We start from the raw sequence: 72089 nt of genomic DNA on the forward strand, positions 1-72089 counted from the left end.
GTGGATGTTATTTAGCATCCATAACACACTCTCTCTCCTAATCAATCTTTCAAAATAAATAAATTTTTAATTCTATCTCAATTAAAAAAACAATTATTTTAATTTTTAGGTGGTCATGTTTCAATCATTCCAAAAAAAGAAAATATTTGTGACATCAAGAGTGTTTTTAAGAACCCAACAAGGAAATCTTCCACCTACTCTCCTCCCTCATCTAAAAGACAAGATTAGATCTAGATTAAGTTTTTTTCTTTTTTTTTTTTAAAATATATTTAATTTGAGTGGCAGATCGAATAGGGGAGAGAGAGTGCATCCATGTTATTCATGAGAGTAATTCGGCAATACTATTTTGTAATAAATTAGGATTTGAACTTTCAATTTTTGATTTGAAAGAGGAATAAAATACATATTTTTTAATTGTAAGAATGGTTGTCTATATTTCTATGTGAAATTATGGATACGGTGGATTTTATTAATTAGTTGTTATATTAGTACATTAAAATAATAGTAATATTTGATTCATTATTGATAATAGCGTTAATCAATGTAAATATTAACTTGAGTAAGTGTATCTTTTCAAAAAAAAAAAAAAACTTGAGTAAGTATATTAAATTAATTTATAATTAAAAAGAATCAATGGATTTAGATTTTTTTTTTTTGTTAAGAAAATTTTTAGTTTAAGTCATGAAAACACAGCACAAAACTCGAATGAAATTTTTAATAATGTGAATCAAATAATTTATGATCCATTTGTATATTTATTTTAAAAAAAAGTCAAACTTTAAACGTACTTATTTAAATTTCCTAAACCTTACTAACCCTGAGGCTAATTAAGCCAGTTGTACTTATTGTTTATTTTATTTAATAATCGGTGGTTTATCTTTTTATAATAATAATAATAATAATAATAATAATAATAATAATAAACTAATTAAGCCAGTTTTAGTGGGGAACCACGCTATTTGGGTTGATTAAATATTCATGCCTGGTCTCAATTATTCATGATTTAAAAATGCATTTTTCAGAACCATTAAATTAATTCACAATGTGGATTAGATGGGAATAAGAAAAATTAGTTCACCTGTGACGTATATAAAAAGTAATTTAAAACTTCATAGCACTTGCTTACATAGTGATGTAAATTAATTAAGACCGTGGCTTTAAACAGAATTAGTAAATTTAAATTAAAAGCAAATGTGGAAATTCATATATAACAAGGTAGGCAGCTGAACTTGGGTGGCGGTGAGATTGGGACATTTTCTTAATTTGATAAAAGATTGAATGAATAATATTATATTTTGCTGGAATAGAAAATATGAGGTAACACTATTTTTATTAATAAAAATACTAATGTGATAAACATATTAAATTAAAAAAAAATAATTGAATGATGGTGGTCTGTGGTCTTAAATATTAATTCCCTTAACAAAACTTTATGGCAATAAACTCCCATGCTCAAAATAAAAATTTTCAACTAACTTAGCTGGAACAACAAGATGTTATATATGGATAATTTGTTAAGCCTAGGCTATACCATAGTTAAATTTTATAGTAACATATGTGCTTTGTTATGTGTCGTTTGAAATAAATGGCCATTTATTTTTCAATTGTCCTATTGCCTCCAGCAAGAATTAGGTTATTCTATTTATTTCTTCTTAATATCGTCAGTCTCTCTGTTCTTAAAAAGGTTTGGTCTGCTATAAGAAAATAGGGTCTTTAGGTTTATATAATTTTGAAAACCTTATTATTCGTGCAATTAATTTGTTGAAATATTTGGATAGAACAAAACAACGGCATCTTCACTAACACAACCTTTCTATTTGTACAATTAATTATATCTTTACTACCAGGCTTAATGTATCTCTAAAAGCAAACAAAAATAAAATTTGAGGAATATATGTCAATAATCAAAAGAAGTCTCAACTTAACCCGCCACTTTACATTTGATGCAAACAAATCTCCCACCAGCATTAGACTGAATCATAGCGGTCTCCAGATCGATCTTTGAGACTTTAATGTTTGATGGATCACCTTGTATGATTGCGTTGTTTTTTAGTTATCTTGCCAATTTTCTCCTTCCATTGAAGTTGGATGCATAGATCTTTTCTCAGTTTAGTTTTTCGTCTCAATATGTTTTGTCTTAATCTTTTGTTTGTGTGGTTTTACGAATGTTTTGTTGTTAGTCTCTTGTTTACCTTGTACTTGTGATTTTTTTTAATAAATTGAGCGTTATTTAGCTTATACATATATATAATGCCCATACATTGTGCAAAAGAAACAAAATCTATTCATTTGAATGAAAAGTTTTTTTTTGTTTTTTGTTTTTTTTTGTTTTTTTAAGATTTCATCAGAGATTTCAATTAAAAAAAGGTAGATAAGATTTCATCAGAGATTTCAACTTTTTGGAAAAAGGCAGATAGGATTTCATCAGAGATTTTAACTCTTCACAGCATTGTCCTTCGGTACGGACAATAATTAATTGAGTAGACGCAACTTCAATATATAATAAAAAAAATTTACCGAAGAAAATGACAGTCAGCTGGCAATTAACTATTTGACTGGTTGTATGGGCTCTATATAAAGGGTGCCACAATGGAAGCTAATTCCTCACCCTTGAGAGTTGCAAACCAGAAAGAATTAGTTGTAACTCCTTAGGTTTGCAAGCTTGCATTATCAAAAGATCCGCAATGGCTAGCATTAATGGCGTTGCCGTTGATCATCAAAAGGGAAACAAGGCCAGCGTGCTAGCCTTAGGCACTGCCAACCCTCCCAATATTGTATATCAGGATACATTTGCTGATTACTTCTTCAGAGTCACCAATAGTGAGGACAAGGTTGAGCTCAAGGAGAAGCTCAAGCGTGTCTGTAAGTACATATATATATATATATATATATTATGATCATTCTTTGATAAAACATTAAAACTCAATGCACGCATGAATCAATGCAAAAGGTGGCATGCTTGTGTGGTTAGTTTCTAACAAGTTAACAATTAATGGATGAAGGTGAGAAGTCAATGATCAGAAAGAGACACTTCTTCCTGAATGAAGAGAAGCTGAAGGAGCACCCCAATCTGTGTTCCTTCATGGATCACCCATCACTGAACACCAGGCATGACATTATGGTTGAAGAGGTGCCAAAACTTGGAGAGAAGGCAGTCATCAAAGCTCTGGAGGAATGGGGACGTCCACGTTCTGAAATCACTCACATCATCTTCTGCAGCACCGGCGGTGTCGACATGCCCGGCGCCGACTACAAGATCATCAAGCTCCTCGGCCTCTCTCCATCCACCAAACGTGTCATGCTCTACAGCCAAGGTTGTTTTGCTGGCGGCACTGTGCTACGTATAGCCAAAGACCTGGCCGAGAACAACGAGAACTCTCGTGTGCTTATTGTATGCTCAGAGTTGACAGCCATCTTCTTCCGTGGCCCAAGTGATGCCAAAGAAGACTTTAACAATTTGGTTGGACAAGCCATCTCCGGTGATGGTGCTGCTGCAGTAGTGATCGGAGCTAATCCTATTCCGGCAGTTGAGACTCCATTCTTTGAAATAGTGTCTACAGACCAAGTCATTCTTCCTGACAGTGATGGTTGCATTGAGGGTCACTTGAGGGAAGTTGGACTCATGTATAATTTAAATAACCAAGTTCCTAACATTATTGGTAACAATATAGAGAAGATTATGGTCAAGGTGTTCTCGGCACTTGGCATTTCGGATTGGAACTCGTTGTTCTTTATCACTCATCCTGGAGGACGTGCCATTCTGGATAAGATCCAAGAGAAGTTGGAGCTGAAGCAGGAGAAGATGAGAGCTGTGTTGCATGTGCTTGGGCAGTATGGGAACATGTCTAGCGCTAGTGTCTTCTTCGTCATGGATGAGATGAGGAAGCATTCGATTGAGAACGGGCTCCACACGGCCGGTGAGGGGCTTGACTATGGAGTGCTCCATGCCATGGGACCAGGGCTAACCGTGGAGACTGTTGTGCTTCATGCGCCATGTCTTCATGGCTTCTCCAATATATATCAAAATTAATTAAAGCAGAAATTAGATGAAATTGTTTTACTTGCATTACTTGTATTGTTCTTTAATTTGCTCCCTTTGATTTCATGAATTGAATAATAAATGAAAGAAATAATGTCTTTATTTGTGGAGTGGCTAGCATTCATTATCGAACCTACATTTATAGAGGAATTTTGTTTTATAAAAGTCAATAAATAATAATTTATTAAAAAAAAGAAAAGAAAGAGACAGGTCTAAGTGGAGTAGTACCAAACATCTAATCAACACCATATATAATATAGACATAAATAATGGAAAGTGACTGACTATAAAGAATCATATAATTATAAATTTAAAAAATAGAATAAATTAATTACTATATACATTAAATCGATTTTAGTTTTAAATTTTTAATAAATCATAATCCCATGGGCATATATATAATACATATAATATTTTTAAAATTATATATATAAGTAGTTTATGAGTTTTTAAAATACTTTAAACTAAAAAATATATATTTTTCACAAAATATAAAATTGCAAACGAACTTAGAATTTGTTTCTAATTTAGATATGGATTAGAAACATATTCATTTCTAAATTAGAAACTAATTAGAAATAGAGTTGAATTCCGGTTCAACGTTAGAGACAGAACTATATTCTATTTTTAATTTACAATGAATGTGTTAATAAATAGAAAAAATTCAGTTTCTAAATTTTGGTTTGTAATCCAACAGTTTCTTGTAGTGTCAGTTCATATCTATATTTTTAAAATTCATATTTGATTTATATAAAATACTTTAAAATATCAACATTAACAAAAATGATTATAATATTTCTTTTCTGTTAATCTTTTAATCGCGATATACCTGCCACTTTCACAAGATCTTCTAAGTCCATCCATACAGAATTTTATACTCTATATGGACATATATACACACTTTATGTTAGTTATAATTAAGGTTATCATTGGATGAACAGTGTGTACATTGTCCTCCTGGGCTTGATAATGATCTTTGTTGTCCTACGTCTAATTCTCATGGGCCTGAATCTATGAATGGGCGAAATTCTGAGGCAATTCCACTTCATGGGCTATTATTACTTACGGTACATGTCTTGTAATATCCTGCACCATACTGTTAAGAACACCTCTTATAGTTGTGGGTCAAGATTATTATTTATTATTTTTATTTTAGGTGTTTGGTCTCTCATGTTAGTTGATCACATAGAAAAATTAAATTAACACTTCAATTAGATGCCACTAAGGCAATAAGTCTCTAAAAAACCAAGGAGGAAGGACTATGATGAGAATGTCATGAATTTTACTGAAGATCACCGCACAATCGATACTCTCCACACAAATACTTCTCTAATATATTGAGATTTCAGTTCCAATCAACAAAAACTAAAAGATCAAGCATCAAATCAACTAATCAAAGTCACAATTTCCAAATAAGCAAGCAAACAAAGAAATCAAGCTCACAGAGCTCAAGGTTTGATGAAATCAAACAAAATTACAGTAAGATAAATAAGAACCACTTTCCTCCTGTCGAGGTCACCGGAGACGATCCCCGGAAAGTTCAATCAGGCCCAAGTTTCTACTTTCTTCTTCTTCTTCCCTTCTTTTCCAAACCCTCACTTCCTTTTTATATCTCTTTGTGCCTTGTGATTAGCTTTTCTAGCTAATCACATCCCCATGAGTTCTAACATATCCTTCTGCCACGGGATCATCTCTCATTATCATATACTCATTAGTCACAACAGAGAACAATATTATAAAAGATTTTATTGGTGATGGTTGTAAATTTGTGGCTAATAAAGAAAAGGTATCTCATAAATTCAACTTTTGTGTTTACTTTAGAGTAAACAACAAATTCAATTTTTTTTGGAATTCTCCTTATTAGAACTACTTATTTGTTAGAATAGTCATCTTGAACATTCATTATTTTATTAGAACGAAGTTGAGGGTTTTCACACCCAATTTCAACAGCCTACTTTGAAGAAATTGTTATCAATCTTCTATCTTGAAATTAAAGAAAACTATATTTATAAAATTAATTGCTATGAGCAAATGTGGTCTTTATTTCACCGTAGCTTTATTAGTATATTTAGTAAAATTATGCTTTTAGATATTTAGGTTGTTGATATTATCAAAAGTAAATACCTTCTTTTAACGATTATTTCTTAGGAACACCCCTTAGGTTTGTTACCCATCATAGTTTCGGATTGCTTTTTATATTAATTTTTTGAGATATTATTCCGTATCATATGTAATCACTTTTTATTTTAATATATGTTCATGACTTACTTAATTTAAAAAAAAAAAATAAAGTGATTATGAAATAGGTAGCCTCCACGAGTGCCAGTGGAACTTTCTCACTTTGAATTTTTCAAAAAATTAAAAGGAGCATCAAAACCACATGTTTTTCTTGGCAAAATTGAAGTATATGATATTGAAATTGATAGTGAGTAGTATAACATGGTATATTTGTGTGTGTATATATATGTATTACTTATGATGCTAAAATTAAAAGTAAACTTTGTGTTGGGAGAATAGTCTAGAAAACGCCAACTCGCATGTTTGGTTGAGGGATATTTATATAGAATTAAGGGAATTGTTCAAATATTAATATGGAGGAAAAAAAGTTTATTTACATTGATTAAAGTTTGGTTTTAATTAATATTAATAAAAAAATGAAATATTTTAAAATTTAAAATTTATTTTTCTAAATGTTTCATTCGGTATAAATATTAATTTTTTTAAAACATTGATTCTTAAATATTTTTATATAAAAAATTATTTTTTTATAAAAACATTTAAATAGTAAACCTTTTAAGATTGACGCTATAATTGAAAAATATATATTTATAAATCTCATTTTTGCCAATAACTTTTGATCTATTGGTAAGAGATCTCTTGCATAGGGTGTGTCATTGTTAAAAAGATGGTTTGAATTTTAGCTCACCTAAGGTGAAGGTATTAGTGTGCTGAGGTAATTTCACATCTATGTATATCTCTGCCGTGATTTATATATATATATATATATAAATCTTATTTTTAAGATGAGAAACCGATCATGACACTTGAAATCAATCATTAAAAAAAGTTTAAAATAAATAATAGTAATTATTATTTGATATAAATAAATAAATAAACTACAAAATATATTTTAAAAACTACTAAGAAGTGGATAAAAAACAAAATATATATCATATGCAAAAAGAAAAACAAATTAGCCTTTTAAAAAAAATTAGCATGCTGAGAAAAATTAGAACCATCAATTTTTACAAAAGTCGACAAACGACAAATCAAAGGACAAACGGGTATGGAGGTGCACCAGTTACGGTGACTTGAATGACCTTCTGGGAATAATCCCCCCGCCATGCAACTCTGGAGGGGAGAACGAGAGGTAATCCTCACACATAACTCCCACAGGGGACCCTAAATATGAATTGTAATATGAGAGGTTCGAACCATCAAATTCATCCTTAAAAGAATACAATATAGATATTAAGCTATTCAGAGTCCTTTTGTGACAGGTACGTATATAATACATTGAAAATACTAATAAGGATGTGTTTTTAATTTGTAGATTCTTGAAAATTTGATTAATTATGTGTATGCCTTTGAAGAAAACCAAATATCACCTAGATAGTATATCTTTGAAAATTTTTTCTATCTATTTATTTGCATATATACTTTTCTATTCTTAAAACATTATTAATATATATTATAAATTATATGAATATTATTTAAATTTATAACCTACATGCCCCGAACCACAAATCTTCTTCAGTCTAATATTTAAAAAAAAAAATAAGAACATATACGCAATGATTATTTATTTATTTAATATTTATAATATAATTTAACAATGTAGGTAAAGGCTGAGGAATATTCAGTATATGTATCTTATATAATGATAATATAAAAAAAATAATAAAACTTGGAAAGGTACACGAAGGGGTTGGTGAGATGGGCCCCCGGTGGGCTAGCTTTATTCGTTCAAAATATTGAATTTCATAATTTCGGTCATGTTCAATGGTTGTTAAGTCACTGCTCAAGGGCTGCGCCTGCCTATGAAGGACCTATATAAGGGAGGGAGGGCAGTGGTGCAACATATCTGCACACCATTAGGAGCTTCAAATCAGAAGATATATATATATTTATATTTATTGATATATATATCTTCAAAGGATCAACAATGGTGAGCAATGGTGCAGCAGATGATCATCATCACAAGAAAAACAAGGCTGGTGGCTTGGCTAGCGTGCTAGCACTAGCCACTGCCAACCCACCCAACGTTGTCTATCAGGACAACTTTCCTGATTACTTCTTCAGTGTCACCAACAGTGAGCACATGGTTGAGCTCAAGGAAAAGCTCAAGCGTGTCTGTAAGTATATATATATATACATACATATATATATTCTTATGATTATTATTTGATAAATAAATTAATATGCCTTGCATGCCTGACATGGTTAACAATTAATGGATGAAGGTGACAAGTCTATGATCAAGAAGAGACACTTCTACTTGAATGAAGAGAAGCTGAAGGAGCACCCAAATCTCTGCGCCTTCATGGATCAATCTTCACTAGACACCAGGCATGATATAGTGATTGAAGAGGTTCCAAAGCTGGGAGCAAAGGCAGCCACCAAAGCTCTAGAGGAATGGGGACGTCCACGTTCTGAAATCACTCACATCATCTTCTGCAGCACCGGCGGTGTCGACTTGCCCGGTGCCGACTACCGGATCATCAAGCTCCTCGGCCTCTCTCCATCCACCAAGCGTGTCATGCTCTACAGCCAGGGATGTTTCGCTGGTGGCACAGTGCTACGTATAGCTAAAGACCTGGCTGAGAACAACGAGAACGCTCGTATACTTATTGTATGCTCGGAATCAACAGTGATTTCCTTCCGTGGACCCAGTGAGGCCAACGAGCACTTTGATAATCTGGTCGGACAAGCCATCTTTGCCGACGGCGCAGCCTCGCTGGTGATCGGAGCCAAACCTATCCCTGGTGTTGAGAATCCGTTCTTTGAAATAGTGTCCAATGACCAGTATATCATCCCTGAGAGTGATGGGTTTATTGGTGGTCATTTGAGAGAAGTAGGCTTGACTTTCTACTTGCACAGCCAAGTGCCAAGCACTATAGGCAGGAACATAGAGAAAACTCTTGTGAAGGCTTTCTCACCACTGGGTATCTCAGACTGGAACTCCTTGTTCTATATAACTCATCCTGGTGGGCGAGCCATTTTGGATAAGGTCGAAGAGAAGCTAGAGCTTAAGCCAGAGAAGATGAGAGCTACACGCCATGTTCTTAGTGAATATGGGAATATGTCTAGCCCCAGTGTCTTCTTCATCATGGATGAGATGAGAAAACGGTCGATGGCTGATGGCCTGCGCACCGCCGGAGAAGGTCTTGACTATGGAGTGCTCCATGGTTTGGGTCCTGGGATCACTGTAGAGACTGTTGTCCTTCATGCACTCCCTCTGCCACCTTCCTCTAAAGAAAACTGATTCTTCATCCGATTTTAGTTTAAATAAATTAAGTCCTTTGATGTTGCAGCGTGTTTTATTTACTAAAATCAAATGTTAATGTAAGAATTTAATGAATAAAAAGTTTTCTTTTATATGTATGTTTCGAGCTTTGAGTTTTAGAACTTTTTAAATTAATACATGTCAGCATAAAAATGAGTTAATATATGTTGGAAATATAGTACCACATCGGTTGTGTAATAAAAATGTAATGGGTTTATATATAGGTATAGAGGTTGAGCCACAAAGTCAATATATTTACGTAGCTCACTTGTATCACATGTATATTAGCTTGTATTCTTATTACGTAGCTGACTTGTATGTATCACACATATATATATATATATATATTAGCTTGTATTCTTATTCTTGTTGTTTCACATCCTAGTATGACATGTACAGGTTATTCTTGTTGTTTCTAACTAATTTATCTTCATCATTAATTTATATTTTTTTAAAAATTAGATAAATTACTTAAATTAAATTAAAAAAATACAAAGATTACAAAGAGAGACATATATTATAGAGTAAAAGTGAAAATTACAGACATTTACTTGAATGTGAAAATATATATAAAAAAAAAGTCCCCGAAAATAAATGATGGGTGTTCATCTCCTGGGGTAACATCATATATTGCTAGTCTCCATGTTTATTGAACTACAGAACTTAATATAAAATAATGATTTTTTAAATAATAAAGCTCATTGATAAGTATGCGGCACTCTGGAATACCAACTCATCTTGTAGACATAGTCCGACTTTACATCCATAATAAGAGTTCATCTATGACAATAAAAATATATTGAAATTAGCATTAACAACAACATCATGAAGAATCAAAGTCTATGAGAGAGAAAGACTTTCACACTCTGTCTAAGATATATATATATATATATATATAATTGCAATTTTCTTTTATAAAGAAAGAAGCATGAAGTGAATGCCTCAGTAGAAAAAGCAATCGTAGAACACTAATTTCCAAGTTGAATATAGACTACATGCTATTTTATTGTTTGTTTTATATGTTGAATAAATTAATATGCGTAAAAGACCTGGAGTCATAAATCACAAAAAAATAAATAAATAAATAAATCACTTGCAGCAGCGGTAACAAAACCATACAAAAGCACTGACTTCAGATCACTTACAATAGTCCTGAGTGAGGACTAGATTTTTCTCCATAACGACAGTGCCCCCTTTGCCTTTTCTTCTCAAAACTAGTAATCATGATATTATAAAATTTTAATTTTCTACATTTCATTAATATTAATTTCAAACTGAAGAACTTTCCTTCTTTGTTGCTAACTTGTAGTGCCTTTTCTTGCCCAAATTAGTAATCATGATATTATAAATTTTTTTATTTTCTACACTATTAATCTTAATTTCAAACTGAAGAGCTTCCCTTCTCTTTGTCTAACTTGTAGTGTCCGGACTCACTATTTTTTTTTGTCTTCTCGCTTTGTGTACATTAGAGGATTTTCAACACATGTGTTTTTTTCTTCTCAATTTTACTAAATAAGATTGGTAAAGAGTGTGAAATATATTGGAAATCATATATGCTAGCCTAGACAAGCAGAGGCTGAATTAGGGGGTTGTTGATCAAGATTGAAGTCCAGACTTATGGCTCCGTACTAGTCATGGATAAGATATTATATTTTGGAGTAAAAGCTAATTGGTATAGGTGAAAAGTCTCAAATGTGAGGCTTGCTTTTTAATAGAGAAATACGTGATGGATTCAAGGAATTTAAGTCACCTTTTTTTATTTTGACACAATAGTTATCTTGCTTATTTATTTATTTATTTACAAAAAAAAAAACTATATGATAAATCTACTATATATATATGCAAGACCTTTTTCGCATGTTGTATAATATTACAAAGATTACATTAAAAGGGCCGTTTGGTTAGCGGTAATATTTTCAGATTACCACGTGTTACGTGGTACACGTGGTAATTTGAAAATATTACCATATTTGGCATTACACCGGTGATAATCTAGATAACAATATCACATTACCAACTTATAAATATTACCAAGAAAGTTGGTAATCCTATTACTACCAAATTTGATGTCTATCTTGGATTACCATGGTAATTTTATAACTTTTTATATTTTAGTAAATTGATTACCATGACAACCAAACACAGCAATGAACAATGAACTATTCCCGATAATAAGAGTTTCCAACCAAACATGTTTATATCAAATTACCGCAATATTAATTTGATTCCATTTAGTCCCTATACTTTCCCAATTAGTGCAATAAGGTCTAACACTTGACGGTGTTAAGTTTACCGTTCCTTTTAATTGATGTGGCACCTACGTGGCTTTTTTTTTTAATAAAATGTTAATAAAAATGTTAATCGGGTTTGGATCCTCACTTACACACGGATCCACCCGATTTCATCTCCCCCACCCGCATCCACACCCTACTGATCTCCATCCTCCGCTTCCCTCTCAGTCTTCGAGCGCTCACTACCATCCGTAACCTAGCAATCCACTCGTGCAAAGCCCTTGTCTTCCCAGTTGAGCATCCACTCACAAACAAACCTCTTATCTTCCTGACCTATGTGATGTTTATGCTCCTCATTTTTCTCTATTTGATCTGACAATTAAAACCTAAATTTTAGGATCCACCCAATATCATCTCCCCCATCCGCATCCAACACCCCACTAACCTCCACCCTCCGTCTTCCTCTTGTTATCCGAGCACTCATCACCACCCTCGAACTAGAAGGCCACTAGTGCAAAGCCCTTGTCTTCCTGGTCGGACAACAACTCGCAGACAAACTCCCTTCTCTTCCCTACCTAGGTGATCAATATAGTTTATGTTTCTCAATTATCTCTACTTGATCGGACAAATAAAAAACCTAAATGTTTTGTATTAGATTGTGTGAAACTCCTTACTTGCATAGGTTTGTTTTTTCTGCTTGTTTATGTTCTTTATAAATCAATAATTCTTAATTGATGAAGTGTTAATATGGACCGAGATAATATGGAAGAAATAAGTAACATCAATTGATGAAGTGTTAATCAGCATAATTTTTCATCAAATCTGCATACCATTGTTGGTTTTTTAAAGGAATAAGCTAAAATAAAAAGTAATAATTTAACTCAATTGAATAATAGAATCTTATATAGCAGTACTATAGTACATACAATGAAGAAAATCATAATTCGCCTTCAAACATATTTACCTTATTTTTATGAATATCTTCCTAAGATTAATTCGAGATTTGCATCTTTCTAATGTGATTTGATTTTCTTATTATGCTTTACGACATATTTTGCTTTTTAATGTCTTTGGTTATATGATATTCTGAGGATGGCTTCTGATTCTAAACACCCAAGAAATGCATGCAAGAATATATATATATATATATATATATGAACTTGAACTTAGTAACTTATTAAGAGACAATATAATGGCATACAAAAATATCATGTGTTAGTAATATATATATATATAGTGCTAGATCTGATAAAAACTCACCACTTACATAATTTTTTTGAACCATATATATGTATTTAATTGGTGTTTTTTTGATTTTTTTGTAATTTATACTTTTTTCTGAGATGGATGTAAGTTCTTATTTTGAGTAAATTGTTATGTTATGGTTTTTTATTGAAAAGCTAATCTATTGATTGTTGTTAAATTTTTTAATTTGTGAACAATGGAATGCATTATTCTGTTATGGTTTCTAATCAAAAGCTAATCTTTTGCTTGCTATTGATCTTCTTAATTTGTCATGTTATAGTTTATTAGTACCTAGTTTGAAAGCTTATCCTTTGATTCTTATGGTTTATGATCAAATCTATTAAATATTTTTAAACTTTTAAACTTTGATTCTTATGGTTTATGAGTCAGAATTTGGGTGCCGCTTATATATATATATATATAGTGGCATGGTTTATGTTAATGTATTTCTAATTGAATTTGTTTGGTATAGGATTTTTGTGTGTTGTTGTGTGTATTGATGCAAAGTTTTGTCCTGTTTAAATTGCTCTTAACTTGAATTTATTTCTTACAGGATGGCTGCATGGTATGAATATACTATCAAGTATCATCATGGGGGAGTATTAATGACAGAAGGAGGTGTTGAATATGTTAATGGGGGTATGGTTGAATATGCAATAGATATTGACAAACTATGTCATTGGGATTTATTGGATGATGTGAAGAAGATAGGGTGTGATATTAAAAAGGATATCAGGCTGTCATATAAGAATGATGAGGGAACAGTAATAAGTATTAATGGTGATCAGGCTATTCTCAGTTTGACTGAGCATTTGAGGGCACATAGGACAGTAGACATTTACATTGAAAGTGGAGATGTGAGGCATGATATGAAGTTGCCAAAAGCCTTGTTGTCTGACTCTGATTCTAATAGTGATGTAAGGCAGGATGCTGATAGTGACAACAATAGTGCCTCAAACAAAGATGATGAAGAAAGATTGGTGGTTGTTCCCTTTGTAAATTACACTTCAGATGTAGATGAGGAAACTGAACAGGCGAGGGTTAAACTTAGAGGATATGTCCATATGAAGAAAAAAATAAAAGGGCGAGATGGTGCAGGACAGTTTAATAATAATGAAGAAGGTCCTTCTAAAAACACATTAAAAGCTTTTCCTGATGAGATCGAGAAGGTTACTGGCCATGAAAGTGATTATATAACCTCATCAGATCCTGGAAGTTATGAAGACACGAGTGATGGCTCAGATGCAGATGAAGCAAGAAGGCATAGGTCAACAAAGAGTTACTATGATCCTAATGTGCAGTTGGAGGATTTTTTCATAGGCCTTGCTTTTCATGAACTGAAATTGTTTAAGGATGAGCTAATTGAATTTTCAACTAGGAAAGGATTTGAATTTAAATACATAAAAAATGATGCAACTAGAGTGAGGGCCAACTGTTCTATGAAGGGATGCAAATGGATGATTTTGTGTTCTTGGTGCAGTGGAAAGAAAGAGTATGTCATAAAGAATTATGTGGCAGACCACTCATGCTTGCTTGGGAATACAAAAAATAGAAGAGTAACAGTTACTGTGGTAGCAAAAAAATTTGGAGAGTTGATAAGTAGTATGCCTTTCATTAAGCCAAGGCATTTGAAGGCAATGGTTAGAAAAGAGTTGGGTGTGTTCATTTCTAACAAGGTGTGTAGGAATGCAAAAGCTTTAGTGCTTAAAAAAATTGAAGAGCAGTTTCGAGAGGACTTTAAGTTATTGAACAATTATGCTTTAGAGTTGAGGGACACAAATCCTGGCAGTAATATATGTGTTGTGGCTAAAAGACAAAATGCAAATGAGTTCCCTGTTTTCCAGAAGGTTTATATATGCCTGACAGCCACCAAAGAAGGCTTCATTGCTGGTTGTAGGAGGATTATAGGGCTTGATGGGTGCTTCTTAAAAGGCTTAATGAAGGGGCAGCTCTTTGTGGCAGTGGGTAGGGATGGAAACAACCAAATTTTTCCTGTTGCTTGGGCAATTGTTGAAAAGGAAACAAATGAGAGTTGGACTTGGTTTATTCAACAACTAAAGACTGATCTACACATTGGAGATGGCCTTGGGTGGTCATTAATCAGTGATATGCAAAAGGTATGTAAAGAAATAAGATGTTATTTTATTTTTCTCTACATTGAAGCTATGTTTACTTTTGTAATGTGTTTTTTTGTAGGGTCTTATCCATGCAGTGAAAATTCTCTTACCTTTCATTGAACATAGGATGTGTGCTAGGCATATATATGCTAGATGGGGGAAGAAACACCCAGGGAAAGAGCTACAACTTCAATTTTGGAATATCGCTAAGTCAACAAGCATGGCTGAGATGCAAAATAATTTACAGATCATGAAAAATATGATAGGAGGAGAGAGTGCTGCTGAAGAGTTATTAGAGAAGTGGCCCATTGAAGGCTGGTGTCAAGCTTTCTTCAATGACATGGTGAAATGTGAGGTCATCGACAATAATATGTGCGAGACATTCAACGGAGTGATGCTCGAAGCCAGAAACAAACCTATTATCACACTACTTGAAGAGATTAGGCAGTATGTTATGAGCAGAATGGTTGTGAAGAAAGCATATGTACAAAAATGGAGTGGTGAATGTGGACCCAACATTGTTAAAAGAATTGACAAGGAAAGGAGAAAGAGTGGAAAATGGCTAGTGGAATGGAACGGGGGTGCTATGCATGAAGTATTTTGGGACAATCTAGTGGTACATGCCAGGGAGAGCCATGTGGTCGTTTTGGGAAGCCATAGTTGTTCCTGTAGAAAATGGGACAAGAGTGGTATTCCCTGTCAACATGCATTAGCAGCCATTGCATTTGAAGGGAAGAATCCATTTGATTTTGTGTCTGAGTGGTTCAAGAAAGAGACTTATTTGAAGGCATATCAATTCAATGTGAATCCGGTCAAAGGAAGACAATTTTGGCCAATAAGTGAGGAAGGCCCATTGTTGGCACCAATTGTGAAGAAGATGCCAGGTCGACCTGCAAAAAAAAGGAGGAGGGAGCCATTAGAGAGCAAAAATAATAGCAAAACAAGGCCTTATAGGCAAGACCGGGTGATGACATGCAAAATATGTCACTCGCAAGGTCACAATAGGCGTAGTTGTCCACAAAGAACAAAGACTGTGAGTAAAAAATCATTTAATGCATGTGTTTGCGATTACATAATTTATCAAATAATGATTGTAACTGTTAATGCAGGGGACAACTGATGAGGCCCAACATCATCAAGTACCACCTAGAAATGTTGTTACCCCATCAAGAGTGCAAAAAAGAATAAAAACTGCTAGTTCAGTGAGTAATTGTGAAAAATCTTCAATTTTTATAATAATCAGTGTTTCAGGTTATTGCCATTCTTGTTTTTAGCCTTTTAATTACCATAGAGTTATCTCTGTTTGAAGTTTTTACATTTCTGATTTTTCCAACCAATAAAATTTTGACCAAAGTTTGGATGGGCAATACATAAGTGTATACACTTTTTTTTTTTTCATTTACAGTGCTAAGCCATGTGATTGTCCTTTTGCAGGCTACTGCCCTCTCAGTTAGTCCAATGCTTATTTTAAGAGTAAGAAGTAGAAGTCATTAATAGTGCATGTTGATAAATTGGTGATTTGAGCAAGTTACGACTTGCTAAAACATGTCTCCTATTGTTTGCAGGGTGCTCAAAGTGGACAATTAATTCTTGGGAGGGAAGGGGTTCAGAGGTCTTCATTCATCACAAGCAGGGAATTGATGGTAAAATATTTTTTCTTTTTAAACAAAGTCTTACCAATGCATTCACCCTACTTTATTTGATAATAAATGTTGAATTGTGGTTATGTTGGGTAGGATAAGAGAAACAAGAGGCTTGATCAAATGAAAAGACAAGATGCAGAACCCTTTGAGGCATTGGATTCTTCAGAATTTCCCTCACAACTAACTATAATAGATGATACGACTGAAGTTCCCTCTGTAGGAATTGCATTTGCAAATTTTTCGACACAGCAAAGCAGAAATGATGACACAACTGAAGCAAATTCACATCTTTGAAGTTAGATGTAGTTCTTAGGAAACTTTTTGATTGGTAGGGGTTGTTTTGTGCATTTGTTTTATTTTATTTTTGTTTGGTTTCAACCAGTAGGACTAATGTGTGAAACCATGTCTTCTTGTAAGTAGGGAATTTTGTACATAATCTATGGATCATGTCTCCTTTCAAGTAGGAAATTTTGTACAAAATACATGAACCATGCCTTCTTGCAAGTAAGATATTTTGTACAAAATCTATATGCTCAATGAAGATGGGAATTATTTTCCATTTGGATGTTTGTGACACTAAAATTATTAAGTTTTATTGGTGTTGTGTACTGAAATTATTGAGTTTAGAGAAAATTGCAATAGAAATCATTTGGAGACTAATTCTGCAAAAATGTTTCCCACTCATCATATGCTTTCATGACAGGAGAACAATCTTGCCAAATTTTAAATTCCATTTATTATATATTTTGAGTAACTTCATTAACTCAATCTTTATAAATTTCAATTTATAAATAATTTTGAGTGTTTAGTCATTAACAACATACAAACAATCTTCAAGATTTTATATTTCATCCAACATGATCCTTACATCAAAACCTTACATAGATTTCCCATATTATAAAAAACATATACAAATAGTTCCTCATCCTTCCTTTCCTACTAGAATTTTTTGAAAAAAAATCCATCTGGCAGTGACTTCTCAGTTGGGAAAAGAAGGGGTACTCTGTTGGGCTTCTCACTTGTGATGCAGTCGAGGTTATGCAAGAAGGCACTGGTGAAATCCTATGTCATGGGTGGGGGTGAGCACTCAGAGAAAGGGAGACGGAGGATGGAGGTGAGTGGGGTGTCCGGTGGAGATGGAGGTGAAGGTGGGGGAGATGAAATAGGATCCAGGCGTAAGTGAGGATCCAAACCCGATTAATAATTTTTATTTTTTATTAATATTTTAATTAACAAGAAGCCACGTAACTTCCACATCAGATATAAGAAACGGCGAACTTGACACCGTTCTTGTGTTGGACTTGATTGCACCAATGTGGAAAGTAGAGGGATTAAATAGGACCAAATTAAAGTTGAGGGACTAAAAGGGTAAGGTGAGAAAAGTAAGGGGACTATCTAGGGTATTATACCTATTTTGGAGTAAAAGCTAATTGGTATAGGTGAAAAGTCTCAAATGTGAGGCTTGCTTTTTAATAGAGAAATACGTGATGGATTCAAGGAATTTAAGTCACCTTTTTTATTTTGACACAATAGTTATCTTGCTTATTTATTTATTTACAAAAAAAAAAAAACTATATGATAAATCTACTATATATATGCAAAGACCTTTTTCGCATGTTGTATAATATTACAAAGATTACATTAAAAGGGCCGTTTGGTTCGCGGTAATATTTTCAGATTACCACGTGTTACGTGGTACACGTGGTAATTTGAAAATATTATCATATTTGGCATTACACCGGTGATAATCTAGATAACAATATCACATTACCAACTTATAAATATTACCAAGAAAGTTGGTAATCCTATTACTACCAAATTTGGTGTCTATCTTGGATTACCATGGTAATTTTATAACTTTTTATATTTTAGTAAATTGATTACCATGACAACCAAACACAGCAATGAATAATGAACTATTCCCGATAATAAGAGTTTCCAACCAAACATGTTTATATCAAATTACCGCAATATTCTTAACTATATAACATTCTCACACATATTACCATGGTAATCTTGTTATGTGGTAATATATCATTACCAAGAACCAAATGGCCTCTAAAGAATTATATGGATGTATATATATATACAGTAAAGTATAGATAATAAAAAAAATGCTCAATAAATAATTTTAAAAATACACACTTAATCAATAAAAAAAATTGAAACAAACAAATGTGCCACTAAGATATATATATATATATATATATTGAAAAAGTGGAGAAATAATAATATAAAAAATAAAGATTATTGTGAGTCCACCCCTTAATTAAATCTAGCCGTTGTTGCTACTTTTAATCCTAGCCGTTGATTTTGTTTTTAATTTCCAAACCCTTGCCGTCTTTTCATCTCCTTCAGTTTTATATTGCCATTTAGGGGGAAAAAAGAGAGACCTGGTGTTAGAGGCGAGGACGAGAGTAGGGTCTCATCGTCAAGGACTTGTTTCACTACTATTGTTGAGGTAAAGTTCTGATTTATCTTTTTTATGCTATTATTATTGTTGTGACGTGATTCTAGTTAGGGTTAGGGTTTGGTGAGAATGTTGAATTGTTTTCTTTGAGGATAAGATTCAGAAATTTCATGTTAGCATAACAGAGATCCTTCTTTAATTTTGAGAGACCTAGAGACAGAATTTGGAAGATATCAAAATAACAAAATTGTAGATTGAGGTCTTATTTAGCTTACTGCCAAATTTTAAAATTTTTGCACAAGTATCTTGTAAATTATAGCCTTTGAATACAGGTGCCTCCGGTAAGATTTCTATGCAGGCCTTTAAGCGTTTTTGATTTATGTTATGGTTTTTGAGTTTGATTTAGATTTAAATTTATATAGAAAAGTTGTAGAAATTGACATCATACATAGATTTGCAAAATTTCAGAATTTATGCCTCTGTAATGGTTGAGTTATAGGTGGAATTTGGAGAAGAGTGAAATAATAAAGTTATAGATTTTGATGTTTTCTAGATATCTGCAAAAATTCAGATTCTTTGGATCTATAGTTTAAAAGTTAAAGCAATATTAGTGTAGTTGTGCCAAATGATATTATTGTGTAGAATCTGAAGTTTGTTTGGTGATTTTTATGGTTTTAGATGTTGTATCTGTTAAAGTGTAAAATAAAAAAGTGATGAATTACTGAATTATCTGATTGTACATAAAATATTAATGCTTTTGAAGTTGTATATTGAGAGATATGCATGTTTGAAAGGGATGCGTCTGAATTGCAAGTCTGCAGAAATAATTGGAGATTCAATTGAATGGTATAGATTGAGTCGTACTCTAAACAATGTGAATTTTGGATATATCATAGTTATAGGTGTCTAATTTTATTAGTATCTTGAATTTTGTGATTTGGAAAAGTATAGAAAAAGTTATGTTAGATTCAGTTCTCAATGGTACGAGTTCTAGTTGAATCATGCATTTGTTAATCTTTTTATATGCATTTCTATTCTAGTGAGATCCTTTGTTAATATATAGAATGTTTGATTTTTCAAGTAGAGAGAATTGATCACTCTAGTTAGGTGGTTTTGAATCAAGTGTTTTGCACGTTCGTGTAATATTGTTCAAAGATTTAGAAGTTAGGTTACCTTAGCACTTCTTTCTATTTTCTTGCTTGTGTTAAATAGGCTTTTGATATCCTTGGAAATTATTCTCAAATATAGGATTTTCTGAGGAAACTTGTTCGATTTGAGATTTGGAGTTTTGGGTATTAATCAAGTAAGTATCTCATATATAAATACTATTATATGGATATACTCGAAAACTGTAGTTTTTTGAACTTCTGGAATTTTTTGAGAAATATATTGACTATTTTGATTTATATTTGAATTATTTAATTATTATTATTTTTTGAATTATTTTAAATTATTTGAATTTTTTAGTTAATGATATTTTATTTTGGATTAGAATTATCTGAAAGGTTTAAATATTATTTAAATTCAGATTATTTAATTTCTAAAGTTTTAGATAATTTATTTACATTCAGATAGATTATTTAATTTTTGAATTTCAGATATTTTGTTTACTTTCTGATTAATTATTATTATGTTTTTTTATTATTATCTGTTTATGTTTGGATTCAATGAACTGGTTTATTTTGATATGATAAAATGGAATTATATGACTGAAAATTTCTTGTAATTTACCTGATATGAATTTTGATAGTTTATTGCTTTATGAACATGAAGTATTTTGACATAGAAACTAGTCTCCAATTAACTATGCATTAATCCTGTCACTGGGGGTTAAAGACTGACCGTAGTTTCCCTCCACTTTCCATTGGTGAAGAATAACGCCCTCTGATAATTCTGGCTCGGGGCACCGAGGGTAAAAATATGATCTCTAATAATTGTGTCTCGGGTCATCGAGGGTAAATATATGAATTCTATTATTTTGTTTTGGCAATAGTTATTTGAGGGACCTATATGTTCAGTATTTGACATATGTGTTTATTTGAACTAAGTTTGATTTCCAATTTTTGATTTTGATAAATTATGGCTTTTGTAAATAATCCCTATATTTTTAGTGGGTACTTATTGGGCTTTTGAGCTCATAAATGTTATTGATATCTCTTTTCAGATCAAGAGTAGAGTTGGGTGGCGAATAGCTTAGCGGGGATCGTTAGGCAATCGCTGAATTATTAGCATGTAATAAGTCCCAGTTATTGTAGGCCTAGGTTTATTTGAATAAGGTTGTATTATTTTTTGCAAAACACTTAGTCTAAATTATATTCTTATGTTCCTAATTTTGGGCTCCTTGTTAGATTCTTTGTTCTATTTTGGATCAGATTTATGTCTACTTGGCTTCGGCCTTGTAGGTGGTGTCCTGGGTCCATTGAGCCTGGTTCGAGGCGTGACAATCATTATGAGATATTATTAATTAAATTTTTTTTGGACCAATACTGTACAAAATCCATGATATCCCAAAAGTATTTTTTCTAGATTTTTGAAATGGTCTTATAATCTCAGCATGGTGATGCAGAGGTATACTTGAACCTGTTGATTCGCCTTCGAATGCCGGTAACAAGTTGTCCAAACTCTGTTGATCAAAGATAGCCAGGAATTGGGAAGAGTAAAATCTTATTACTCAAGAAAAATGATGATCACAAAACTGATTTTCCTCTTGCCCATAGGCTTACATTAAATAAACGAAAATAACATTAAGAAAGGGGATAATTCAAAAATTTACCAAAAATAGTAAATTCTCAAATATCACCAAGAAATAAAAGATTTAATAAAATAATTATTATTGCCACAAACGTCTCACAAATAAGAGATTTCTATCCTAAGATATAACGAAATCAATTATTATTAAAAACGACAAAATTAGGGTTTTCGAGCCCTAAACGATGGAATTTGGCCAAATTTTGGCATGACTCACAAGTTTGATTTTTGTTCCTTGATCCATTACCCATCAGATAGACTCGGTCGAACCATAAAATCCCGTCGCCCACCAAATTACCAAAATGCCCTTGCCTCGTACTTCTCCACGTACGCACATGCCACGTCGTCTATATGCCCGTTATCACATGGCTTTTTTATTTTTATTTTTTTTAGAAATAAAATTAATAGAAAATATAACTAACTCTTGTGTTCCAGTCTGCAACCGTTTATTTTCGCTACTAGCTGTCTTTTTTTGCTGTACTCTTTTTTTCTTTTTTTAATAAATCAGTGGTTCATCCCTTTTATTAAAAATAAAAATAAAAATAATAACTAACAAACTATAAGTTTAAATCTTTGGGGGAATAAAAAAGAGATTACTAACAACCAAATGACGATAGCCATATAAAGCAGTTTGAAGATTAGTCGTAAAAGGCAGTTTTAAAAGTTAAAATTAAAATTGATGACTATATAATATTAGTTTTCAAGAAAACGTGGGAATCAGCTTTCTAGGAAAATAAACAGCACATGTCCTGATGCAGGCTCCCATGATCTCAAAATTCATTAAAAAAATCAACAAAATGAATACAGTCAACAGAAGCTCAATAACTAAGCTTACCACCAAGAATGGTGATGCAGTTGGTCATGACAAGGCAAACAAGGCTGGTGGCCTGGCTAGTATGCTAGCATTGGGCATAGCCAACCCACCCAATGTTATCTATCAGGATACATTTGCTGATTACTTCTTCAGTCACCAATTCAACGGTGAGGACAAGGTTGAGCTCAAAGAGAAATTCAAGCGTGTTTGTAAGTATAGATATTCTAATGATCATTATTTGATAAAACATTTATCTTGCATGCATGCATCAGATGTGGTGTGCGCATGTGTGATTAGTAACTAATAAGGTTAACAATTAATGGATGAAGGTGAGAAGACTATGATCAGGAACTTCATCCTGAATGAAGAGAAGCTGAAGGAGCACCCCAACCTCTGCTCCTTCATGAATCACGCTTCACTCAACAACAGGCATGTATAGTGGTTGAAGAGGTGCCAAACCTGGGTGAGAAGGCAGCCATCAAAGCTCTGGAGGAATGGGGACGTCCACGTTCTAAAATCACTCATATCCCTGCGCTGACTACAAAATCATCAAGCTTCTTGGCCTCTCTCCATCCACCCAAATTAGTTTCAACATAAAAATTAGTTATTATGTTTATGTAACTGACTTGTATTCTTTTAATATGGTTGCCTGTGTTCTAATTCTCGTTATTTTCTATCTTGGTATAAAATGAAAAAGTCTATTTTGTTAGTTGTTTTTTAATTTATCTTTTTTTTTTTTAATTTGAAGTGGTTTATTCATCTTTTAAAAAAAAAAATTTATTCGGATCAATGGTTACTAATTAAGTAATTATATTAGGATTCTAAATATTCCATCATAATTTTAAATTATAATTATAACCACTATCCAGTATGAAGCATAGTTCATGAAAGTAGAGACAAAATTATAAATTTTGATAAATTTATAAGTTTTTTTTCTAATTAAGATGAAGTCCATCTTACAAATCAACATGCATTATTAAAAAAATTGAAATACTAATTAACTCATTCATTCAGTAATTTATAATAAAAAAATCATATGCAGTAATAATCACAATAAATTGACATTGAAAGTTGCAGTAAAAAACTCATGTCAATCAAATTAAATAAGTGAAGGATCATATATGTATATACTATCAATGTGAACGAGCTACTTTAACACGTTTTTTTATTATTAAAGACTCAATTATATATTGAAAAAGAGTCAAATGTTTAACTTTTTGTATAGAAATTAAATGTTTTAACCGTTAAACTATTATCACCGTGGTCTATTTTATTCTTCTTAATTTTATTTACTTTTTTTTAATGATTTTTGTAAATAAGATTGGGAGACTATTGAACAAATCATTTTGATTCAATCAATTAGAGAAATAATTTTTTGGGAAGATGATACATACTTTTAAATGATGTCCATTTGTTTAAAAAAAAACCTTTTAAATGTTGTACTACATCCACCAACTCTTCTATGAGATATATAGCCATGCACATGAAGGTGAAAAGATTTCTCAAAGATCAAATAGACTTCCGCATATACAACTCAAGGCCAAAGTAATGACTATGTATCTCGGTTTGTTGGTTGGTGTTGGGGTTCAGGCCATTTGGGCTAGAAAATAAATTGGGCACCAAATGAAAAAAAAAAAAAACTACATCAACACTTGAGGGAACAATGATAATTTTGTTATTGGGATTAAATCCAAATGATTAAGAAGATGGATCAGGGTGAAAAAGAAAGAAAGAAAGATGGCAAGAAAACCAAGAAGAAGAAGAGAAGAAGGGGGTTAGGGTTGAGTTTGGCAAGAAGATCAAACGACAAAACGGTGTCGGATTTCGCCCAGATCTTGGGTAGTCAATCCTTGCAGGTAGCTCTTCGAACCTATCGGTTGATCTTTGCTTGATGTCATTTTTGTTATCCATCTTTGAATGATGATGTATGTGTTGTTGAGAGTGAGCTCTTGACTTGTTAAGCCCTCATTGTTGTAATCCTCTAGTTGTATCTAGAGAGAACATCCTCTTGTATCCCATTGTTGATGTAGTGAAGCATTTTTAAGTGGCCTTAGGGTTCCGTGGGTTTTCACCCCTTGTTTGAAGGGGTTTCCCATGCTAAATCGTGTGCCTTTGAGTCTTGTTATTGTTTCATACTTCTATTGTATTGATTAGATACAAGCTTGTACTCAAAGTGGGAAAGAGCAAGAAGATCAAGAAAATTTAGAGGAAGTACTGTTGGTAGGCACTAAGTAAGATAAAATCCAAGAGGAAGATGTATATTGATTTTTCCCACTATAAAGGAAGACAACAAAACACTCGCTTATAGCAATTTCGTGACCTTTCACATTTACATATATTAATTTCATATTCATTTTCCTAAGCACCATCTCATTAACCAAAACACATTTTCATGAACCAATACAAAAAACTTTTAACTTCCCAATATCATGCATGCATGTATCCAATTAAGTTTACTTCTTCCAATAGCTTGGATGTTTTTATTCCAGAAACTGAATTTTCTTCCGGTGCTACAGTAACAATGCATGTCTGCTATACAGTGCCCAGTTAGAATATTGATACATATCACTTTGACTCTCAGAATTATCTATTGGGGGATATGTAGCCTAGTTGCAGTCCAGAGGTGTGTAATGAATCAATTGAACAATCAATTCAAAAGACTCTGATATTCAAATCAAAAGTACTTCTCTACTTCCAATTACGAAATACTGATAGATTGAGTAGAGTTTCACCAATTGAACAATTCATCCACACCCAAATTATCAGAAAATTATGGATCACTCCACACAGATTCAACAAATCAAGGATTCAGATTTAGAAACACCAAATCAAGAGAAATAAACTCACAATCGCACAAACAGTCTAATATCAACACCAATATTGAAGTAAATGTGAAATAGATCTCACAGAGCTGTAGATCGGACGAAATTAAGTAAAAAGAAGTAAGATACATGGGAATTCCTTCCCTCCCAACTTGGTCACCAGAGGATCGCCGGAGCACCAACGCCAGGCCCAATTTCCTTCAAGGTTCTTCCATACTCCCTCTTCTTCTCTCTTCCCCCCTTTTAAATCCCCTCCTCATAGTTAGCATAACTACTATCCTCCTCCACCAATCGTTCCCCTCCATGCTGCCCAACTGGCGTAACCAACTCCTCTTCATAGCCAATGGACTCTTTGCTTGCTGCCACTTGTACGAGTGTATGATAACCCTCGAGTCAGATATTCCTATGCCTTTCTCTAATGCTTCTATGGATCACTGGTGGAGATGCTTTCACGTCACTAGACTTATCTAGCTTAGCTTCCCTGCTCCTTGGCACATGCCACTCCACATTCAATTTCTCTGCCGCCATTGACTCTCCTGCCATCTTCATTCTTTGTACAACATTACCTCCCCCATTAAAATTATCCTTGTCCTCAAGGATTAGAGATGGAAAATACTGTTTCATATACTCCACATCTTCCATGAATTCTCAGAATCTAGCATTCCTTCCCATTGAACTAGAATTTGGTCGATCTGCTGTGAATTTCCGAGAACCGTACGATGTTGCAATATAGCAATTGGTTGTAATGATGGACCTAATTCAGTTGTGAGAAGTGGAAGTGGAATTGAATTTACCTGTGATCCTGGATCACCTTCACACTTTTTCAGTAATGAAACATAAAACACAGGGTGAATTCTTGCTCCCATAGGCAGAGCTAGTTTATAGGCCACTGATCCAATCTTCTGTATAATTTGGAATGGCCCGAAATAACGCATTCCTAACTTGTGATTTTTGCATAGAATCACTGAGTGGTGTCGATATGGTTGGAGTTTAACAAACACCCATTGTCCTTCTTCAAAGGAAACTTCACATCTCTTTTTATCAGCCATTCTCTTCATTCTCACCTGAGCTTTTAATAAGTTTTACTTTAACTGTTTCAAGACTCGATCCCTCTGTTGTAGCATTTGGTAGATATCAGGTGGGTCATTATCATTGGTATAGTATGACAATAGGGATGGAGGATCCCTGCCATATACTATATGGATCGGAGTCATGGTAGCACTACAATGATACGAGGTGTTGTACCAAGATTGTGCCCATGGTAGCAAGTCAATCCACTTCCTTTGATTTTCGGCCACAAAACACCTGAGAGATAACTCCAGACATTTGTTTAATGCTTCTGTCTGACGATCGGATTGAGGGTGATATGATGAAAACATTGATAAGGTTGTTCCCATAGCCTTGTATAGAGATCTCCAAAATTTGCTTAGAAAACTCTATCCCTATCAGTAACAATAGAAACTGGGAGTCCATGTAATTTGATGATATTCTGTATGAAAGCTGTAGCAACTGATTCACTATTAAAATCTCCTTTGAGGGGGATAAAATGCCCAAATTTGGACAGCCTGTCGATGACAACCATTATTACTGTGAATCCCCTAGAATTTGGAAGTGAGACAATGAAGTACATAGCAATTTCTTCAAAAGTTCTCTTGGGAATTGGTAAAGGTTGTAACAAACCTTTTGGATGTGTATGATCAGCCTTGGCCTTCTGACAGATGAGGCAGGTTTTCACAAATTCCTTTACATCATGCCTTATTTTCCTCTAATAAAATTGTTGTGCTAATCTAGCATGTGTTCTGAGTGAACCCGAGTGACCACCAAATTTAGTAGCATGATACTCATATAGTAACTGAGCTCTGATTTGAGAATTTTCTGGAACCACAATTTTGTTTTCATACCACAATCGATTGCTCCTCTAAGAATATTTTGAATCCTCAGCCTTATCTTCTTGTAGTGACTTAGTTATCTGCCCACACCCAGAATCTTGCTGTTGTAACTCCTGAATTTGTGAAATTAAAGAACACTGTATTGAAGTTAAGGTCATACAATTAATTCTGGACAGTGCATCTGCTGGAATGTTATCTCGACCAGGCTTGTATTCTATGGAAAAATCATGCCCAAGAAGCTTTGGTAATCATCTTTGTTGCTCTGGGGTCTGGATGGTCTGCTGACATAAATGTTTCAATGCTTCTTGGTCTGTCCTGATTACAAACTGGTGCCCAACTAGGTAGTGTCTGAATTTATTTACAGCTTCTGTTACAGCAAACAACTCATGTACAGAAGCAGATTGTTTCTGCATTGCTGTAGTCAATTTCTTGGAAAAAAAATGCAATAGGATGCTTGTTCAGACTTAGAACTGCTCCTATTCCCAGTCCAGATGCATCAGTTTCAAGAACAAAAGGTTGCTCAAAATCAGGTAATTTAAGAACAGGAGCTGATGTCATTCTATTTTTCAGTTCTTGCAATGCTATCTGTGCAGAATCTGTCCATTTAAATGCATCTTTTTTTAATAGCTCAGTAGTGGATGTGCAATACTAGCATAATTTGCTATAAATCTTCTATAGTATCCACTTAAACCCAAGAATCCCCTTAACTGTTTCAAATTGACTGGAACTGGCCACTGCACAATTGCTTCCACCTTTGAATTCTCCATTTGTATCCCTTCTGCAGAGACAGTAGGTCCTAGGTACTCAATCTTCATCAGCCCAAATTCACATTTGGAATACTTGGCATATAACTGATTGTCCTTCAGTGTGATTAACACAACTTCTAAATGCTTCAAGTGACTATCCCAATCCTTTCTATAAACCAATATGTCATCAAAAAATTTTAAAACAAACTTCCTCATTACAAACTGGAAGATACTGTTCATTAAAGATTGAAATGTTGTGGGAGCATTTGATAGCCCAAACGGCATCACCACCCATTGGTAATAACCATGATGGGTTCTGGAAGCTATTTATCTTCAGCACATATTAAAACTTGATGATACCCTGACCTCAAATCCAATTTAGAAAAATACTTGGCTCCATGAAGCTCATCTAGTAACTCATCAACAGCTGGAATGGGATATGCATCCTTCACAGTAATAGCATTCAAAGCCCTGTAATCTGTGCAAAATCTCCAGGTTCCATCTTTTTTTTGACCAAAATAACAAGAGAAGAAAAAGGGCTCTTGTTGGGTTCAATTAACCCCTCTTTTAGCATCTACTCAACCATATTCTCTATCTCTGTCTTCTGGCTATGTGGGTATCTGTATGGCCTAACCTTCACTGGATTTGAATTAGGTTGTAAAGGTATTCGATGATCACACATCCTGGAGGGTGGTAAGCCTTTGGGTAATTCAAAAACCTTCTGATACTTTAACAGTACCCTCCTTAAAGTATCTGGTATGTCTGAAGATATTTCAATACCTTTCTCTTGGCATGCTTCCTTTAAGCTGTGATTATCAGGAAACTTTTGTAACTGTCTCAACTGATTCCATAGTCATTTGGTAACATTGAGCAATAGATTTCACTGAACTCAATCTGTGAAGCTGGTGTATAGAAGCAGGTTGTGGGCCTTGATTCTTTTCCCTTGTTACACCAACTTTCCTTTATTATAGAACTGCAAAGAGAGATTTCTGTAATCCATGATGTGTGCTCCAATTATTGCCAACCAGGAAGCTCCCATTATCACCTCAGCACCTGCTATAGGCAGTACATACACTGGAAATGTTAATTCACAACCCTGAATACGGATATTGAGTGGATCAACCTTCCTTTCTACTTGCAAAAAATTTCCATTGCCCACTAACACCTTGAATGCAGGTGTTGGTTGTACATCTAGCTGTAGAAATTTGGCAATTCTAGGTTGGATGAAGTTGTCATCACTTTCTCCATCAAGTAGCACCTTAATCAACTGTCCATTGATTGAACCTGTGAACCTTATTGTACCCGAAGCTACCGAACTGTTCATAGCATTCAATGATAACTTGGGATTTTCTTCTTCAGTACGTAGGTGCTGGCTCCTCCAACTCTACTAAAAAACCATGTGTCCTACTCACTGTCATCGGATAATTCTTCCCCCCACTGCAACATTAATAGTCTTTTATTCCAACATTTGTGAGTAGGTGAGTACTTTTCGTCACAGTTGAAGCATAAACCTTTTGCTTTTCTCAGCTGCATTTCATTGAAGCTAATTTTCTTGAATGTTGGGGAACTATTAGATGGATTAGGAGGCATCAATTGTGGAACATTTTGAGGAGGTGGTAACAGCTTCTGTATTGATAATGGTATTGTTACACTTCCCGATTGACTATTGGCATTAATATCAGGAATAAATTGTCCCCTTTTAAAATTAGCTTTTGGCAAAGCAGGATACTTATCTTCATAAAGTTTAGCCAGACTTGCTGCCTTAGAGATTGATTCTGGAAGCAATGGTATAATGTCCCTCTGTATTTCTCTCCGCAGCCCACTAATGAAACATTTTAACATTGTTGAGGGTGAAACTCCTTCTACTCTATTCGGCAGTGCTACAAATGTGGCATAATAGTTGGCTACTGAGTCTTCTTGTACCAGCTTGAAAAGTGCAAATTCCGGAGTTTCAAACACATAAGGCCCATAAACCTCCTCCAGGGCATTCACTAAGGTTGGACAATTGCTAACCTTTCCTTCCTTTTCCAGCATTTGATACCACGGCACTACTTGTCCATCAAAGTGTATAGATGCTATCTCCAGTCTCTCAGCATTTGTTGCCTTGTAGTATTTAAAGAATTGCTCTGCCCGATATATCCAGTGTAGCACTTCTTCACCATCAAATATGGGAAAATCTAGTTTGACAGATCTAGTAGAGAAAGGTGTTGGAGGATTTGCAGCTCAGTTGAAGTTCAGAAGTTTGATGAGGTTCAGATGCAGAGAAATTCAATTAAAGAAGGATCACTGCCATATATGTCAGCATGGGGGTTAGTTAGTTACTGCCATGTCAGCATGATAGTTAGTTAATCACCATGTCAGCATTGTCCACTTGTTAGAACTCTATAAAAACAGAACTCGTATAATTTTTTATTCAATGAAATCAAGAAAGTTTACATTTTGATTCCTATTGCTTTCTCTCCAGTTTCTTGTTTTTATTGAAAGCTTTAGCGATGGAAGTTTGTGGAGACTGATTGATGTTTGGAGCTTGAGTTCTCAGTTGTTCTGCAGAAGTTCAATTGATCTTTAATTTGGAGCTTGTATACTCTGTATTCTAACAGAGTTTTGATCGGTGTTTGCAGAGATTATGGATGTTCCTGAATTTTCAGAGAAGAATAACAGGATCCCACAGCATTCGATGCAAGAAATATATGTCTCTAATATTGTTAAATATATACATATATATGTACTAATGTACATGTGTGTGTGTCTCATATGTTTGAGCTCATTCATGCTAAAGGGCATGTCATGATCTTCTCCTAGTAGGTGGAGAAGCACAACGGCCATGTATGTGCCTCTTCATCGATTTAGAGTCATTCTCTGAAGAGGTTTTTGATTTTACATTACTTAAGATGATGGAGCTGATATCCATTATTTCCAAATTGTGAACATTAATGTCTAGCTTTGGAAAAGCAACTTACCTCCTGTACTCGTTCATCTGGGAAATTAAATCCTCATTAAACTATATATATGTATAATTGGCAACAAAATGGTACACTCTCACTCTCTTAGTGATTCATTTTACGTGGCGGCCGTTTACTACTGCCTAGCTACTGCCTATTATGATACTATATTTTTAAATCGATGCACTAGTCTTTTACTTTGTGATGGTAACCATTTTATTTAGATGCCAATTACTAGTTTGTTTGTTTTTATGGATGCATTAGTTTTTTTTTGGTTCGTACTTAGGTAGAAGGTGTGATTGTTTGTACAAAACTAAGAGCATTAGTGCAAAAATCATTAAAGAAAAAAAACTAATTAAGCATTTAGTAACCCATGAACTTATAAGTGGGTAGTAAAAAACAAACCTTGTAGTATCAAAAGACTACTAAACAGATCATACTAGATAATATTAGATGTTTTAAAACAAGCATTTAATAGTTTATTGTAGGCTCTGTTGTACTCATCATTGGGAACAAATATTACTATGCAAGTGTTGGCCAATAATTGTAATGGGTTTATACAATGTGAATTGTGCTCATTAATTGTTCACTAATAGCATAATTAAAAAAAACCATTGATTTATTAAAATCAAAAACATTACAAAATTTTTATTATTGGGTAAACACCGCTCATAAAAACAATATAATAGTAGAAAAGAAAATGCAGATAAAAAATTTAAAAAGCAACTACATAGTCCAGTGGGAATGAAGGTAGCCAATATTGATGACAAATAAGAAGCCATGGATGTAGGAAGGATCACCTCCAAATAGGGTTCGGCTACGGTCCAATACTATTCCCATCCAGTGATTTCCAATATAGCCATATATGCTTAATATGCATCATGTATATTTTCTATGGCCACGATTAAACTTCGCTAAATCCCCTTTCAAACTGTTATTTCACCTTTTTGCTTATTTCTAACTCCTGTAGCAATTATAGTGCCAAATTTTTCCGCGCCAAAATCTGATCCATTTTTTTAAATTGTTCTTTATCGTTTCAGTCTTTTATATTTTATATTTTTTCGCAACAATGGTCTAATTTTAGTAAATTTTATTTTATATTTATCTTCTAGGATAATTACAAATTCACAACAAACTTTATGTTTGCTTTATTTTTTAAAATACATTTTCAGTAATATTTTCTATATAAATATTTTAAATCATTTTGTACCCTCATTAGGTATGTATTAGATGTATATTATGAAATTCGATATTAAACATAATGTGTTTTGCATTCTCAGGTTTTGGGCATCACTTAAAGATGAAATAGAGCCAAAAGAAGTGTTCTAGACCCAAAACGAAAAAGATGGAGCTCTATCGGCATCAGTTGAAGAAGGACGCCCTGGCTTATGGTCGTAAGCCTCTTCCAAGAACCTTGCAGGCATGCCTATGCCCGTAAAGAGGAGCAGAAAGACAAATTGAAGGAACTTACAGGTAGGAATTATGTCCATAAGTGCGGTCATAAGGACTATCTAGAGGAGTTTACGAGTACAACTTACGCTTGTAAGGGTGGTCGCAAGGGCTAGACAGAGAAGTTTATGGTCCAGCATTTACAGCTGTAAGCTGGATCATAACATAAGACAGAAGACCTTACGGATGTCACTTACGGCCGTAAGTGATCCAATAAGGTTCGCAACCCATCATCCCAGCTTCTTATGGCCATGTCCTTAAGCCTGTAAGAAGCCCATAAGTGGTACAGTATAAATAGTTATGATGAGGATTTGTAGGGCATCTTTTGTTCTATTTTAAAGATAAGACAAAGGGAAGAAGATGGGTGAATCTCTAGGACTTTTAAGGCGATTTTAGAGGGAGATTCAACCCAATTATCTTGGTGAGGAATGATTGTAGCCGTCAAAACTAGCTTGGCAACGTTTGTGGAAGGTCCTTGGGTGTTTTACGACTATCATCCTCCGGCACAACTAAGAAGGGGCTTTTCCTGTTTTGCTTATCTTCGAGCCTTGTTGTTTCAATTCTTACTCTCCATTAATGGAGGGCTAATTTTATAGATGTTTGGGCATAGTTAATCTTTAGGGTTTTATTCTATTTGACATTGGTTATGGATTTGGTTGAATTACTTGTTTCTTATTTGCAATCCATGTTATTAAATCTAATTGCCGGTATGTATTGCTTGATTTCTATTGTGCCGAAAGCCCTAGTTATCATATATGATATATTTTGTGACGTGCAAAAATAGCCACCTAGAATAGACATGCCTCGATTAGAGGAGATTTTTAGTAAACCTAGCAATAGGGTACTTTGTAGAATTCTTCTCTCTCAATCCTCCCCAGTGGATTAACAACTTGTTTCCGCGCTCTTTGCAATCATATAGAATAGATTTTATGAGAAATGACATTTCTATTCCATATGGGATTAGGGGTCATTTCTTCACAAGAAGAATTATCTATTTTAGTTATTTTTATTAATCCACATCGAGATTTTACAGAGTACAAAGTGATTGTGGGGTGACAGTATCAGCATTGTACTAAATTAGTTACTATTCACCTCTGCAAAAGAGGTTCAATATATTTTAGGAAATCTCTTGGTTCAAATAAGATTGCATTATTAGATAACCTTTATCCTGAACTTAAGAAAACCTAGAGGGATATACTATGCCTAGCATCACTTCTTCTCATGATTTCTCTACTTCTTTTGTTTCGTATTTTGTTCTCTTTAATTTGTTCACACACACCATTATTTTTAGTTAGGCTAACTTTCAAGATAGGAATTAGTATTAGTATTGTCAATCTTCCCTGTGGACAGATACCCCGTTTTGAGTACTTTATTACATGATCGGCACGTACACTTGCATTTCTATCAATATTTGCAGAAGATAAAATTTATTGATAGAAACAACAAATATAACTTTGACACCAAAATGCATTGTTGCAAAGATGAAGAAGATAAAATTTGTTTCTAAAAATTATAAGCCTAATATTTTGTTGTTGGATTTTGGAGAGGGAATTTAACTCGGGGTTTCTAAAACATAAAATAAACGTACTTAAAATTAATAACAATGGGAAAGGGGATTTAGTGAAGTTTAATCATGACTATTAAAAACATACATGACACATATCAAGCATCTAAGGCTATATTGGAAATCACTAGATGGGGATAGTACTGGACTGGAGGTGGACCCCTCGTAATGTATCAACAAAATTTTTGAAAAGCACTAGTCACAATCTAGGCAACAACCGAGCTGAATGGGTTACATTTCTCTTTAGCAGGGAACCTAGGAACTAGATACTTTTCTTGACCATAGCGAAATAGACCTCCATCAAAAGTAATATTGAAAGCCTTGTTCTTTTATATTATTCCATCTATGTATAGTAAAAAAAAAAAAAAGTTGTAAATATCAAAATGGTCCCTCTATTTTGTGTTTCCCACTTTTAGTCCCTTTAATATAAAATTCGCTTTTTTGGCTCTCGTATTTGCACATTTTCGTCTTTTTTGGTCTCTCCAGTTCATCAACTGGAATGACTAAAAGGGCAAATCCGTCAATTGGAGGGACCAAAAGGACAAAAATATTTAAATATGAGGACTAAAAAGGCGGATTTTATATTAGAGGAACTAAAAGGACAGAAAATGCAAAATAGAGGGATCATTTTGATATTTTGACTTAAAAAAATCATTTAAAATGCTTATATAATCATATAGATTATTCTGTCAAAAGTGATGAGAACCTTGTCCTTTTATGTTAATTCATCCATAATAAAAATCATTATTTCACATAATTTTTTCAACATTTTATCTGTGTTTCAAGCTTCTTTGTACAAAAACAGCTGCTTGCCAACATTGGTGTAGTCCAGCAATAAGACATAAGAGTTCCATTGATATAACCAAGGAAATTCAGCTGGGACCTAAGGATTCAGGAGACATGGCACCAACGAATGAGGAGCAGAAGTCATCCAATCAAACTAGTGATCAGCAGCCCAATAACGAACTCATTCTTGGGCCAAGGCGTGTTAGGAAATCTCCAGTTTGGCTGAAGGATTATATTAGATAGAATAGTACTCAGTTATAATTTTCTATCTTTGTTTTGCCAGTTGTAACCCACTCTCTTGTGAGTGTGATAACTATAACTAGTGTATTGTGTTCTTTTTGGGAGGATAATGAGAATCTTGGTATGTCTCCTCTCTAGTTTTGCTCATCTTGCTTTCCTCTTTTCCACTTTCTAGTTTTTTGGGGAGCTGGCACTCGCTCGAAGAGTGTAAGATCATATCATCCACACTGTAAGTTGGGTGTTCAAATCCCATATCACATGGGATAAAATAGAGTAAATAATGTGATATATCCATTTTAGCTAAGAAATTAAAAATAAATAAATAAATAAAAACTGTTGCTTCTTCTCCCTTCCAGGAATTTTCAGTTTTATACTTTTGAAAGACTTTCATTCATTGTAACTGGACCTTCCCCTTAATTCAAACAAACTTCAAAAAAAGATGGGCAATGGAGTTACTTTATTCAGCAACCACTGGCTTCATTAATCCTTTTTATAAATTTTCTTTTAAAAAGTGATGTTACAGTATAAATTACCGGGACGTGTAGGTTTGAGCCAAACTGCTAAAGGATCGGAACTGCTTGTGGGTTTAAAATATATATGAGAACTCATGCATGCATGCATCCTCATCATCAATGGAAACACAGGTTCAGAGTTATCCACTCAAAGATGACGTCCACATGCATTAAATATATAACACCTCATGAATCTGTGGACGCACAATTAAGCTGATAGTCCAAAAAGACCTTCAGTCTAAGATTTCATGCTCGGTGAATTCAACAGTTTGAAAAATCAAAAGATAGACCAATCTGGAGTCTCTTGGGCTGGCCAAAACCATAAGTTAGAAGAGATTTCAAAGTGACAGCAATTATGGAGATTTATTTAATTCATCTAGCACATGTATGAAAGAATGTGCTCAATGAATTACCAGGTGAGCAACGGACTAGGGGGAGTAGGTGAGATAGGGACTTGTTTTAATTTGGTAAAAAATATTATAAATTAACTTTTGGTCGTGACTTATGGTAAGAATTGTGCATAATAACAAACGCCAGGTACGTAACACTATGTTTTTATTAATAAAAAAATAGTATCCATATAACATATTAAATAAAAAAATTAAAAATTATATGGTGTAAATTGGCTAACCACATCTTAGCTTCCGTATGTTGTTAAATACGATGAATAAGAGAGACTATGTGTGTTTTTGACACATAATTTATTCATATTTATTAAAAAAATAAATTAAATTAATAAATAAATATTTTTCATTTGAATACTATATATAAATATTTATTTTTTATGCCTTAGTTGTTATTCTTTTCTATTTCATGTATTCTGGTTTTATATTTATGTGTTGGCCTTTTGTTTTATTTTGTTTTTTTTATTCAATAAATTAATGGTTTATTCATATTATTTTTAAAAAAAATTGGATAAATATTCTAAAACTTGGTCTCCTTAAAATACAGTTGTTTAAAGTTTTAAAGATAAAAGCAATTAAAAAAAAAAGAAAACATAACCTAAAATTCCAGTCAACCTTGCATAAATATTCCGAAACTTGATCTCCTCATATTACAGTTATTTAAAGTTTTAAAGATAAAAGCAATAAAAAAAAAAGACAAAACGTATTATAAAATTCCAGTCAACCAACCTTGCATAAATCCTCTAGAACAAAAGGAAAGCTTTTTAAGCTGCAATAAATTTATTTATTTTTTTAAATCTTATTCATTCTTAGTAACTGGGTCTAACCGGGGTCGACCTTTTGTCTAGTCTTGAGCCGTGTAATTAAGCCTAGTCAACCACGATGAGCTTGCCTTACCGTGCACTCTATGCCCAAATGATAATTCATGGTCAAGCTCACTAGGCTTTTAGAGTACATATGAGATAAGTTGGTGAGGATGAGGGTCAAGCTTGTTGGACACGGGTGAGCTGACCAGTGAAAGAGTTGAGAAGGTGAAAGGTAAGGGTAAATTGTAATTTTTTTCAATAAATAAATACATAAATAAATAAAAAGAAGTAAAATATAAACCATTAATGCCGTCTTTGGCAAGATCGTATATGGATTATGTGATAAAATGGGCAAGTTTGAAAAGGACTAGTGGATCATTCCTTCATTGGAAAATTTACAATAGAAAGGGACAGTCAACCTTACCAAAGACTCAACAGTTTCAGGCCTCTATAGATATCTATATAAAGGGTAGTACCAGAGAAGGAGCTATTTCATCACACTTAAAACTTAAGAGTTGCAGACCAGAAGCTAGTGCTTGTGAACTAGGTTTGCAATATCTTGATAGTACTATATAGCAATTAAAAGATCAATAAATGGGGAGCCTTAATGGTGCTGTATCTGATGATCATCACAAGGGAAACAAGGCTGATGGCCTGGCTAGCTTGCTAGCTATTGGCACCGCCAACCCTCCAAATGTTGTATATCAGGATACCTTTGCTGATTACTACTTCAGAGTCACCAACAATGAAGACAAGGTTGAGCTCAAAGAAAAATTCAAGCGTGTCTGTAAGTATATATATATATATATATAAGTGTGTGTGTGTGTGTGTGTGTGTGTGTGTGTGTGTGTATTCTTATGATCATTATTTGGTAAAAGTGTTCCATATTTTTATTTTTCATTTCCATTTGTTTAAAAAAATTGTTTTTAATTTTTTGTTTTTAGAAATGTTTGTTGGCCTCGGTTATTCCAATTCCAAACCAGCGATTCTAATTTTGTAAACCTTCAAACTGGATGAGATGGGTATTTATAGGATAAAATTTTAGAAAAAAATATTTAAAAAAAAAAAGACTGTTTGACAAAATTTTACAAAAAATATTAAAAAAAGATTGTTTGACAAAATATTCATCTTTAAAAGACCGTTACAAATCTTGTTCAACAAAGATCTTACATGTCTTCTAAATTTGTTTTGAAATTTAGTTTTCTTAAAAATTATAATTTGTAAGTAATTTATCAATTTATTCTTTTTAAATTTCTAATTATGTTTTATTTTTTATAATATATTGTGTTATTAATGTATATATACATGGAATAATATAAAAAATTAATCAAAATATATAAAAAAAAATTATTGAACTAAAAGAATAAATAGAGTTTTTGTTAGGTTGAAACAATAACGATTTTTGTTCAATTCCGGATTCAAACAAACAATGGTAAGACCTGGTGGTTCTTTTTTGCTTTTTCGTTGGTGGCTCCAATGTTGTCCTTCCCTGGAGGCCTCCCCCTCTAGGGTTTGTGTTTTTTGTTTCAATGTTGTGACCACCTATGGTGGCTCCTTTTTGCTTTTTCGTTGGTGACTTCAATTTTCACCTCTTGTAGGTTATGTTGTTTTATTTGGTCTAGATTTTTTTTTTTCTTTAATGATTGTAGTTTATCCACTTTTTCAAAAATAAAATAAAATAAAATCTTAATTTCATCTAAATAATGTATTTAATAATTATTTGTAGGGTTCTATATAAATATGATTTTTTTTAGATAAACATGTGCGCGTATAAATGTATTAAGATTTCTATTATACTCTTTTAGATTGGTAATTTTTGAATATCTACAATATTAGAAAAATAAAATATTAATATTAATAAATGATATGATATAACTTACTATTATGTTTATAAAAAATTTATCTAATTAATATCAGATAGATACAAAATAAGGATTTTTAAATATTTTGCTTGGGGATTTTTCAAGGACTTTTTTTGTGTATATATACATAAAAAGTTATAGAAGTGGAGATCTTCTCAGGGTCTTGAAAAATAATTTGACAAATTTGTTTATATAATTTTCTCGTCATTTCTAAGAGATAAAGATATATATATATATATATAGATATTCGTGCAAGGTGGCACTCAATCATCAGTAGCTAATTGTTATATAGTGACAGTCAAAAATCCGTCACTAAAACCTCATTTTCTGTCACTATAGCCATATTCATGCTATAGTGACGGCCATAAACTTTATTGCAACAGTAAAATTTTTGTCAAATTATCCCTTGACGCTATAGGTTTATATTGACAAAAATTAAGCCTGTTGCAATATCCCATTGGCATATACTGACAGCAAAGAATATGTTGTTGTAACCTATACTAACATAAATGTCCGTCACTTTATCCTTATTCTTAAATAATTCTAAAAGTTTTTACTGACGGATAATATCGTTAGTATAGCTATAGGGATGAAGTTTTTAAAAGTTTTTATTGATGGATAATACCGTCATTATATCTATAATGTTGAAATTTTTAAAAATTTTTATTGACGAATAATACCGTCAGTATAGCTTTAGTGAAAAAATTTTAGAAGTTTTTACTGACAGATAATACCATCAATACATCTATGGGATGAATGTTTTATAAATTTTTACTAACAGACAATACCGTCACTATATCTCTATTTTAATATAAATTTTCAAAGCTTTTAGTGATGGATATGATGGTCTTTTTACTGACACATAATATCATCATTATATTCATACAATTATTTAATTTATAAAATAAGCACTTATACAAGAGAGACAAAAATAAAACCACATATTCACAGTTCTAACACCATTAGCAACCTCCAAAATAATTAAATAATGAAACATGGACAGATATCAAAAGGCAATAAGCATATAGATCAAAAAGTCTGGTCAATTTACCAAAGAGTTACAAAAAGACTGATGATGAACCAGAACACAAAACCATACACTTCTATAGAAAAGCTCACAAGCATCCAAAGTCAACTACCAAACGAACGAACATAAACACTCTAATCCATAAAAGAACAATCTATGTAGGCATTGATCAGAACATCCTAGTAATCATGTGGAAAAATAAAACTCAAACAAGCATTAGAGGGAGGTAATTTTTCTCATTGCTGATTTCTTCCCTTTATTTCTGAAACTTGACCATGCTTTGTCCCAGTCTCTGGATGTCTCATCACCTGATTTGCAGGAATAAAATAAACATTCAAATTTGAGAGCTTGCAAAAATTCACCATATATGCAAAAAAGTTGAACATGCAATGGAATCAAATCCAGTTCATCTATAATAGAAGAGTTATTATAAGGTTTTGTTGACACTTTAAGAATAAATGATCTCTCTCTCCACATTACCATCTATTTAAAAACACTGCACAACAAAACCATCACAAACCATAAAAAATAGAATGCCATGAGAGATACCATAATAGTTCATATAAACATTTGTGAGAGGAGAAGTACAAGAATCAAATATGTTAAGTTCTGAAATACAAGCATTTCTCATCCTTCAGTGAAAACTAAAATTAATCAGCAAGGAAAAGTACTCAATTTCTATTCACATAACAACCCATCTAAAAGAAATACTCCATTCCATCACAAAAAACAGTTACCATGAAATAAAGAATACCGGGAGAGATAAGATTTCTCCTACACAAAAAAAAAAAAACAAATAAGTAAATTCACCATTCAAGTAATCCAGACCAGAAACAAAGACATTGTGGAATAGAAATATCACTCTTCCTTTCAAGAAAAAAAAAAACAAACACCAATAGAGATACCAAAAGTCCCAAAGAACCAAATTTTCCTATGAATATCGATATCAGAAATCGAAAACATTAATTTTTAAACTAGAAATAAATCTCTTCCTCCAAATTTTCCTATGAACTTAACATATTTGTTTGCATGTTGACAAGTTATAAATTGAATTCTTACCTAACTTAAGAATGCAAGTATCTACTTCAAAGAAGAACGATGAAGAAAATTGTTTTTATGCAACACTTAACCTTGCCTGCATGAATATACAAAGAGTGTTAGGTTTTTAGGTGACCCAACCTAAAAGATACTGCACATGATGTGTGGTTGCTCTGTTGATGTTGTGAACCCACAAACACACTTGCGTGTTCAGCAATATCTTGAGAGCTGAACTTCCAAGTAAGTCTTTGTAAACTTCTTCTCATGATAAAGAAAAAAGTTATAAGAAGGATTATATCTTCTTCCATCTTTGTATTCAACCTTGTTGATCATAGCATCAAACGCTAAAAACATGATAGATGATATACTATTCTCAGTCTTAGTTCATCTGATTAAAAGCCATAGGTATGTGCTTCATCATTGTATATGTTATTCGAGTCTCAGTTATTCCCTCTCTTAGCTCTTATAGTTCCATCACTTGCACTTGCTACTTTTAATTATTATATGAAAGTTTTGTCATTTATGATAATGAAGAAAAAAGCAGTGTTTGTCTTTAATTATATACTAAATAAACTCTTGAAAAATGCCATGGATTCTTGATTAGGTACAAAGAAATGTGAGGTTGAGATCGCTGGTGAAAAGGGAAAGGTTGTTGAGATAAGCGGGCAATGGAGGGGCAGAGAATCTGAATCAATGGATTGGAAAGCAGGCCGCTGGTGGGAGCATGGATATGTTAGACGTATCGAGCTGCCAGAGGATGCGAATTGGAAGAAGATAGAGGCATACATTGATGATGAGAACCTTCTTCAGATAAAAATACCAAAGAATAATTCAGACTCTAATGCTCTTCAAACCAGTGCTGTGGAGCCTAAGGAATCTGAATTTGTATGAATCATGGCAAGCATTGGAAATTTCACTATAAAATTACTTGAACACAAGGATACTACTTCATAACATATGTACTAAATAATACTAAACCTTTACTATAAGCCTCTGAATCTCTTTGTCATGGATGATGGACATAAAAGGTGTACTTGGTGTTGGCAATTACCATACAGTACAAAATGCAGAAAAAAAAAATGGTTAAAATTGTTTGAAGAACACCTGTTTTCTATCCTTCTTAATAAGAATGTAAACCGAAGAACACTAGTTAAACAGAAATAGAGAACCAAGAAGAAAGAATTTCCAAAGATTAAGAGAATGGCATCTTAATCAAATCTGCAACTTGAGAAGCATTAATCAGAATCGAACATTTTATCTATTGATTCTCGGCACATTTAATGACCCATTTGAAGGGACAACACCAACACAATTGTAGAATTAGACATATTGATTGTTCAAATGGGAAATTAGATTTTTCACCTCTAGTTGCATTATTAGAATTCTAATTATACAAAAAGAAACCAATCGAAGGGATAAGGCCAACCAAAAAATTGATGGAGACTGACACTATATCAGATAAAGTTCTTCAAGATGCACAAATCTGGATCACTGGAATGGTTGTGTCTGATAAACGCATTTGACTTTTATATAGAGAGACGTAAATCATGGTAGAAAGGAAACATTCTCTTTCAGGAAAAAAAAATCATCCAGAACTTTGCAAGGTGGAACCACAAGGAGAGCATCAACAAAAAAAAAGCACAAAATGTCACGCTAAAGCTGGTTGATGATAGTTTGTTACACAAAAGAGAAGTGTAAGTAAAATAGTATTGACATGAAGTCACTACATGAAAGAAAATAGAATTTCAAAACATCACTATGACAATGTCCTTAATAATCCCATGAGACAGATTCCAGTCCCTTGTATTTCTTCAAAAATTCAGCATAAGATAAAGTAGCTGAAATATCAATGGCCATTCAACTTTTGAATGTCTCCCTTATCCAAAGTAACTGTTTTTTTGCTACTACGACCAAACTGTGGATTTGGATTAACATGAAAAAGCATGTTTGAGGCTTTATTTCCAATAAGAAGCACTCAAATGTTTTTAACAGTTTGGTATATTGGACTTAAGTGGAAATTGAGAAATTGTGCACTTTAGTTCAAACAATCTTCAAGTCCTTGATAAGAATCTAGTTTCTCAATTATTTGTCTTTGGAAATCCATCCAGCAATTTACATTGTTGTGTTTCCAACAACTCCAGGTAATGCAAGTAGGGAGAATCTCTTACAGTATTGTTAATTATCATGGAGTGTTGAAGAGGTATCAGTGACAGTCCTTCATATGTCTGAGTCTACCATTCTTTGTTTAGTTAATGCAACAAGTTATTCTTTGATGAACAGTAAGGAAAAAAAGGACATGTTTTTTTGGTGCTTTCTTTTTCAGTCTGATAAAAATTCTGGTTTCCCAATCATTGTGTTTAGGAAAAATCCATTGGACAACATGCTGTTGCTTGATTGTCTTGGGATGAAAATTTCCAATTACTCCAAACTAAAATATTGTGACAAGTATATTCTCTTAACAGTATTGTTAATCATTGGAATGTTGAAGAGGTGGGTATAATTCTACCATGACATCAACAAGGATGGTTGAAGCTAAGAAAATCAAGCATGAAACAACATATCATTACCATATTAGCAAAAAGTCAAGCATGAAACAAGTTCATCATTTCTAGCATCAGTATCAACAGATTTTAATCTTAAGAAAATACACAAGAAGAGAATAAATCTAAGAAAATCAACATATCATTACCATATTAGCAAAAAGTCAATTCACAAATTGGTCATAATCCTTACCACATTCTTCAAATCACTAGATAGCTTGATAGAAATCACCTATACAATAAGAAAAAAAATGCTGGTACTCCATTAGTAAACAACTCACAATTGATGATTGCAGGGCAGTTCACTCAAACCAACAATCCTATACTCTGTGTTTGAAGAAGGAGCTTTTATCCTTAAATTCTTCAGTATCCGTTTTGCCTATCAATCCAGGAAAATGATCATTAGGTAAAATGCTGAGATCAGAACAAATAGCAGCATTTAACCCAATTTCAACTTACTTTTGACCAATCAATTTGAGAAAGTCTATAACTGGGCCAGGTCCTACTATAGTTGTGGTTGAGACATCTGCAAACAAAAGTTAAAGCAATTGATATATAAAATACAATACACAGTCAAACCACTGCAGTGCGCCATGCGCCACCCTCCCCGCCACCACCCTACAAACCACCATCACCCTCTTCACCCTCAAAAACCCAAACTCCTCCTACAACTCCTCCAGCAACGCCGTGTGTGCTCCCCAACTCGTCGGAATCCCCTCCAAGTAGGCGTGCTTCCCTGAAAACCAACACCTGACAATCCCACAAGCACTGCTGTACTGGCTCCCGCACACCCCCACTATCCACATCGAGCACAACACCGTCGAATTGAGAACTAGAGTTTGCACAGAAAAATAGAAGATTCAGCACATACTGCAAAACACTAAATGTCAATATAACAAAAGAGGGGCAGCATTTAACTCGGCTGAGTATGATATTTTTATCCAAACAACAAAAACAAAGTTCTGTTCAAGTTACACACCTCATATCCACATTTGCAAGGTTTCAGTTGTTGGTCAGTGAGGTCCATCTCCTCCGCACAGAGGGGGCACGTCCTCTCTCCATCATCACTCATGGTCGTCCTTCAATACAGTTTAAATTTCAAAGTCTAAACGCATAATGCACGAAAACCACTACAACAATTCCACGCCTACAACTCAACCAATTCATAGGACACTCCATGACCCGGAGCGAACAGAAACCCTAAATTTTCAAGCACAACAACAAAAATCCATCCCAAACGCCCTAAAAAAATTTCCATTTTTTTCAACAAATCCAAACAATCCAGTCCCCAGGCTACAAGATCTTCACAATTACTAAAAATCAATCTTTAAAAAGAGAGAGAACAGAACCCCTATGCAACACATGAAAAATCTCCAAGAAGGGCAAAAAGATAAAAAAACCCCCGAAAAAGAAAAAAATCAAGATCCAAATCAAAAACAACAAAAAAATTCAACCTAAAAAAACTCAAAAAAATAAAAAAAATCCAGCAAGAAACATCACTATTCATAGCCCATCAAAAAAAGGGGATCGATAAGACGAGACCGGTTGATCTAGGGCTAGAAACACGTCGAGAATCAACACCGATAGAGCAATCAGGAGATCGGGGATTTAGGGCTTACATTGGCGGGATCGTGAGGGCGGTGAGGGCGGAGCAAGAGAGCCGAGAGCGCCGGGAAGAACCAGGGGTCGAGAACGAACCAAGTCCTCTCAGTCTTCCCACTACCGCTCATCACTCACTCTCTCTCTCTCTCTCTCCATCCCTCAACAACCATCACTACCGGCCTCCTCACTCCATCCCTTAACCACCATCACTACCGGCCTCCTCATCTCCATCTTTCTCTCGCTCTCTCTCTCTCTCTCTCCATCCCTCAACAACCATCACTACCGGCTTCCTCACTCCATCCCTCAACCACCATCACTACCGGCCTCTTCATCTCCATCTTCACTGCCCTAAACCACTACTCTCACCGGATAGAAATGCCCTAGCTAATGGAGTATGAGGATTTATACCTAGATTTTGATTGTCCGGCCGTGACGGAGTTTTCCGAAGACCTTCGTTCGCGCTTGATTCCGATTTTGATTGGTGCATGTGAAACTCTTTTTGGGGTATCAAATGACAAAGAGAGAGAGAAAGAGAGGAATTACTTACAATGTCCTCTCACCTACCTCTCTGCCTCTGCTATTCCATTTTCCAACTCCCTCCTCATTTTTTAACTTTCAAAATTTTTGGTTCTGTTTTCAAGCTTTGTGCTGGCAAAGTACTACTTCTTTCAATTGTCTTTTATTATTATTATTATTATGTGCAATTTCTATTTGTAATTAAACTGCATCATCAATGGCAGAGATTCCATAAAGTAATAATTTTATCATCAATTTGGTCAATAGATCCAAAAAGAGTACAAAGTGAAAGGGTGGATATATGATGATGGAATTAATTATATATATATATATATTTAATCTCTAAATTTGGTATGTATCCATCTAAAATATATTTTTGATTAACTCAACAATAAAGTTATTGACATTACGAAAAAATTGAAAGTTTGGTTTTTTCCGGTGCATGATTGTGATGGGGTGTATTTGTGCTTTTGATACTTTTGTCCATATTGGAAAAAAACAATAATTGAGTTAAAAAAATTCATTTAATAATTTTTGAAAAAAATTTATTTATTTTTTTTCTTAAAAAAAGAGAAGTTGAGAGAGAAAGACAGCGATGATTTTTTTATATATATATAAATATGTTAATATACAGTGAGTTGTTGAAGAATTATTTAGACATTTTTTTAATATGTTAAACCATTAAAAAGATTAGGGTAAATTTTCGATGTTAAATAACTAGATTTATAAATTTTAATGAATTATTAAAAATAATTGTACATGTAACACATTCAATTTTTTTAAAAACAAATATAATATATATTGTCTAAAAACATAACTTTTTATAATAATTAATATTATTAGTAAAAATAACAATTAAAAAAATTATTTTCATATATTTTAATAAAATATATTTTTAATATAACTACATATATTTTAAACATAACTATTAGCAGAATGTCCAATTTATTCGATATTTATAAATTTTTTTATTAGGATGAACCATTTATAGTTCATAATAATTTGACCAGTCACTATATATAATAATCAATATAAGCAATATTTATACCAATAGGAAAAATAGGTGTCATTAAATGTTTAATTTCTTCTAATGAGTTTATAAAATTTCGTTAGTATAAATAGTCTATACCTACAAAATTTGACCCAGTCATTATAGATAAGCATTGATATTAGCTATACTAATGGAAGAATATGCATTTGTAAATATTTGATTTATTCTGATAGTCAAAAAATTGTGTTGGTATAAAATTCGTCAGTAAATATTTTCTCTATTCTGACAATTTTTAAATTATTATTAGTAAAAAAATCTATAAACTACAGACTCGATCATCACTATAGATATATATAGTTATGGAATTTGATCGTCACTATAGGTAATAGGCATAATACAATAATAGCTATACTGACAGAACTAAATCCGTTAGTAAATATCTAGTATTATTGGTAAAAATAGTCTATAGCTACGGAATTTGACCGTCACTATAGATAAAAGTCAGAATACAATAATACTATACTAACGGAGCGAAATTCGTCAGTAGATATCTTATTTATTCTGACAGTTCTAAAGTATTGTTTGTAAAAACAGTTTATAGCTATAAAATTTGACCGTCACTATAGATAAGTGTCGGTATATGGCAATTTTTTTGTAGTGAGTAAACCATTAATGTATGAAGGTGAGAAGTCTATGATCAGAAAGAGACACTTCTTCCTGACTGAAGAGAAGCTGAAGGAGAACCCTAACCTTTGCTCCTTCATGGATCACTCTTCACTGAACACCAGGCATGATATAATGGTGGAAGAGGTGCCAAAGCTGGGAGCAAAGGCAGCCACCAAAGCTCTGGAGGAATGGGGACGTCCACGTTCTGAAATCACTCACCTCGTCTACTGTAGCACTGGTGGTGTTGACTTGCCTGGCGCTGACTACCGGATCATCAAGCTCCTCGGCCTCTCTCCATCCACCAAACGTGTCATGCTCTACATGCAGGGATGCTTCGCTGGTGGCACCGTGCTACGTATAGCCAAAGACCTGGCCGAGAACAATGAGAACGCTCGTGTTCTTATAGTATGCACCGAGATGACAGTCATCTCCTTCCGTGGCCCTAGTGAGGACAACGAGAACTTCGGTAATATGGTCGGACAAGCCATCTTTGCCGACGGCGCAGCCGCGGCAGTCGTTGGAGCCAAACCCATCCCTGAGGTTGAAACCCCATTCTTTGAATTAGTGGCCACTCACCAATACATTCTTCCGGAGACTGAAGAGCATATTACAGGGCATTTGAGAGAAGTAGGATTCACTTTCTTGTTAAATAACCAAGTGCCTACTAGTGTGAGCATGCACATAGAGAAGACTCTTGTGAAGGCTTTTTCACCATTAGGGATCTCAGACTGGAACTCTTTGTTCTTTGTCACTCATCCTGGAGGCCGGGCCATTTTGGATCAGATTGAAGAGCAGTTAGACCTGAAGCCTGAGAAGCTAAGAGCCACAAGACATATGTTGAGTGAGTTTGGTAACATGTCAAGCGCTAGTGTTTTCTTTATCATGGATGAGATGAGAAAGCGGTCTATGGCTGATGGCTTGCGCACTTTTGGAGAAGGCCTTGACTATGGAGTGCTCCATGGTTTTGGTCCTGGGATTACTGTGGAGACCGTTGTCCTTTTTGCACTCCCTCTTAATACTTAGCTAAATAACGTCAACTTATTTATCATGCACCCAGATCTAGTCCTACCAAAATGATCCCATGAATTATGTTTATGTTAAGAACGAAAATAAACTAGGATCTTATTTGTTTGATAAATCAAATATTTGTGTGAAAGTTATAAACAAATAAAGTTGTCTTTTATGAATATGCATGGTTCAAGTTTATCAGAATTAAGTTTTGAATTAATTATAAATGTTAACGTAAAACTTAGTTATTATATTCACGTACGTATATATATTTCGTATATTTCAATATATATATATATATATTCACGTACGTACGTAAGTGAATTATACTCTTGGAAGATGGTTTTGTAGCTAGCGTGTGTTATATCTTGTGTCCTGCTTCTCACATGACATGCATGTGTTTTTATGAGAATAATTATAATTAGGTTATCAATTTGTTTACTTCTATCTAGATCATTGGTTAATAAAATTATTAATCAAAGTCAAGCTTCTATATAGTAAATAATAATTTTAAATCATTACAATAAGTTCTTGTTCTTGAAATGTTGCTTGGACCAATTTTGAAATAAATGTGGATAAACCACAGATTTATTGAAAAGGACTTGGACCAATTTTAGAAATATATAATAATTTTTCAAAAAAAACAAAACAAAAGTCATCTTAATTAGAAGTCTATGGTAAACATCAATTAAATTATTGAAGAGTGCAGACCACTTTAGCTGCAACTAATGTCAAGTAACCATTTATAATTTAAAAAAAAAAATTCATTTGTAGTAATAACGCCTAAAAATATTTGGAGATGAGCATTAAAAAAAAGGTAGAATACCCATATTAGTTCTTATACTTTTTTTACTTTACCTTTTTAGTCCTCATATTTCAATTTAAGCCCTTTTAATCCCTCTACTCTTTGAATGAGTGCAATCAAGTCCCTCATATACACTTTGAACATACCAATTACTAATTTTTATTGCTCATATATTCTATGAATCATATAAAAAATAAAGAATTTGTATTATTTCCATGAATTGTGTATATTACAATGATTATTATGGATGAATTGTGTAGTATATTAATTATTTTTATGAGTTGAACAGTTTTAGGGGACTTGATTGCAATCATTCAAAGAGTAGAGGGATTGAAAGAGCTTAAATTAAAGTAGGAGAACTAAAAGGGCAAAATGAAATAAGTACAAGGACTAACATGAGTATTCTACCTAAAAAGAAAAATCAAACGTCAATCAACATAATTGAAAGATCAAAATCTATGCATAAAGTAATATATTCCAATACATTGAACTCAACATTAAAGAAAAAATTGCTGTCATTCAACATCAATTTTTATTAATGACTATCTAAAACAAAAATCTACCAATAAGTTATAAAAAAAATAAAATAAATTGACTAAATGAAGAAAAAAGACTTCGGATCACATTGACATATTGAATATGTAAAAATATATAACAAGTGATTATTTCGTTCTAGTCATATATTCCAAATTATGGCTCTAGCGCAGAGATCCCACAAGGTCCTTTGATTAAAATTTAAAAAGAGAGCCTAGGAAGTCCAAATTGTCGAAACAGAAAATGGACACATGTGCGAATTTAAAATTTGATTAAAGAAAGACCAAATTCGCTCCATGTATTCACATTCAAGAAATAGCTGTTCCACTGTTTCAGAGGCTTTATGACAGAGTACACACATATATGTGGTATTTTGGTTACAACCATTTTTGACCACATATCTGTGGCATTTAATTGATTCTAATATTCATTCTATTTTGTTTAAAATAGCTAACATACTTCTTTCTTGATTTTCCACAGCTTCCTATTCTCAACAGCAAACTCTCAATGAAGCTTCCTAAAAGATCAAGCGCTCATTAAACTTTATGAGCACAAGAGTCACGAATATTGCAAGTGATTCAGATCAAAATACTTCCCTAGAGTAGTCGGCTCCTCCTAGCTATTCAAACTTGCCTGTGACTCATGTTGCCAGTCTTCGCTAATTTAGCTGCTTCTTTCTTGTTGCTCTTTTTTAGTTTTGTTGATCTTTCATTCTATCTTTTCTTCTTTTTACCTTATTTACTTTACTGCTAGTGAGGGTTCCCAATTTATTTTTTGGGTTTCCGTCTATTTTTTAATAAATCAATGGTTTATCCACTTTCATTCAAATATATATATATATATATATATAACAAGCATTATCTGTTCAAACATACAAAATAGAACCTCTTGTATCTCTAATTTATTAAGTTGTTAGGTTTCATACATACATGCAATATGCAGGGTAAGGAAAAATAGCTTTTAAACATGAAGTCCATTGTTATTTTTTTAATAAAAAATTTAAATTTTTTTAAGAAATAGGGGCAAGCTACACACAACGAATTCTTGACTTTTCTAGGTAAATAATATATCGAATTTTGTATTGCACTAATAGACGTGTATATATATATATATTTCATTCTATTCAATTAGCTTCCCGCATTTGATTTATTTAATAAAATATACAATGGATTCATTGTAAAACCAGTAATAAAAATTGTAGGAACGGGTTAGGAGGGAGAAGGCTGGGACCCTCCTGGTTTCATCGAGGAAGACAACAACATTGATGCCTATGAGCTCAATTTTAATGTTAACTATGACCGCCTTCGTCTGAAACATTCTTGAACACTAGATTAGTGTTCACTGTGGATGAAAAAGCTGTCTACAAACCTCTGTCCATCCCTGGTAGTGGTGAAGAGTAGTTGAATCAGATGAGCCGTGCTCAGGGGTACTCGTAATCTTTGGGTCGGGTAACAAAGAATATTTGGACCCCAGTGTCGGGGAATAGCCAACGACACACCCACGAGATTCCTTGGAATCTAAAGGGAAAGTAGGTGGTCAAAGATGTTGCGTGTGTGGCCGGCTTATCAGAAAATAACTACCTTGACCGTCGCTCGGTGGAGATATCGAACTCCAGAGTTGATTGGGCCCTACAAGGTTTCTACAACCCTTAGGCTTGGAAAGATCCTCTAGGAATGAGCTCTGACATAGTTAAGTTTCATACGATCATTGATAATGAGATTCCAATAGATTCCCCCTACACTCGCAACATTCTGAAGACTGGGAAGCAGCCAATGCTCGCAGCTGGTCTGCTAGCAAATAGATCAGATTCTGATCTAGGGGCAGTGGAGCGAAGCTCCTGACCTAGCAGCAAAGATTTAGATGACGCACTGGAAAGGCGACGAGCTAGAGCTCAAGCCATGACGATGGAAGCCAACTCTCAGTCTAGAGACAATCGAGGCAAAGATAGTAACGGTTATTCATCGCGGGGGAAGGGAGGGATTTCTATTGAAACTCCAACCGCGGTTGTGGAGTTTTTTCTCTAGCAACGGTGATGGTAAAGGGGTTCTGGCGGTGACGGTTTACTCCAGCCAAGCTAGTCTGTCTGCGATGGAGACTGTTTCCCACTATGACGAAGGAGCTCGACATTCATTACTGGTGGGCCGAAGGACCGTTGGACACTTAGAGAAAGCTTCTCAGACCGATGGACGTGAGCCTCCTTGTTTTGACGCTACTCAAACGGATCGAGGAGGTTTCACTTCTAGAAAACATGATTGGACTTACCGACGTGATCAATGTGTCAAACAACTCCTGGTCCAACGTGATGAAAACTTTTGTAAATTGCATGGGGAGCTTGGCATGTACCCATGCGGTGGGGAGACATGTGTCGCTATTGGAGCAGTTGAAGTTTTACAACAAGTGGCTAAGTCCTCTCAACATACGTTGTGGGATATGGGCCAAACCAATTTTGACAAAGGGGTGGACTCAAGTCAGAATCTTTTTAAGAATGAGGTGAGGCCTTTAGTGAAGGGAATGTGAAGGATTATGGGCCAGACCAAGTGATTTGTGGGGCTTTACATCATGACACGTGGGCCTATTTGGGTCTAGTGGTGGGTTAGTAGTCAAATTCTAGGTCAATGATTATTCTATAGCAATCAGAGAAGTCCTAGTTAAGAATTGGGCAAGACTGGACGATTCCATCTTCTCCGTACAATGCAACTAGTTGTTGGGACCTCATGTATGCACCATGATCACCAGAGATGTAGACATTGACGAGGATCCCACTCAGACCATGGGATAGTGCCGTGTATCTTGTCCCTCTCGGCTCCAGGGTGATGTGGAGCTGTTTTGTTTAATACATAGCTAATGAATCTGGTATTCTGTGTTTCTCTTCTTCTATTAATAAATGTGATTTATCCACTTTTTTAAAGAAAAAAAATCATTAATAAAAGTGATGATAGTTACTAATGTTAATAAACTAAAACATAGATTTTTTAGAAAATACTATATAAAGTAATTTATAAAATATTAATAAATCAAATAATAAATTTTTGATAATAATTTTTTTAAAAAAATATTATGTTTTATAGTATTTTTTTAATAAAAGAGACAAGCGCCGTATAGATTAGGGCTTGCGCACAGGTTGAAATTTAATCATCCAATCCACGTACTCTCAGGGGGGGATGAAGGGTTTGGGCTACTAACCGACACCTATAACCGACGTCAACCCGTTATCATTATTATTTTTAATGAGCTTTGAACTAGAGATTTTGCCAAGTATTATTAGGCTATGAGCCTTTTGATTGTTTTAGACTATATTTATTAATTTGTAAAAAATTAATTTTTAAAAAAATAAAAATAAAAAACTGAAATGGGAGAAATAAAAAACTAAAGAGAGAAAGAGAGCAGGGGAAAGAGAGAAAGAGAGCAGGGGGATGGGACGGCCACCCCCTTGACCCCCCTTTTGCTCCATCCCTGCATGAGAATTACAAGAGTGGTTGAAAGCTAAAACAAGAATAAGACTGGAAACGCTTTAACCACCGGAAAGAAATATGAGATCAATCTTAATTATGATTGAAACAGGTGACAAAAGCCATTGATTATAAACCCATAGTTATTTCTTTCCTACCAAATATTTAAAAAAAAAAAAAAATGCTCCCACGAACATATCGTAAATATTTTTATAAAAAATTGAGAAAATCAAAACTGCATTTGATGGCTGGTGCTGCACATATATACTTAACCTTAATTCTATCCCCAAAATTTACTGTTTTGAAAACTTCGTTCTGAGAAAGACATTTGGCGATTTATAATTAGGTAAATGTTGAACATAAGTTAATTAATAATACTACCAAGTACCAACACCACCTAATCCTCCTTCTCACCGTCCTCTTCGCCAAACCCTATCCCTAGCTGGTGCTGGCACGATCCTCTTCTCGAGATCTCCTCCCAACCCCTCTGCTTTCTCTCTACAAACTCTTCCTCCTTTTCTCTCCTCCTCCTTGATCTTCTTTTCAATGATTTCAGACATAGCAACGGGGACATTCTTTGAGATTCGGACTTCTGATGAGCCGATCAAAGATCGGCGACCTGCTAGCGATGTGCAGCTTCGATGATTCCTTTTCTAGGAATCGATGCTATGTGCGAGCAGAAATTCGCAGTGAAGGAAAGGAGCCTTACAGAAACTGATATTTCTGTTCTCCTGATGATCATGGCTGGCACTGGAAGCAGAAAGGTTTAATCGCTTCTTGAAATTGTTGATTGTTTAGGGTTTTGTTTTCTCATTTTCTTGATTTCTTTGTTCATAGACATGGAGGATTGTTGGGTGTGTTCTGTCGCTGCTTCAAGAGCTATTGAGCCATATTGATTGTATTCTTTGATTATTTATCAAATTTCATTGGTTGTGTCCAATCCCTCATTCTTTTAATTAGGGTATCAGCATCAGAGATGAGGGAGAGGATTGGGTCGGTGACTCCAAAAGTGGTGGCAAAGAAACTCTCCATCTGTACCTTCCACATGTTCTGTTTGCAGCTCTATCGATCATTGACACACAAGAAAGTATGACATCTCTTCAGTTTTAGTGCTTATTTTTTCTTAACTGGGAAAAGGAGACGTCCGCCGGGAGTAGATGGGAGATGGGAGTGAGAGACTGAGAAGGAGAATAAGAGCGGTGGTGGTCAACGAGCCATCCATGGGTTAAAGAAGAAGAAGAAGAAGAAGAAGAAGAAGAAGAGATCATGGGAAGTGAAATGTTCAATGAAATGACAAAGTGGTGTGTAGAGTGGGGATAGTGTCGTGGGTATGCTACTGCTGCTGTTGCTTTCTCTTTCTCTCTTTATTTTATCTGCCGCTTTGCCATTCGGGATGATGAATTTTTACTTTGAAAATGAAATTTGGATGTCATATAAAATGTTTTTTTTATTGATACCCATATTTATTAATTTTATTAAAAACAAAAAAATCAGCTTATAAGTCAGATACGTTGAATGATGTTAATTGATTATCTTTTTATATTTTTAAATTTAAATGAGGTGATAAAACGGTATTGTTGTTGGTGTGGAGATAAGGTGGTGATGAAGTTGGTGTATGATTGAGTAGATTTTGGATGCATATAAAAAATTTATTTAATTTAAACGAGAAGAGAAAGAGGGATTTACTCATCTGGTAGAAAGTTTTTAATAGTTTTTTGTTTTTTTTTAAATATTAAAGTTTGGTTAAACTGCTCTTCTTGCAAAAAGGTCCATTTAGAGGGATTATGAATTTTTTTTGGGGAGTTAATATATCCAAACCTATATTGGAGCATGTCAACATTTGGATTTTTTTAAGTGCTAATTTATTTTAATTTCTTTTGACAAATTAGTAATAAACATTTTTTTTATTTTAATTTTTCTTCTAAAAGTGAATTTAAAATTTAGTTTTGTTAGTTTAAGAAGAACCTAATACAATATCTTTTCTCTTCATTTTGTAAGTTAACCTAATACAATATCTTTTCTCTTCATTTTTTAAGTTAATTTAAATATTTTTTATTTTTATTTTAAATTTGGTTTTATTTGTTTGGTTTTGTTCCGTAGAGGTATAAAGTTAGAGAGAAAGATATATTTTCTTCATTTTTTACATTATATTTTTCGCTCTCATAATTAGTATTTAAGATTTGATTTTGTTAGGTTTAATTTTGCGTCACTAGCATACCGGTGATTAAGAAACAAATGTTGAAATGAAAAAAATATTTATTAATGTTTGGCTGCATGAGTTAAAATGTGCAAAAACATCCACTATTATGGGAAAAAATTTAGAGATAATTTCCTGAATCAGAAAAACATGCATACGATAAACATGTCAAAATTTACAATACAGATTTGGTAGTGATGTTGACCCAGATTTTGTACACATGTCAATCCAAGACTGAAGAAAGAATAAAAAATTACAACATCAATCATCAGCCAAACAAACCCCACAATGCAAGACACTAGGCCAAACCAAGAGATAAGGGAGCAAGCGTCCTCCCTAAAAATTGTTTTAAACATACCAGATTTTTTTTTCATAAAAATTGTTTTAAACAACATATATGGAGGTTTGTGTCTTAATAATGTTCCGCCAACCCAATAAGAAGATGGCTCACTATCATAACTGATATGAATTGAAGAAAAGTAGATATTGTGGTCAAACAAGGGGATTTGATTTGACTTTAACGTCTAACTTGCACTAATTTCTACAACTTGCCAAAAGAATTAGGTGTTTCTTCCAATCTTATGTCCATATAATAAAATAAAATCATATCTAGACATATTTGTATAGAATTTGTTGAGAGGTGTTGTCATATAACCCACAAAATCTTTTGCTACCCACTTATAATTGTTATATAACCATTAAATCTTTTGTCATATAACCATTAAATTTTTTGTTCATATAATTGTTATTTACTACCCACTTATAGACAGAGTCAGAGTATTAGTATAAATTATTATATTATAATTTAGTTTTTTTTTAAACCGGAATTCATCACCTCCCTCTTATAAAAAAAATATTATTTGAAGCCATTATTTATTATTCTCATTTAGATATTAAGTAAAAAAGATTAACTAAGCAAGTAATAATTGAACGATTATTATTCATTCAATATCTCTCTCTCACTCTGTTGTTTCTCTATTCCTGCAGATCAGTGTACCATCAAAAATTATATTTCCTTTCAAAACATTAAAATGAAATCATTTTCATTATTCAATAAATAATATAACATATTCCAAAAATATATTTCTCAACCTTTCACATCTTGCAAAATATACTTCTCATATTGAAAACAATTTACAAAAAAATGACATGAAATTTTTTTTTTCAAAATTTATACTATCTTTGTAATCTTCCTTTTAGATATGATTAACCCGCAACGTTAGCGCGAGTACATAAATCTAGTTTATTTCTAAATCTATTTCACATCATATCAATATGCTTTCGGTAACTAAATAAAATAGTACCAAGGCAAAGCCACATGCACACACCAAGCATAATAGAACCACATCGATGTTAGTAGTGAGCTTTTATCTTGCCCATACACTAGCTTAGTCCTGCATGGATTAAGATATCTAATAGGCAAATTTGTACCCAGGGTGATGGTGAAAGGCTGGAGTTCATCAATTCGCAAAGCTAAGCAATGTGACTTCTCTCTCATGAACAAATGAATTAATCATTTTCTCTTAATAAACTGGGTTTAAAGTGCAATAATTTGAAAAACAAAAATATTTACAGAAGATAAATATTTTATGGGATTATTAAAGGTAACTTTATTACAATTAGTTTCATCTAAATGATAATAATAATATTATATCTATGTGTATACTTACACAAATCTAAATTCATAAAAAAAATCATGAAAATTGTAATGGAGAGAGACATGTGAAGTAAATGTCAATGTTTATTTATTAATTAATATTCAGAAAACCTCAAAATAATAAATAAAAAAAAGTTTATCCCATCACCTAGAAAATGGATCTAACGGTAAGTTTTAATGACTACAATATTTTATATATACGTGCCTTTCATCTTATTTTTTATAAACATTAAATTATCTATTTTATAGTTAGTTAGTTTAAAACATAACCGATGAACTAATATATATATACACACCCAAGCATGCATGCATCCCTGCTGTTTATTGATCCGTCGACCAAGTTGTCATCTTTCGTTTCCGGTCCAAGAAGCAAGAAACAGTGATCGATCAAGATGAGCAACCACCGGGACTGGTCCTTCCTCCCTGTGACACTCATCGTTCTCACCGCCGAACATCTCAACGCAGTTGATCACGTCCGCTTCCGGTCCGTCTGCATGGAATGGCGGCGACATACAGAAGAGAGAAGAAAGGCCCCTCTACTGATCCTCGTCGACTTCAACGGCCGACTTCACCCCAGCGAACCTCACCGCATAAAGGCTCTCTCCTTGTTTGACATCATCCGCAAAGAGATCATCCCCCTCCGGCTCCCAGCCTCCTTACTTGTTACCAATTGCTACTACTTTGGCTCCTCCCATGGATTGATCTTCATAGGCAAAGTCCCTGTTTCTCAAAGTAGTAGTACTGCAGGCAATAACCAAAGTGAACTGACGATAAGACTCCTCAACCCATTCACCGACGACTTCATCGACCTCCCATCTCTGCCCCGTCGACCTAGTGGCCGTGTCTTTCTTTTTGGCCAACCTGGAAATCTCCAGAACAATAACCACATAACTGTAATATACTACCTTGCTAGAGATGAGATTTACCGGTACGCTTCTCAAGTGAACTTCGTCATGGCTGGTGATCAAGAATGGTTGTCTTTCCGGGTGGTTGACCAGCCCGATGATGCTGTAGTCATAGAGGACCACTTGTACGCCAACAACGCAGGAGTACTCAGAGAGATCAGTCTGGATACCGGAATGCTTCTCGATATGAATCGGCTAGCCTTGCCTGGCTTGCTTCCTGTTCTGTCATCAGATTCAACACTTTGGTTGAGGTTCTTGCAAGACTTTCGTGGCCACCTCCATCTTCTTTTCACTGCCGAATATCAAAGTTTATATTGTTTCTTGATGAGGGTTGGTGTCCATGAGATACAAGACTTTGAAGACGGAGACTATTTTAAACCACCCCGTTTGTTCAGGTGGCAAAGGTTCTTGATTATTGGGGATGATTTCACAGTGGAACCATATGCCCCGCCGGATGGTGTATATTTACGTGATTACTATCCATTTCGCCTGCTTCTCAGACTCTCAAAGTTCTGGGCAAGTGATCAAAACCGATGGGAAGCCATGGGCTGGATTACTCCTACTTTGCTATGATTAAGGTGCTTTGGGTTTTCTTGATCAGTTTTTAGCTTTGTGCTCTGCTTTCTTTGATATAGATAAACGCATGGTTATAGATAATTAGTTACCTTCTTTGCATCATTTAATTTGATTATCTTGTTTGTTTGTTGATTCTAGCTAGCGATCAGTGAGTATGTTTCTTCTGGTAGTAGTTCATGAATGCTAGCAGCTTGTCATTCTCATTGTCAAAGATTATGACTACTTTAATTTCCTTTTCTTATAGCATGCATGTCTTTCTCTGTTATAATTAGCACTGTCAGCAGTTATTTATTTGTTCGATGTTGAATTTAAAAATTTAACTAGTTTATTAAAATACCTGTTTACATCTAACTTAAATATTTTAAATATTTTGTTTACATTGAAAAATCTATATTAAACAAAAATATACTACATAACATAATTTATAAAATATCAATAGATTAAACAATAATTTTTTTTAAACAAAAATTATTACGTTTTAGATGATATGTATTAATTTGTAAAAAAAATTATTATTAATATATGTGGAATCAACATATAAATATATATATTACTATATTCAAGAGGGCTGCCGCTCAGCCAATATGCATGCATATATAACCATATTTAAAGGGATACAGAATCAACATAAAGTATATATATATATCTCTATATATGTTCAAAGGTTACAGATGAATCATACAAGTACATATATATATATATATATATAGCTATATATATACAGTGGTTGCAACAAGCTCAGAAGAAGGGAGAAGGATAGATAAAAGATGAAGCTCAGATCATCTCCAAGAGATACATATGCTAGGCCTTAAACGTGCACACCATGCACCAATCCTTAATTAGCACAAAGCAGGGTGGTCAGATGACTCAGATAAGCTTCAAATAAACTACTATTAAAGCACACAACCTTCCTCCAAGTATTTACAGTAGCCATATTATTTAATGTTCAGATAAAAACGCTAGACGATTACTTGGAAGAGTGAAAGGATGAGACTGAGAAATTTTTGCAGCTGTGACTACAAGGGTGGAGGTTCGAAGATTTTCTGTCCCGGAATCACAACTCTCTCTCTCTCTCTCTCTCTCTCTCTCTCTCTCAGAGACAGAAGATGGGTAGAAGAAGGGACATGCTATTGGTTCCTAGGGCAATAAACAATGAAAACAAGCCTCTTCACGGATTTACAGGTTTGCATATAATTGAGAAACTTTAACAAAATGTCAGGAATCCGGGCTTTTAAAGCTTTGTGACAAACAAATGAAAACAAAAATTCTGTAGCCCATAATGGTTAAATGGTTGGTAGCCACTGAGCGTGCAGTGGCCACAACTTTTTCTGATACATGGAGAAATTGTTAAGCGATTAATGAACTCTCATAAATGGCCATTAAAATTGCTCTTAGCAAGATTAGGAGTAGCTGATCATGCTCTATCTCTATATAAAGGGTACGATAGCGGTAACAGGCTACTTCACAGTTCAGTTAAGAGTTGCATACTAGAAGCCAGTGCTTGTGAACTAGCTGGGTTTGCAATATCTTGATACCATATATATATATAGCAAAATATCTATAAATGGGGAGCATTAATGGTACTGTACACAAGAAAAACAAGGCTGGTGGCCCGGCTAGCTTGCTAGCGATCGGCACTGCCAACCCTCCAAATGTTGTATATCAGGATACATTTGCTGATTACTTCTTCAGAGTCACCAACAGTGATGGCAAGGTTGAGCTCAAAGAAAAATTCAAACGTGTCTGTAAGTGTATATAGATATATATATTTTAAACTATAAGTGTTTTGAAAATATATCTTAATTTCTATTCCATGAAGAGGTGATCTTAATTGGTTTAGTTCCGGTTTGGTTCTAATTCTACAAGGTGGTTCCAATTTTGTAAATTTTTGAATCGAAACATGAAACTTAAAACAAAACTGAACGGTTTGATTTCATGGGTGGGATAAATATATATAAACCACATTCATTAGGAGCTAGGGTGATGGAATGTGTATTCTCACAGGATAAAAATTTATTAAAAAAATATATATTATAAAAAAAAACATTTTGACATTTCTTTCATGTAACCGGAGCAAGTCTATTTAAAGAAAGATCTAATTTTTTGAGAATTAGATTTTCATTCAAAATAAAAGCTTTTATTTTTTAATTTATTTTATTAATTTTCAATCTGTTATTTTTTACTTTTCAATTATGTTTTATTTTCTTTGTCTTTTCTCTCCTTGTCTTTCCTGTTTTTTCCTTCAGTTCTGATTTGTTTTCCTCATTCCTGGTGAGGAAAAACAGTCTTTTATTTTATCTTATGTCTGGTACTTTAATTTTCTTTTGTATTTGGTGTTCTCTGTTACCTTCTCTCTTTCTCTAATAAATCCGTGGTTTATCCACTTTATTCAAAAAAAAAATTATGTTTTATTTTTTATAGTATATTGTGGTAATAATAATATTTTTTATATATAATATAATATAAATATATCGAAAAGGAATTTTATTGTATTATATAACATACTTTCTTATTTTAAAAAAATTAGAAATGGAATTAGAAGGGGGGATTAGGTTCAATTTGGTTCGGTTTTTAATTTATAAGAATATTTACTAAAATCCTAAAGTTCTGGTTCAAAGTTCCATTATAAGTGAAAACTAATTCAAGTTTACCTAAATAAATTATTATTTTAACAATAATGTATTTAATAATGATTTGTAGGTTTTGTATGTAAATTTTTGTGTGTACGTATATACCATGTTTAGGTTTTTCTGAAAAAAAAAAATGTATCCAAGCTCAGACAAATATAAATATATATATATATATATATATTGGTTAAAAATAAATAAATAAATAAAAATAAACACATAGTATTAATAAAAAATAAAGATAAAATATATGTGAAACATTAAATTAAAACATGATATAGTAAAGCAAAATCATTAATATCTTATACATGATATATGTAGAAAGTGACAATATTTTTTCAAAATAATTTTTGGGAGTTTTTAAAAAAAAATTTTTTGTAAAATAATTTCTGAAAAGAATTTAACAAATATGTTTATCTATTTTTCTCGTCATTTTAAAGACGTGATAAGAAAAGCTTCACTTATATGTACACACAAATAAATAAATAAATAAATATATATATATATTCCATGAAAAAAGGTCGTTAATTAACAAACAAGTTAACCATTAATGGATGAAGGTGAGAAGTCTATGATCAGAAAGAGGCACTTCTTATTGACGGAAGAGAAGCTGAAGGAGAACCCCAACCTCTGCTCCTTCATGGATCACGCTTCACTGAACACCAGACATGATATAATGGTGGAAGAGGTGCCAAAGCTGGGAGCGAAGGCAGCCACCAAAGCTCTGGAGGAATGGGGACGTCCACGTTCTGAAATCACTCACATCATCTTCTGCAGCAGGGGTGGTGTCGACTTGCCCGGCGCCGACTACCGGATCATCAAGCTCCTCGGCCTCTCTCCGTCAACCAAACGTGTCATGCTATACATGCAGGGATGCTTCGCTGGCGGCTCAGTTCTACGTATAGCCAAAGATATGGCCGAGAACAATGAGAACGCTCGTGTTCTCATTGTATGCGCGGAGTTGACAGTCATCTCCTTCCGTGGCCCTTGTAAGGACAACGAGAACTTCAGTAATATGATCGGACAAGCCATATTTGCTGACGGCGCAGCCGCGGCGGTCGTCGGAGCCAAACCCATCCCTGAGGTTGAAACTCCATTCTTTGAAATAGTGTCCACTCACCAATACATTCTTCCAGAGACCGAGGAGCAAATTACAGCGCATTTGAGAGAAGAAGGATTCACTTTCTTATTGAATAACCAGGTGCCCACTAGTGTGAGCATGCACATAGAGAAGACTCTTGTGAAGGCTTTCTCGCCATTAGGGATCTCAGACTGGAACTCTTTGTTCTTTGTCACCCACCCTGGAGGCCGGGCCATTTTGGATCAGATTGAAGAGAAGTTAGACCTGAAGCCGGAGAAACTAAGAGCCACAAGACATATGTTCAGCGAGTTTGGTAACATGTCAAGTGCTAGTGTTTTCTTTATCATGGATGAGATAAGAAAGCGGTCTATAGCTGATGGTTTGCGCACTTTTGGAGAAGGCCTTGACTATGGAGTGCTCCATGGTTTTGGTCCTGGGATTACTGTGGAGACCGTTGTCCTTTTTGCACTCCCTCTTCATACTTAGCTACAAAACGTCAACTTGTTCATCATCATGCACCCCAGGTCTAGTCCTACCAAAATGATCCCATGATATATGTTTATGTTAAGGACGAAAATAAAGTTGTGAAACTAATTGTTTGTGTGAAATTTTTAAAGAAATAAACTTGTCTTTTATGAATATGCATGGTTCAAGCTTATCAGAGTTAAGGTTTTAATTAATTATAAATGTTAACGTAAAAGTTAGTTATTATATTCGCGTACGTACGTACGTAAGTGAAGTGTACTCTTCGAAGATGGTCCTCTAACTATATATTTTGTGTACGTGTTATATTGTTCTTGATGTGTCCTATTTGAAATGACATGTGTTTTTATATTAAAAAAAATTATAATTAGGTTATTAATTTATTTACTTCTAATTTATCTTGATCTCGGGTTAATAAAATTTTTAATCAAAGTCAAGATTCTATATAGTCCATAATAATTTTAAATCAGTACAATTGGTCTTTGTTTTTGAGATTGTTGGTTGAACCACTGAACATAATCCATAAAAGACGGAAACTTTTATAATTTTGAGAAATATATAACAGTTTTTCCTAGAATTATATAACAGTTTTCCCTAGAACAAAAGTCATTTTAAAATTTTTAAAAAAGGTGTCAATTAAATTATTGAAGAGTGGAAAACCAACTCTAGCTATAGCGATAGTTAAGCAAATATTTATAATTTAAATAAAAGCATTTGTAGTATTAATAACTAAAAATATTTGGAGATGAACATTTAAAAAAAATAAAACGTCAATCAACATAATTAAAAAATCAAAGTTTATGCATAAGGCAATATATTGAAACACGTTGAACTCAACATTAAAAAGAAAAATTGATGCCATTCAACATCAATTTTTCATCATTTTTCTTGATGACTATCTAAGATAAAAATTTACGCATAAGTGTATAAAAGAAATAGACTAAATTGACTAAAGAAAAAAAATAATTCGGATCACATTAACATAATCAATATGTAATAATACATAAGAAGTATTATCTGTTCAGACATACCAAATAGAATTAAATCTTGTTTCTCTATTGTTTTTTTTTAATAAGATGAATAAACTACAAATTTAATAGAAAAACCGGAACAACGAACAACGAACAAACAACACAAGCAGACTAATAACAAATAAGAAAACGGAAAAAAAAAAAAACCAAAACCAATGAATGAACCCAATGTTGTATTTGCTATTATTCTATTTGTTTAAATTTATAATATATCTATTTTAATAAAAAAAATCTTGTATCCCTAATATATTAAATTGTTAGTTTCATACATATATGCTATATGCAGGGTGAGGAAAACTTGTATTTGAACATAAAGTCCATTGTTTTTTTTTAATAAAAAAATTAATATTTTTTAAAGAAGTAGGGACAAGCCACACACAACGAATTCTTGCCTTTTCTAGGTAAATAAAATATCAACTTTTTGTATTGTACTGATGGACGTATATAAATTCCATTCTATTCATATAACTTCCCACATTTGATTTATTTAATAAAATATACAATGGATTCATTAATAAAAGTGATGATAGTTACTAATGTTAATAAACTAAAACCAATAAAAATATGGTAAAGACGAAAAAAACAATATATTTCTTTTTAATAAACTTATGATTTATCTATTTTATTAAAAACATATGAGCCCAATGAGTCAATAGTCCAGAGTGGTGGCTTAGCTATGCTTGGTGCACTTTCCAATTCATTGTACTTAGTCCAATTACATTTGTCATTCTCAATGTCATAGATTACAGCTTTTGAATTTCTTTTTCTATTCACATGTTTTCCAGCAGTTGTTTATTTCTAAGTTGTGCTTGAACTTAAATTTAACTACTTTATTAATAGGCATGTTTATATCTCACTTAAATATTTAAAATTTTTTCTTTACATTGAAATATCTATAATAATGGTATAAATATACTAATTATATATATACATATATATAAATGTCAATTTATTTATTTATTTATATAAAAATATATAAATCATAATTTTTGAAAATGATAGAAATCAAAACAACGGGCGCAAAATAATAGAGATAAACAATAAAAAAGAGACTGATTGAAAAATGAACTATGTCTACCAGGAGTAGACCAAGATTACATGGGGAATACAAAAAAAAAAAAGGCAAACAGGTAGAGATAGTTACTATTGAGAAATTGAATATGGGATGCCAATTTATTTTACCAATTATTGTATTTTAAATACATAAAAAAAACTATAGAACCAAAAACTAAGTATGTAACTTCTTAAGTAATATATTAAATGGTAAATAATTAAAAGCATGCATAACCATTATAAGATTAATCCATTATTAAATTATAATATATATTTTTTTATGAAAACACACAAGTCAACCTTCAACTTTTGAATTGGGAGAAATTAATTAAAACCCTTGACTTTTCCGTCAATAGATTAAATAAAAATATCAACTCTAATATTATAAAGATAGTTATTAAATGATGATACAATATAGGGAAATTTAAAAAAAAAACTTTGTGGTTTCGAGATTTACAACTCAAGGACATAGGTTTTTTTTTTGTTTTTAAATTATGTAGTTTTTCCAGTTAGCCAAAAACATGTTAACTCACATGGGTAAAATGGTCAATTTATTTAAAAAACATCTTATTTGGCATAAAAAATATATATTTTTAAATCTATTAATCTCTTCCAAAATTTTAATAAACAATAAAACTTAAATTCCAAAAACCAAACAAAATTATGTTTTTTATGCCATGTGGTCTTTTTTTTTTTATAATAAATTGATCATTTTGCATCTGTAATTTAACACAATGAAGACCATGTTAATGGCTTTTTCATTTTTTTGCTAACTGAAAAAACCACATAGAAAAATGAAAAAAACATATGTTCTATGTAAAAACCGAGAAAAGCACAAGGTTTTTTTTTTTAATTTTTCCTATAATATATGATTAATTCCCGTGAGTATTAAATATCTTAAAAATTAAATTTTAACCTAATGCATATGGGAAGGAGAAATTTAATGAAAGCATAACCAGAACATCATTACTTTATATAGTATATATATTTCTAAATAACATAAACAACTCAAAATATAAAAGGAATAAAATAAGTAGCCTATACATGGGAATTACAAGAGTGGTAAAAAGGTACAACAAGAATAAGACTGAGAACGCCCTAATCACCAGAAATAATTAGGCAACATACAAAAATAAAACTAGGAAGAAATCAGACAAAGCATTTATGGATAAAAGTACACAAGGCCATTTAATTGGCCATACTGTCTACTTGATTCATTTTTGGGAGAGGCCGAGAAAATTAAGACTGCATTTGATAGGCGATGCTGCATTCTTCATATTGTTTTTTTATCCCGCAATATCCAAAACATGAGATCAACATATATTAATTATGATTGAAACTTGTGACAAGAGCTTAGTTTTGTTCCTCACCTCTTGTGAGAGGACTGTTTTACTGTATCTTTTACTATTTCAATAAAACTGTGATTTATTCACATTTAAAAAAACACCTGTGACAAGAGGTGTTGATTGAGACAGTGGTTATTTCTTTCCGGCCAAATTTTTAAAAAAATTACTCTTACGAACATGCCCTAGATATCTCTATAAAAAGGGTCGAGAAAATCATGACTGCATTTGTGGTCGATGATGCCCTTATTTATTTATTTATTTATTTTATTTATTTCACATCATGTTGATATGCTTTCGGTATCTAAATGAAATACCAAGGAAAAGCCACATGCAAGCCCTTGACACCAAGCATAATTAAAGGCACATCAATGTTAGTAGTGAGCTTTTATCTTACAAATGCATTAGCTTAGTCCCGCATGGACTAAGATATCTAATAGACAAACTTGCACCCATGGTGAAGTATCAACCTATGATGGTGAAAGTCCGGAGCTCATCAGTTCGCATAGTTAAGCAATGTGAGTTCTATCGCATGAAAAGATAAATTAATTATTATTTTTTTTCATATTGGGTTTAAAGATCAATAATTTGATTAATAAAATTATTTACAGAAGATAAAAAACTTATAAGATTACTCAAGGTAACGTTTTATATATATATATATATTACAATTAGTTCATCTAAATAATAATATATTTATGTGTATACTTACATAAATCTAAATTCATAAAAAAAAAAAATACTGGTAGTAATGGAGAGAGACATGTGAAGTAAATGTCACAGTTTATTTATTTATTAATTAATGTTCAGAAAATCACAAAATAATAAAGGAAAAAAAAAGGGTTATCTCATCACCTAGAAGATGGCTCTAACGGTAAGTTTCAATGGTTACAATCTTTCACACGTGCCTCTCATCTTAGTTTTTATAAACATCAAATTGCAATCTATTTTACAGTTAATTATATAGTTTAAAAATATAACCGATAAATTCTAATACATATTGTTAGTTTCGCCGGTGTAATTTGTGGGTTTTAGGGAATACTCAAGCACTCATAAAAATCTCACGCAAACCAACAAAGAAAAAAGACACACGACGTTGGTAACCCAGTTCGGCGTCCACTCGCCTACGTCTGGGGGCCAAGCCCGGAGATAAACAATCCACTAAAAGAGATGAAAATACATGAGTACAAACACTTGTCACTCAACACTCACAAACAAAGATCACTATATTCTCTAGATTGTATTGTGCACCCGCTCTCTCTTACTCCAGTCGCACCCCCAATCTCAGAGCAAGGTAGCTTATATAGACGTCTCAACGTCCCAAATATAGCACATACCTCTTTTAGAATCTCCATAGCTACAAATTTAAAAAACCTTCCTAAATTAACTGTTGCAACTCCTGTTGTAACATGAATTGCAACATGACCCTGACTGCTGACTTGACTGAGTTCTGGTTACATTGCAAACGACCTCAAGACCAATCAACCTCCCGGTCATGCTTAGTCCGAGTCGATGCAGCCAAATCTCCTGATCTCGACTCCCGCTAACTAGCCTACATCCTCAGTTTCTCACTACGCAGTCCCCTCACAAGGGGCGCATGTCTTTGTGCGTCTTCATGAAACTTATCAAACTTGATCTTCAATTCACCCAAGTTTGGCCTTCAAATCTTCTCAAGAAATATCTTCAATCAATCATCTCAATCATGACAACAATAGGCATGTCTTCAAATCTTACCCTTAATAGTCTTCCATCATCCCTATTAAGATTTCTTCAAATCATACCATCAATAGTCTTCAATCATACCATTGATAGGTATTTCTTCAATTAAGCTCCAACCATATTTAGTCTCCAATCAAATCTATCTAAATATGATCTTGATATGATATTGTCTTGAAGTTGTAACTTATTACCAAAAATAGCTCCACCATGATCTTCAAGATATTTGCCTCCATATTGTTGACATACTAAACATAGCTTCACCAAGATCTTCAAGATGTTTTGCTTTCAAGCCAAGACTCCTTGCCATGTCACCATGTTTTGTCATGTCATCAATTATTCCACGTCACAAAGGTTGCCATGTCATCTTGTCTATATGTCAAATCATGCAATAATAGTGCAGTTTATTGATCCTTCGACCGAGTTGTCTGTTGTTGATATTTTTACTAAGACAATGTCTCCAGGCTCCATGGGTTTGATTCAAGCAAAACTTGGTCTCACTTCCAAAAAATCACTTTAAGGGGGAGTGTTAAACATATTAAAGTTGATTTACCGCGGTAGCTATAAGTGATTATATTACTTGTGTGGTTTATAATTTGCTTTACATTTTCCAATGAGTCTTAGTTGTTGACCGTTATGTACTTGTGTATTTATAGTGCTCCTTGTTTTGTCAACTATGTAACTGTACCATTTGAGCCTGAACAGGTGTTCAGTTTTCCAAGTTACTCTCTACTCTCCTTATGTGGTCATCCCTTATATCTTATGCTGGTGTGTATCTATTTGATCTTAATCTGCAAGATATTAAGATATCTTGTATGTTTCACATGGTATCAGAACCAGGGAAACGAAGAGGAGAAGGTCCGATCTTTGTGCTAGTGTCATTAAGATATCTTGTATGTTTCTTATGGTATCTTGAGATGTGCAGCATATGCAATCAATCGAATGCCATTAAGTCCAACTAATATGAAGTCACCACATGAGTTGATGTTTGGAGAGAAGCCTTCTGTCAAGCATCTAAGAGTTTTTGGCTCTATTTACTATACCCATGTCTCATATTCGAAGCGTGCAAACTAGACGCCAAGGCAAGAAAATGTATTTTTGTTGGCTACGATGAACGTAAGAAAGGCTGGAAATGTATGGATCCTGATAGTCTAGAAATCATTGTCTCTAGAGATGTGGTATTTGATGAAATCTCCTCATTTTATAAAAGTGCTCTAGATTCTAGCAACCCTGTATTGTAAATTTGCCAATAGTGTCCTGGTTATCTTCATCTGAACCCAAGGAAAGGCATGGCGAAAGGGGTAGTTCAAGTGCATGTTGGTGTACAAGAACAACAAAGGGATGTATATTCTGGAAGTGGGGCCTGGTTCTCAAAGGCCAAAAAGGAACATTGTTAAACCTGCTCGCTATCGAGATGAAAATTTTGTAAGTACTTATTCTTGTTTTTTTGTAGGACCAGTTGATGATGAAGAACCTAGCTGTTATGAAGATGCTATAAGAGTTAAGGAATGGGAATATGCAATGAATGAAGAAATTAATGCCCTTATGAAGAATGAAACTTGGGATCTTGTGCCATTACCACCTAATGTGCATCCTATCTCATGTAAATGGATTTATAAAATTAAACGAGGAGCTGATGGAAGGGTGGACATGTATAAAGCAAGATTGGTTGCTCGGGGATTCTCTCAAAAATATGGAGTAGATTATGAATAAACATTCAGTCTAGTGGGAAAAAAGATCTATGTTCATATTGTATTAGCTTTAGCAGCTTGTCATGGTTGGAAGTTGTTCATATAAAAAATTAATAATAATAAACTAAATGCATCTCCCAATTTAAATAAAAAAAATTATTATAAAATATCCAAATCTCATGATCAGCCGAGAGCACTGATCTCGAGGTGATCTAAAAATACCCAACTCTCAAGATCAACAGAGAGCACAGATCTCGAGGCGATCTAAAAAATATTCAAATCTCCGGATCAGCTAAGAGCACCGATCTCGAAGCGATCCAAAATATACAAAATATCCAAATCTCAATATCATCCGAGAGTACTGATCTCGAGGTGATCTTAAATATTAATATATTAAGATCTACCGAGAGCACAGATCTCGAGGTGATCTAAAAATAACCAAATCTCAAGATCAGTCGAGAGCACCGATCTCGAGGCCGTAAAAAATACTCAAATCTCAAATCAGCCAAGTGCACATATCTTTCCAAGAACCAAAATACCAATCGAAAGCACAGATCTAGAGATGGTCTAAAATACGTTAATCTCAAAATTATCGAGGAATACAAATCACGAAGTAAAACAAAATAAAAAAATCAAATTAAATAAAAAAAAGATAAAGCAAATCAAATCAAAAGATCATATATAATAATAATAATATTAATACAATAAGATAATAGTAATAATAATAAAATCATTAATAATAATAAAAATAAAAAATCCAAATCAGATAAAATCATAAAAAATAATAATAATAAAAATTAATTAAAATTTAATTAAAAAAATCAGATAAAATAAATATAATAAGTTAAAATAAAAAAAAATAAGTAAAAAAATAATAATAATAAATGAAAAAGACGTGGGGATTGGGTCGTGGTTGCCCCACGAATCCACGATCAACCAATAATATATAAATAAATAATCTATATATAATACTAATAAAATAATAATAATAATAATAATAATAATAATAATAATAATAATAAAGAAGAACGTGAAGGTGTGTGTTTGCGGTGGTTTCCCACGAACAAGACAACCGCTCGCCCACGATCATATAACTGGCATCACGTGGAGAGATCTGGGAGGAGATTATAAAAGGAAGGAGAAGGGAGAGGCGATTGAAAGAGGAAGGAAGACAGCGAGAAAAAAGAGAAGACAAAGGCAAAGAAATAAGAAGAATGAGGAAGGAGCGAGAGAAAGCCAGAGGAAGAAGACGAGAAGAAGGTGTTTTTCTTCCCCAATACATACATATATCTCAATAAATAAAATAAAATAAAAAAAAGATCGATGTCGTTGCTACGGTCATTATTGTTGTTGCTGCCTACTGCTACCTGCTGCTACTGAGGTCGGCTGATGTCGCTGTTACTGTGTTGTTGCTGCTGTTGTTGTTGTGCCAATTGCTGACCGTTGACTCAAAGTCCCCGGTCCCACTCTCACCTACCAGTTGCTGCTACCACGAAGAAACCAGTGTTGCAGCCAAACAAAGCTCTTAAGGGTGGATGGGCCAATTTGCTGAAATCCTTTACACCTGTGATTTCAAGATGAAGGATGCCCTCACCATGATCAAGAGCGCCATGACTTGGTGCAAAACCTCTGAGATCGAGGCTCTCTTAAAGGAGAATATATAGATTTCTCAGAGATGGAGAAAGTGGTGTTCATGCATAGCCAAGACAAAGAAAGTCATCTCGCATTCGAAACCGTGCAAGAGTATAGCAAATGCATGAGCTTTCTCAACCTCGTGCATTCCAAGCTTCGGTTCTCATTTCACCGGCTTCACTTTGCTTGAGAAGACAAAGGAGGAACAACAATGGCGAAGATCTCAGGTCGAAGGTCCATCCCATGCTGTTAGAGAATTATATATGTTGAAGATTATATACTGTATGCCTTGGAAAAGCCTCCGGCGAGGTTTGCTGCACCGTCGTCCAACATCTCTAGTCCCATTACCAGACATATATGGAATCCCATGTGGATCTTTCCCTTTTTCGGAGTGAGAACCCATATCTCATCTTCATCACTGCCGTGTCACGAAAAACCCCTACCATGTGTTGAAAAAGGGTGTTCAAAACTTTGACTTGAAAGTTCCTTGGGTCTCGTTTTGTTTGGCTTGACCATTTGGGTCAAGATATGTCTAGTCAAGTCTTTGACAGATGGGTTACTCCAAATGAGCTTGCTTAATGCTTCTTTACTTTCGGTTTGTACGAGGTTTACATCCTTGTGTATTGTCCTTTTAGTATTGGTCAGAGCAATATCTTTGCTCTTCAGAGATTGGTCAAATGGCTGTTGCCTTTCCAACTCTATTTATCTTGTATGACCAGTAGCATGAAGTCTGAGAAAAAGATTATCTTAATACATAGTTCAAAGCTTTTCTCCTTCCTTTGCCTTCTTCATCTTGCTGTGAGTTTCTACTCTCTTCTCAATTCCCTGGTATTCACCCCAACAGTGGTATCAGAGCTATGGACGGATACAGCTCCAAGCTCGGGACAACGCACGCAAGTGTCCCACTCTTCACGGCTGAACCATATGGTGTCTGGAGCCTTCGCATGAAGACTCTTCTCAGGTCCTGGGGACTTTGGGATTTGGTGGAAAATGGAGTCAGCTAATCTGAAGATGGAACCCATGCAAGCACACAATTGGAGAAGGATGCAAGGGCTCTACACTTTATTCAATAGGCACTAGATGAGAAGACTATCACAAGGATATCTGAAGCTCGAACAGCAAAGGAGGCATGGGACCTGTTAAAGA

General features: G+C 33.6%; 4 protein-coding genes and 2 long non-coding RNA genes across 7 annotated transcripts; 5 read left to right on the forward strand and 1 right to left on the reverse strand.

Moving 5' to 3' along the window:
- Positions 1-2783: 2783 nt before the first annotated feature.
- On the forward strand, positions 2784-4030 carry LOC120280441 (chalcone synthase 6-4-like). Its single transcript, XM_039287285.1, has 2 exons — positions 2784-2862; positions 3003-4030. The coding sequence occupies exon 2, from the start codon at positions 3014-3016 to the stop codon at positions 4028-4030; it is 1017 nt and encodes a 338-aa protein (XP_039143219.1). The 5' UTR covers positions 2784-2862; positions 3003-3013.
- A 4115-nt stretch (positions 4031-8145) lies between these two features.
- Positions 8146-9637, forward strand: LOC120280611 (chalcone synthase 1-like). Its single transcript, XM_039287490.1, has 2 exons — positions 8146-8394; positions 8503-9637. The coding sequence occupies exons 1-2, from the start codon at positions 8205-8207 to the stop codon at positions 9522-9524; spliced, it is 1212 nt and encodes a 403-aa protein (XP_039143424.1). The 5' UTR covers positions 8146-8204; the 3' UTR covers positions 9525-9637.
- A 27796-nt stretch (positions 9638-37433) lies between these two features.
- On the forward strand, positions 37434-48321 carry LOC120280612 (chalcone synthase 1-like). Its single transcript, XM_039287491.1, has 2 exons — positions 37434-37700; positions 47172-48321. The coding sequence occupies exons 1-2, from the start codon at positions 37508-37510 to the stop codon at positions 48176-48178; spliced, it is 1200 nt and encodes a 399-aa protein (XP_039143425.1). The 5' UTR covers positions 37434-37507; the 3' UTR covers positions 48179-48321.
- Positions 39780-45641, reverse strand: LOC120280613. 2 transcript variants are annotated; one of them, XR_005542366.1, is made up of 5 exons: positions 45391-45641; positions 44360-44459; positions 43840-44212; positions 43662-43759; positions 39780-40110 (listed from the first exon to the last, which is right to left on the reverse strand). It is a non-coding gene; the product is annotated as an uncharacterized LOC120280613 (long non-coding RNA). The 2 variants fall into 2 exon arrangements; XR_005542365.1 differs by having other exon boundaries at positions 45000-45640.
- On the forward strand, positions 40982-41826 carry LOC120280614. Its single transcript, XR_005542367.1, has 2 exons — positions 40982-41080; positions 41445-41826. It is a non-coding gene; the product is annotated as an uncharacterized LOC120280614 (long non-coding RNA).
- An 11458-nt stretch (positions 48322-59779) lies between the features above and the next one.
- On the forward strand, positions 59780-62570 carry LOC120280253 (chalcone synthase 1-like). Its single transcript, XM_039287029.1, has 2 exons — positions 59780-60031; positions 61474-62570. The coding sequence occupies exons 1-2, from the start codon at positions 59851-59853 to the stop codon at positions 62478-62480; spliced, it is 1188 nt and encodes a 395-aa protein (XP_039142963.1). The 5' UTR covers positions 59780-59850; the 3' UTR covers positions 62481-62570.
- The last annotated feature ends 9519 nt before the right edge of the window (positions 62571-72089 follow it).

This window comes from Dioscorea cayenensis, chromosome 17 (genome assembly GCF_009730915.1).
Source record: "Dioscorea cayenensis subsp. rotundata cultivar TDr96_F1 chromosome 17, TDr96_F1_v2_PseudoChromosome.rev07_lg8_w22 25.fasta, whole genome shotgun sequence".
Classification (NCBI taxonomy): domain Eukaryota; kingdom Viridiplantae; phylum Streptophyta; class Magnoliopsida; order Dioscoreales; family Dioscoreaceae; genus Dioscorea; species Dioscorea cayenensis.

Bases quoted from the DNA above. Each gene is read 5' to 3' on its own strand.
- LOC120280441 (XM_039287285.1), top strand. From the start codon at position 3,014: ATGATCAGAAAGAGACACTTCTTCCTGAATGAAGAGAAGCTGAAGGAG.
- LOC120280611 (XM_039287490.1), top strand. From the start codon at position 8,205: ATGGTGAGCAATGGTGCAGCAGATGATCATCATCACAAGAAAAACAAG. The intron at 8,395-8,502 runs GTAAGTATATAT...TAATGGATGAAG, and splicing joins GGAAAAGCTCAAGCGTGTCT to GTGACAAGTCTATGATCAAG.
- LOC120280612 (XM_039287491.1), top strand. From the start codon at position 37,508: ATGGGGAGCCTTAATGGTGCTGTATCTGATGATCATCACAAGGGAAAC. The intron at 37,701-47,171 runs GTAAGTATATAT...TAATGTATGAAG, and splicing joins AGAAAAATTCAAGCGTGTCT to GTGAGAAGTCTATGATCAGA.
- LOC120280253 (XM_039287029.1), top strand. From the start codon at position 59,851: ATGGGGAGCATTAATGGTACTGTACACAAGAAAAACAAGGCTGGTGGC. The intron at 60,032-61,473 runs GTAAGTGTATAT...TAATGGATGAAG, and splicing joins AGAAAAATTCAAACGTGTCT to GTGAGAAGTCTATGATCAGA.